Source organism: Schistocerca serialis, chromosome 1 (genome assembly GCF_023864345.2).
Source record: "Schistocerca serialis cubense isolate TAMUIC-IGC-003099 chromosome 1, iqSchSeri2.2, whole genome shotgun sequence".
Classification (NCBI taxonomy): domain Eukaryota; kingdom Metazoa; phylum Arthropoda; class Insecta; order Orthoptera; family Acrididae; genus Schistocerca; species Schistocerca serialis.
Genome location: NC_064638.1, coordinates 58,488,648 through 58,560,736, shown reverse-complemented (window position 1 = coordinate 58,560,736; position 72,089 = coordinate 58,488,648).

Genomic DNA, 72,089 nt, shown 5'->3' with positions numbered 1-72,089 from the left:
GTTGTGACCTTTGTATAAAATTCGGATGCAATTCCTGTGTTTCGTCGTCAATAAGAAGGTGCAAGGTATACAGTAAACCTGAAGTGAAGCATCGGAATCTAAAACTGGACTCACAGGAGAGGTTCAAACCATAGAAGGTTAGAGTGTCAGTCCTCATGTTTTTAAGTCGGAATTGTGCCTTTTGTATTAAATTAGGATACAATTTCTGTGTTTTATCGTCAATTAGAAGGTCCAAGGGATACAGTAAACCTGATGTGAATCATCGGAATCTAAAACTGACTCAAAGGACAGGTTCAAATTATAGAAATTTAGAGTGTCAGTACTCTTGTACTTAAGTCGGCATTGTGCCTTTTGAATTTAATTCCGATGCAATTTCTGTGTTTCATCGTCAATAAGAGGGTGCAAGGTATACAGTAAACCTGAAGTGAAGCATCGGAATCTAAAACTGGACTCACAGGAGAGGTTCAAATCATAGAAAGTAAGAGTGTCAGTGCTCTTGTACTTAAGTCGGCATTGTGCCTTTTAAATTTAATTCCAATGCTATATCTGTGCTTCACCGTCAAAAAGAGGGTCCAAGGGATACAGTAAACCTGGATCGAAGCATCGGAATCTAAAACTGGACTCACAGGAGAGGTTCAAGTCATAGAAAGTTAGAGTGTGAGTCCTCTTGTACTTTAGTCGGCAATGTGCCTTTTGAATTGAATTCCGATGCATTTTCTGTGTTTCATCGTCAATAAGAAAGTCCAAGGCATACAGTAAACCTGAAGTGAAGCATCGGTATCTAAAACTGGACTCACAGGAGAGGTTCAAATATTAGAAAGTGAGAGTGTCAGTCCTCTTATACCTAAGTCGGCATTGTGCCTTTTGTATTAAATTCGGATGCAATATCTGTGTTTCATTGTCAATACGAAGGTCCAAGGGATACAGCAAACCTGAAGTGAAGCATCGGAATCTAAAACTGGACTCACAGGAATGGTTCAAATCACAGAAAGTTAGAGTGTCAGTCCTCTTGTACTAATGTCGGCATTGTACATTTTGTATTAAATTGGGATGCACTTTCTGTGTTTCATCGTCAATAAGAAGGTGCAAGATATACAGTAAACCTGAAGTGAAGCATCGGAATCTAAAACTGGACTCACAGGAGAGCTTCAAGTCATAGAAAGCGAGAGTGTCAGTCCTCTTTTACTTAATTCGGCATTGTGCCTTTTGTATTAAATTCGGATGCAATTTCTGTGTTTCATCGTCAATAAGAAGGTCCAAGGGATACAGTAAACCTGAAGTGAAGCTTCGGAATCTAAAACTGGACTCAAAGGAGAGGTAGAAAGTAGGAGTGTCAGTCCTCTTGTACTTAAGTCGGCATTGTGCCTTTTGTATTAAATTCGGATGCAAGTTCTGTGTTTCATCGTCAATAAGAAGCTGCAAGGTATACAGTAAACCTGAAGTGAAGCATCGGAATCTAAAACTGGACTCACAGGAGAGGTTCAAATTGTAGAATGTGAGAGTGTTAGTCCTCTTGCACTTAAGTCGGCGTTGTGACCTTTGTATAAAATTCGGATGCAATTCCTGTGTTTCGTCGTCAATAAGAAGGTGCAAGGTATACAGTAAACCTGAAGTGAAGCATCGGAATCTAAAACTGGACTCACAGTAGAGGTTCAAACCATAGAAGGTTAGAGTGTCAGTCCTCATGTTTTTAAGTCGGAATTGTGCCTTTTGTATTAAATTCGGATACATTTTCTGTGTTTTATCGTCAATTAGAAGGTCCAAGGGATACAGTAAACCTGATGTGAATCATCGGAATCTAAAACTGGACTCAAAGGACAGGTTCAAATTATAGAAAGTTAGAGTGTCAGTACTCTTGTACTTAAGTCGGCATTGTGCCTTTTGTATTAAATTCGGATGCAATCTCTGTGTTTGATCGTCAATAAGAATGTCCAGGGGATACAGTAAACCTGAAGTGAAGCATCGGAATCTAAAACTGGACTCACAGGAGAGGTTCAAATCATAGAAAGTAAGAGTGTCAGTGCTCTTGTACTTAAGTCGGCATTGTGCCTTTTAAATTTAATTCCAATGCTATATCTGTGCTTCACCGTCAAAAAGAGGGTCCAAGGGATACAGTAAACCTGGATCGAAGCATCGGAATCTAAAACTGGACTCACAGGAGAGGTTCAAGTCATAGAAAGTTAGAGTGTGAGTCCTCTTGTACTTTAGTCGGCAATGTGCCTTTTGAATTGAATTCCGATGCATTTTCTGTGTTTCATCGTCAATAAGAAAGTCCAAGGCATACAGTAAACCTGAAGTGAAGCATCGGTATCTAAAACTGGACTCACAGGAGAGGTTCAAATATTAGAAAGTGAGAGTGTCAGTCCTCTTATACCTAAGTCGGCATTGTGCCTTTTGTATTAAATTCGGATGCAATATCTGTGTTTCATTGTCAATACGAAGGTCCAAGGGATACAGCAAACCTGAAGTGAAGCATCGGAATCTAAAACTGGACTCACAGGAATGGTTCAAATCACAGAAAGTTAGAGTGTCAGTCCTCTTGTACTAATGTCGGCATTGTACATTTTGTATTAAATTGGGATGCACTTTCTGTGTTTCATCGTCAATAAGAAGGTGCAAGATATACAGTAAACCTGAAGTGAAGCATCGGAATCTAAAACTGGACTCACAGGAGAGCTTCAAGTCATAGAAAGCGAGAGTGTCAGTCCTCTTTTACTTAATTCGGCATTGTGCCTTTTGTATTAAATTCGGATGCAATTTCTGTGTTTCATCGTCAATAAGAAGGTCCAAGGGATACAGTAAACCTGAAGTGAAGCTTCGGAATCTAAAACTGGACTCAAAGGAGAGGTAGAAAGTAGGAGTGTCAGTCCTCTTGTACTTAAGTCGGCATTGTGCCTTTTGTATTAAATTCGGATGCAAGTTCTGTGTTTCATCGTCAATAAGAAGCTGCAAGGTATACAGTAAACCTGAAGTGAAGCATCGGAATCTAAAACTGGACTCACAGGAGAGGTTCAAATTGTAGAATGTGAGAGTGTTAGTCCTCTTGCACTTAAGTCGGCGTTGTGACCTTTGTATAAAATTCGGATGCAATTCCTGTGTTTCGTCGTCAATAAGAAGGTGCAAGGTATACAGTAAACCTGAAGTGAAGCATCGGAATCTAAAACTGGACTCACAGTAGAGGTTCAAACCATAGAAGGTTAGAGTGTCAGTCCTCATGTTTTTAAGTCGGAATTGTGCCTTTTGTATTAAATTCGGATACATTTTCTGTGTTTTATCGTCAATTAGAAGGTCCAAGGGATACAGTAAACCTGATGTGAATCATCGGAATCTAAAACTGGACTCAAAGGACAGGTTCAAATTATAGAAAGTTAGAGTGTCAGTACTCTTGTACTTAAGTCGGCATTGTGCCTTTTGTATTAAATTCGGATGCAATCTCTGTGTTTGATCGTCAATAAGAATGTCCAGGGGATACAGTAAACCTGAAGTGAAGCATCGGAATCAAAAACTGGACTCACAGGAGAGGTTCAAATCATAGATAGTTAGAGTGTCACTCCTCTTGTAATTAAGTCGGCATTGTGCCTTTTGAATTTAATTCCGATGCAATTTCTGTGTTTCATCGTCAATAAGAGGGTGCAAGGTATACAGTAAACCTGAAGTGAAGCATCGGAATCTAAAACTGGACTCACAGGAGAGGTTCAAATCATAGAAAGTAAGAGTGTCAGTGCTCTTGTACTTAAGTCGGCATTGTGCCTTTTAAATTTAATTCCAATGCAATATCTGTGCTTCACCGTCAAAAAGAGGGTCCAAGGGATACAGTAAACCTGGATCGAAGCATCGGAATCTAAAACTGGACTCACAGGAGAGGTTCAAGTCATAGAAAGTTAGAGTGTGAGTCCTCTTGTACTTTAGTCGGCAATGTGCCTTTTGAATTGAATTCCGATGCATTTTCTGTGTTTCATCGTCAATAAGAAAGTCCAAGGCATACAGTAAACCTGAAGTGAAGCATCGGTATCTAAAACTGGACTCACAGGAGAGGTTCAAATATTAGAAAGTGAGAGTGTCAGTCCTCTTGTACTTAAGTCGGCATTGTGCCTTTTGTATTAAATTGGGATGCAATTTCTGTGTTTCATCGTCAATTAGAAGATGCAAGGTATACAGTAAACCTGAAGTAAAGCATGGGAATCTAAAACTGGACTCACAGGAGAGGATCAAATTGTAGAATGTGAGAGTGTTAGTCCTCTTGCTCTTAAGTCGGCGTTGTGACCTTTGTATAAAGTTCGGATGCAATTCCTGTGTTTCGTCGTCAATAAGAAGGTCCAGGGGATACAGTAAACCTGAAGTGAAGCATCGGAATCTAAAACTGGACTCACAGGAGAGGTTCAAATCATAGAAAGTGAGAGTGTCAGTCCTCTTGTACTTAAGTCGGCATTGTGCCTTTTCATTAAATTCGGATGCAATTTCTGTGTTTCATCGTCAATATGAAGGTGCAAGGTATACAGTAAACCTGAAGTGAAGCATCGGAATTATAAACCGGACTCACAGGAGAAGTTCAAATCATAGATAGTTAGAGTGTCACTCCTCTTGTAATTAAGTCGACATTGTGCCTTTTGAATTTAATTCCGATGCAATTTCTGTGTTTCATCGTCAATAAGAGGGTGCAAGGTATACAGTAAACGTGAAGTGAAGCATCGGAATCTAAAACTGGACTCACAGGACAGGTTCAAATCATAGAAAGTTAGAGTGTCAGTAGTCTTGTACTTAGGTCGGCATTGTGCCTTTTGTATTAAATTCGGATGCAAACTCTGTGTTTCATCGTCAATAAGAAGGTCCAAGGGATACAGTAAACCTGAAGTGAAGCTTCGGAATCTAAAACTGTACTCATAGGAGAGGTAGAAACTAAGAGTGTCAGTCCTCTTGTACTTAAGTCGGCATTGTGCCTTTTGTATTAAATTCGGATGCAAGTTCTGTGTTTCATCGTCAATAAGAAGGTGCAAGGTATACAGTAAACCTGAAGTGAAGCTTCGGAATCTAAAACTGTACTCAAAGGAGAGGTAGAAACTAAGAGTGTCAGTCCTCTTGTACTTAAGTCGGCATTGTGCCTTTTGTATTAAATTCGGATGCAAGTTCTGTGTTTCATCGTCAATAAGAAGGTGCAAGGTATACAGTAAACCTGAAGTGAAGCATTGGAATCTAAAACTGGACTCACAGGACAGGTTCAAATCACAGAAAGTTAGAGTGTCACTCCTCTTGTACTTAAGTCGGCATTGTGCCTTTAGTATTAAATTGGGATGCAATTTCTGTGTATCATCGTCAATTAGAAGGTGCAAGTTATACAGTAAACCTGAAGTAAAGCATGGGAATCTAAAACTGGACACACAGGAGAGGTTCAAATTGTAGAATGTGAGAGTGTTAGTCCTCTTGCACTTAAGTCGGCGTTGTGACCTTTGTATAAAATTCGGATGCAATTCCTGTGTCTCGTCGTCAATAAGAAGGTGCAAGGTATACAGTAAACCTGCAGTGAAGCATCGGAATCTAAAACTGGACTCACAGGAGAGGTTCAAACCATAGAAGGTTAGAGTGTCAGTCCTCATGTTTTTAAGTCGGAATTGTGCCTTTTGTATTAAATTCGGATACATTTTCTGTGTTTTATCGTCAATAAGAAGGTCCAAGGGATACAGTAAACCTGATGTGAATCATCGGAATCTAAAACTGGACTCAAAGGACAGGTTCAAATTATAGAAAGTTAGAGTGTCAGTACTCTTGTACTTAAGTCGGCATTGTGCCTTTTGTATTAAATTCGGATGCAATCTCTGTGTTTGATCGTCAATTAGAATGTCCAGGGGATACAGTAAACCTGAAGTGAAGCATCGGTATGTAAAACTGGACTCACAGGAGAGGTTCAAATCATTGAAAGTGAGAGTGTCAGTCCTCTTGTACTTAAGTCGGCATTGTGCCTTTTTATTAAGTTCGGATGCAATTTCTGTGTTTCATCGTCAATAAGAAGGTGCAAGGTATACAGTAATCTTGATGTGAAACATCGGACTCTAAAACTGTACTCACTTGCGAGGTTCAAATCGCAGAAAGTGAGAGTGTCAGTCCTCTAGTACTTAACTCGGCATTGTGCCCTTTGTATTAAATTCCGATGCAATTTCTGTGTTTCACCATCAATAAGATGGTGCAAGGTATACAGTAAACCTGAAGTGAAACATCGGTATCTAAAACTGGTCTCACAGGAGAGGTTCAAGTCATAGAAAGTGAGAGTGTCAGTCCTCTTGTACTTAAGTCGTCATTGTGAGTTTTGTATTAAATTGGGATGCAATTTCTGTGTTTCATCGTCAATTAGAAGGTGCAAGGTATACAGTAAACCTGAAGTAAAGCATGGGAATCTAAAACTGGACTCACGGGAGAGGTTCAAATTGTAGAAAGTGAGAGTGTCAGTCCTCATGTACTTAAGTCGGCATTGTGCCATATGTATTAAATTCGGATGCAATTTCTGTGTTTCGTGGTCAATAAGAAGGTGCAAGGTATACAGTAAACCTGGAGTGAAGCATCGGAATCTAAAACTGGACTCACAGGAGAGGTTCAAACCATAGAAGTTTAGAGTGTCAGTCCTCATGTTTTTAAGTCGGAATTGTGCCTTTTGTATTAAATTCGGATACATTTTCTGTGTTTTATCGTCAATTAGAAGGTCCAAGGGATACAGTAAACCTGATGTGAATCATCGGAATCTAAAACTGGACTCAAAGGACAGGTTCAAATTATAGAAAGTTAGAGTGTCAGTACTCTTGTACTTAAGTCGGCATTGTGCCATTTGTATTAAATTCGGATGCAATCTCTGTGTTTGATCGTCAATAAGAATGTCCAGGGGATACAGTAAACCTGAAGTGAAGCATCGGAATCTAAAACTGGACTCACAGGAGAGGTTCAAATCATAGATAGTTAGAGTGTCAGACCTCTTGTACTTAAGTCGGCATTATGCCTTTTGAATTTAATTCCGATGCAATATCTGTGTTTCATCGTCAATAAGAAGGTGCAAGGGATACAGTAAACCTGAAGTGAAGCATCGGAAATATAAACCGGACTCAGAGGAGAGGTTCAAATCATAGATAGTTAGAGTGTCACTCCTCTTGTAATTAAGTCGGCATTGTGCCTTTTGAATTTAATTCCGATGCAATTTCTGTGTTTCTTCGTCAATAAGAGGGTGCAAGGTATACAGTAAACCTGAAGTGAAGCATCGGAATCTAAAACTGGACTCACAGGAGAGGTTCAAATCATAGAAAGTAAGAGTGTCAGTGCTCTTGTACTTAAGTCGGCATTGTGCCTTTTAAATTTAATTCCAATGCTATATCTGTGCTTCACCGTCAAAAAGAGGGTCCAAGGGATACAGTAAACCTGGATCGAAGCATCGGAATCTAAAACTGGACTCACAGGAGAGGTTCAAGTCATAGAAAGTTAGAGTGTGAGTCCTCTTGGACTTTAGTCGGCAATGTGCCTTTTGAATTGAATTCCGATGCATTTTCTGTGTTTCATCGTCAATAAGAAAGTCCAAGGCATACAGTAAACCTGAAGTGAAGCATCGGTATCTAAAACTGGACTCACAGGAGAGGTTCAAATATTAGAAAGTGAGAGTGTCAGTCCTCTTATACCTAAGTCGGCATTGTGCCTTTTGTATTAAATTCGGATGCAATATCTGTGTTTCACTGTCAATACGAAGGTCCAAGGGATACAGCAAACCTGAAGTGAAGCATCGGAATCTAAAACTGGACTCACAGGAATGGTTCAAATCACAGAAAGTTAGAGTGTCAGTCCTCTTGTACTAATGTCGGCATTGTACATTTTGTATTAAATTGGGATGCACTTTCTGTGTTTCATCGTCAATTAGAAGGTGCAAGGTATACAGTAAACCTGAAGTGAAGCATCGGAATCTAAAACTGGACTCACAGGAGAGCTTCAGGTCATAGAAAGCGAGAGTGTCAGTCCTCTTTTACTTAATTCGGCATTGTGCCTTTTGTATTAAATTCGGATGCAATTTCTGTGTTTCTTCGTCAATAAGAAGGTCCAAGGGATACAGTAAACCTGTAGTGAAGCTTCGGAATCTAAAACTGGACTCAAAGGAGAGGTAGAAAGTAGGAGTGTCAGTCCTCTTGTACTTAAGTCGGCATTGTGCCTTTTGTATTAAATTCGGATGCAAGTTCTGTGTTTCATCGTCAATAAGAAGCTGCAAGGTATACAGTAAACCTGAAGTGAAGCATCGGAATCTAAAACTGGACTCACAGGACAGGTTCAAATCACAGAAAGTTAGAGTGTCACTCCTCTTGTACTTAAGTCGGCGTTGTGCCTTTTGTATTAAATTGGGATGCAATTTCTCTGTTTCATCGTCAATTAGAAGGTGCAAGTTATACAGTAAACCTGAAGTAAAGCATGGGAATCTAAAACTGGACTCACAGGAGAGGTTCAAATTGTAGAATGTGAGAGTGTTAGTCCTCTTGCACTTAAGTCGGCGTTGTGACCTTTGTATAAAATTCGGATGCAATTCCTGTGTTTCGTCGTCAATAAGAAGGTGCAAGGTATACAGTAAACCTGAAGTGAAGCATCGGAATCTAAAACTGGACTCACAGGAGAGGTGCAAACCATTGAAGGTTAGAGTGTCAGTCCTCATGTTTTTAAGTCGGAATTGTGCCTTTTGTATTAAATTCGGATACATTTTCTGTGTTTTATCGTCAATTAGAAGGTCCAAGGGATACAGTAAACCTGATGTGAATCATCGGAATCTAAAACTGGACTCGAAGGACAGGTTCAAATTATAGAAAGTTAGAGTGTCAGTACTCTTGTACTTAAGTCGGCATTGTGCCTTTTGTATTAAATTCGGATGCAATCTCTGTGTTTGATCGTCAATAAGAATGTCCAGGGGATACAGCAAACCTGAAGTGAAGCATCGGAATCAAAAACTGGACTCACAGGAGAGGTTCAAATCACAGAAAGTTAGAGTGTCAGTCCTCTTGTACTAATGTCGGCATTGTACATTTTGTATTAAATTGGGATGCACTTTCTGTGTTTCATCGTCAATAAGAAGGTGCAAGGTATACAGTAAACCTGAAGTCAAGCATCGGAATCTAAAACTGGACTCACAGGAGAGCTTCAAGTCATAGAAAGCGAGAGTGTCAGTCCTCTTTTACTTAATTCGGCATTGTGCCTTTTGTATTAAATTCGGATGCAATTTCTGTGTTTCATCGTCAATAAGAAGGTCCAAGGGATACAGTAAACCTGAAGTGAAGCTTCGGACTCTAAAACTGGACTCAAAGGAGAGGTAGAAAGTAAGAGTGTCAGTCCTCTTGTACTTAAGTCGGCATTGTGCCTTTTGTATTAAATTCGGATGGAAGTTCTGTGTTTCATCGTCAATAAGAAGCTGCAAGGTATACTGTAAACCTGAAGTGAAGCATCGGAATCTAAAACTGGACTCACAGGACAGGTTCAAATCACAGAAAGTTAGAGTGTCACTCCTCTTGTACTTAAGTCGGCATTGTGCCTTTTGTATTAAATTGGGATGCAATTTCTGTGTTTCATCGTCAATTAGAAGGTGCAAGGTATACAGTAAACCTGAAGTAAAGCATGGGAATCTAAAACTGGACTCACAGGAGAGGATCAAACTGTAGAATGTGAGAGTGTTAGTCCTCTTGCACTTAAGTCGGCGTTGTGACCTTTGTATAAAATTCGGATGCAATTCCTGTGTTTCGTCGTCAATAAGAAGGTGCAAGGTATACAGTAAACCTGAAGTGAAGCATCGGAATCTAAAACTGGACTCACAGGAGAGGTTCAAACCATAGAAGGTTAGAGTGTCAGTCCTCATGTTTTTAAGTCGGAATTGTGCCTTATGTATTAAATTCGGATACAATTTCTGTGTTTTATCGTCAATTAGAAGGTCCAAGGGATACAGTAAACCTGATGTGAATCATCGGAATCTAAAACTGGACTCAAAGGACAGGTTCAAATTATAGAAATTTAGAGTGTCAGTACTCTTGTACTTAAGTCGGCATTGTGCCTTTTGTATTAAATTCGGATGCAATCTCTGTGTTTGATCGTCAATAAGAAGGTCCAGGGGATACAGTAAACCTGAAGTGAAGCATCGGAATCTAAAACTGGACTCACAGGAGAGGTTCAAATCATAGAAAGTGAGAGTGTCAGTCCTCTTGTACTTAAGTCGGCATTGTGCCTTTTCATTAAATTCGGATGCAATTTCTGTGTTTCATCGTCAATATGAAGGTGCAAGGTATACAGTAAACCTGAAGTGAAGCATCGGAATTATAAACCGGACTCACAGGAGAAGTTCAAATCATAGATAGTTAGAGTGTCCCTCCTCTTGTAATTAAGTCGACATTGTGCCTTTTGAATTTAATTCCGATGCAATTTCTGTGTTTCATCGTCAATAAGAGGGTGCAAGGTATACAGTAAACCTGAAGTGAAGCATCGGAATCTAAAACTGGACTCACAGGACAGGTTCAAATCATAGAAAGTTAGAGTGTCAGTAGTCTTGTACTTAGGTCGGCATTGTGCCTTTTGTATTAAATTCGGATGCAATTTCTGTGTTTCATCGTCAATAAGAAGGTCCAAGGGATACAGTAAACCTGAAGTGAAGCTTCGGAATCTAAAACTGGACTCAAAGGAGAGGTAGAAAGTAAGAGTGTCAGTTCTCTTGTACTTAAGTCGGCATTGTGCCTTTTGTATTAAATTCGGATGCAAGTTCTGTGTTTCATCGTCAATAAGAAGCTGCAAGGTATACAGTAAACCTGAAGTGAAGCATCGGAATCTAAAACTGGACTCACAGGACAGGTTCAAATCACAGAAAGTTAGAGTGTCACTCCTCTTGTACTTAAGTCGGCATTGTGCCTTTTGTATTAAATTGGGATGCAATTTCTGTGTATCATCGTCAATTAGAAGGTGCAAGTTATACAGTAAACCTGAAGTAAAGCATGGGAATCTAAAACTGGACTCACAGGAGAGGTTCAAATTGTAGAATGTGAGAGTGTTAGTCCTCTTGCACTTAAGTCGGCGTTGTGATCTTTGTATAAAATTCGGATGCAATTCCTGTGTTTTGTCGTAAATAAGAAGGTGCAAGGTATACAGTAAACCTGAAGTGAAGCATCGGAATCTAAAACTGGACTCACAGGAGAGGTTCAAACCATAGAAGGTTAGAGTGTCAGTCCTCATGTTTTTAAGTCGGAATTGTGCCTTTTGTATTAAATTCGGATACATTTTCTGTGTTTTATCGTCAATTAGAAGGTCCAAGGGATACAGTAAACCTGATGTGAATCATCGGAATCTAAAACTGGACTCAAAGGACAGGTTCAAATTATAGAAAGTTAGAGTGTCAGTACTCTTTACTTAAGTCGGCATTGTGCCTTTTGTATTAAATTCGGATGCAATCTCTGTGTTTGATCGTCAATTAGAATGTCCAGGGGATACAGTAAACCTGAAGTGAAGCATCGGTATGTAAAACTGGACTCACAGGAGAGGTTCAAATCATTGAAAGTGAGAGTGTCAGTCCTCTTGTACTTAAGTCGGCATTGTGCCTTTTTATTAATTTCGGATGCAATTTCTGTGTTTCATCGTCAATAAGAAGGTGCAAGGTATACAGTTATCTTGATGTGAAACATCGGACTCTAAAACTGTACTCACTTGAGAGGTTCAAATCGCAGAAAGTGAGAGTGTCAGTCCTCTTGTACTTAACTCGGCATTGTGCCCTTTGTATTAAATTCCGATGCAATTTCTGTGTTTCACCATCAATAAGATGGTGCAAGGTATACAGTAAACCTGAAGTGAAACATCGGTATCTAAAACTGGTCTCACAGGAGAGGTTCAAGTCATAGAAAGTGAGAGTGTCAGTCCTCTTGTACTTAAGTCGTCATTGTGAGTTTTGTATTAAATTGGGATGCAATTTCTGTGTTTCGTCGTCAATAAGAAGGTGCAAGGTATACAGTAAACCTGGAGTGAAGCATCGGAATCTAAAACTGGACTCACAGGACAGGTTCAAATAATAGAAAGTTAGAGTCTCAGTAGTCTTGTACTTAAGTCGGCATTGTGCCTTTTAAATTTAATTCCAATGCAATATCTGTGCTTCACCGTCAAAAAGAGGGTCCAAGGGATACAGTAAACCTGGATCGAAGCATCGGAATCTAAAACTGGACTCACAGGAGAGGTTCAACTCATAGAAAGTTAGAGTGTGAGTCCTCTTGTACTTTAGTCGGCAATGTGCCTTTTGAATTGAATTCCGATGCATTTTCTGTGTTTCATCGTCAATAAGAAAGTCCAAGGCATACAGTAAACCTGAAGTGAAGCATCGGTATCTAAAACTGGACTCACAGGAGAGGTTCAAATATTAGAAAGTGAGAGTGTCAGTCCTCTTATACCTAAGTCGGCATTGTGCCTTTTGTATTAAATTCGGATGCAATATCTGTGTTTCATTGTCAATACGAAGGTCCAAGGGATACAGCAAACCTGAAGTGAAGCATCGAAATCTAAAACTGGACTCACAGGAATGGTTCAAATCACAGAAAGTTAGAGTGTCAGTCCTCTTGTACTAATGTCGGCATTGTACATTTTGTATTAAATTGGGATGCACTTTCTGTGTTTCATCGTCAATAAGAAGGTGCAAGGTATACAGTAAACCTGAAGTGAAGCATCGGAATCTAAAACTGGACTCACAGGAGAGGTTCAAGTCATAGAAAGTTAGAGTCTGAGTCCTCTTGTACTTTAGTCGGCAATGTGCCTTTTGAATTGAATTCTGATGCATTTTCTGTGTTTCATCGTCAATAAGAAAGTGCAAGGCATACAGTAAACCTGAAGTGAAGCATCGGTATCTAAAACTGGACTCACAGGAGAGGTTGAAATAATAGAAAGTGAGAGTGTCAGTCCTCTTATACCTAAGTCGGCATTGTGCCTTTTGTATTAAATTCGGATGCAATTTCTGTGTTTCATCGTCAATAAGAAGGTCCAAGGGATACAGTAAACCTGAAGTGAAGCTTCGGAATCTAAAACTGGACTCAAAGGAGAGGTAGAAAGTAAGAGTGTCAGTCCTCTTGTACTTAAGTCGGCATTGTGCCTTTTGTATTAAATTCGGATGCAATCTCTGTGTTTCATCGTCAATAAGATGCCGCAAGGTATACAGTAAACCTGAAGTGAAGCATCGGAATCTAAAACTGGACTCACAGGACAGGTTCAAATCACAGAAAGTTAGAGTGTCACTCCTCTTGTACTTAAGTCGGCATTGTGCCTTTTGTATTAAATTGGGATGCAATTTCTGTGTTTCATCGTCAATTAGAAGGTGCAAGGTATACAGTAAACCTGAAGTAAAGCATGGGAATCTAAAACTGGACTCACAGGAGAGGATCAAATTGTAGAATGTGAGAGTGTTAGTCCTCTTGCACTTAAGTCGGCGTTGTGACCTTTGTATAAAATTCGGATGCAATTCCTGTGTTTCGTCGTCAATAAGAAGGTGCAAATTATACAGTAAACCTGAAGTGAAGCATCGGAATCTAAAACTGGACTCAGAGGAGAGGTTCAAACCATAGAAGGTTAGAGTGTCAGTCCTCATGTTTTTAAGTCGGAATTGTGCCTTTTGTATTAAATTCGGATACAATTTCTGTGTTTTATCGTCAATTAGAAGGTCCAAGGGATTCAGTAAACTTGATGTGAATCATCGGAATCTAAAACTGGACTCAAAGGACAGGTTCAAATTATAGAAATTTAGAGTGTCAGTACTCTTGTACTTAAGTCGGCATTGTGCCTATTGAATTAAATTCGGATGGAATCTCTGTGTTTGAGCGTCAATAAGAAGGTCCATGGGATACAGTAAACCTGAAGTGAAGCATCGGAATCTAAAACTGGACTCACAGGAGAGGTTCAAATCATAGAAAGTGAGAGTGTCAGTCCTCTTGTACTTAAGTCGCCATTGTGCCTTTTGATTAAATTCGGATGCAATTTCTGTGTTTCATCGTCAATAAGAAGCTGCAAGGTATACAGTAAACCTGAAGTGAAGCATCGGAATCTAAAACTGGACTCACAGGACAGGTTCAAATCACAGAAAGTTAGAGTGTCACTCCTCTTGTACTTAAGTCGGCATTGTGCCTTTTGTATTATATTGGGATGCAATTTCTGTGTTTCATCGTCAATTAGAAGGTGCAGGTTATAAAGTAAACCTGAAGTAAAGCATGGGAATCTAAAACTGGACTCACAGGAGAGGTTCAAATTGTAGAATGTGAGAGTGTTGGTCCTCTTGCACTTAAGTCGGCGTTGTGACCTTTGTATAAAATTCGAAAGCAATTCCTGTGTTTCGTGGTCAAAAAGAAGGTGCAAGGTATACAGTAAACCTGAAGTGAAGCATCGGAATCTAAAACTGGACTCAGAGGAGAGGTTCAAACCATAGAAGGTTAGAGTGTCAGTCCTCATGTTTTTAAGTCGGAATTGTGCCTTTTGTATTAAATTCGGATACAATTTCTGTGTTTTATCGTCAATTAGAAGGTCCAAGGGATTCAGTAAACTTGATGTGAATCATCGGAATCTAAAACTGGACTCAAAGGACAGGTTCAAATTACAGAAATTTAGAGTGTCACTCCTCTTGTAATTAAGTCGGCATTGTGCCTTTTGAATTTAATTCCGATGCAATTTCTGTGTTTCATCGTCAATAAGAGGGTGCAAGGTATACAGTAAACCTGAAGTGAAGCATCGGAATCTAAAACTGGACTCACAGGAGAGGTTCAAATCATAGAAAGTGAGAGTGTCAGTCCTCTTGTACTTAAGTCGGCATTGTGCCTTTTGTATTAAATTCGGATGCAAGTTCTGTGTTTCATCGTCAATAAGAAGCTGCAAGGTATACAGTAAACCTGAAGTGAAGCATCGGAATCTAAAACTGGACTCACAGGACAGGTTCAAATCACAGAAAGTTAGAGTGTCACTCCTCTTGTACTTAAATCGGCATTGTGCCTTTTGTATTATATTGGGATGCAATTTCTGTGTTTCATCGTCAATTAGAAGGTGCAGGTTATAAAGTAAACCTGAAGTAAAGCATGGGAATCTAAAACTGGACTCACAGGAGAGGTTCAAATTGTAGAATGTGAGAGTGTTGGTCCTCTTGCACTTAAGTCGGCGTTGTGACCTTTGTATAAAATTCGAAAGCAATTCCTGTGTTTCGTCGTCAAAAAGAAGGTGCAAGGTATACAGTAAACCTGAAGTGAAGCATCGGAATCTAAAACTGGACTTACAGGAGAGGTTCAAACCATAGAAGGTTAGAGTGTCAGTCCTCATGTTTTTAAGTCGGAATTGTGCCTTTTGTATTAAATTCGGATACATTTTCTTTGTTTTATCGTCAATTAGAAGGTCCAAAGGATACAGTAAACCTGATGTGAATCATCGGAATCTAAAACAGGACTCAAAGGACAGGTTCAAATTATAGAAAGTTAGTGTGTCAGTACTCATGTACTTAAGTCGGCATTGTGCCTTTTGTATTAAATTCGGATGCAATCTCTGTGTTTGATCGTCAATAAGAATGACCAGGGGATACAGTAAACCTGAAGTGAAGCATCGGAATCTAAAACTGGACTCACAGGAGAGGTTCAAATCATAGAAAGTGAGAGTGTCAGTCCTCTTGTACTTAAGTTGGCATTGTGCCTTTTCATTAAATTCGGATGCAATTTCTGTGTTTCATCGTCAATATGAAGGTGCAAGGTATACAGTAAACCTGAAGTGAAGCATCGGAATTATAAACCGGACTCACAGGAGAGGTTCAAATCATAGATAGTTAGAGTGTCACTCCTCTTGTAATTAAGTCGGCATTGTGCCTTTTGAATTTAATTCCGATGCAATTTCTGTGTTTCATCGTCAATAAGAGGGTGCAAGGTATACAGTAAACCTGAAGTGAAGCATCGGAATCTAAAACTGGACTCACAGGAGAGGTTCAAATCATAGAAAGTAAGAGTGTCAGTGCTCTTGTACTTAAGTCGGCATTGTGCCTTTTAAATTTAATTCCAATGCAATATCTGTGCTTCACCGTCAAAAAGAGAGTCCAAGGGATACAGTAAACCTGAGGCGAAGCATCGGAATCTAAAACTGGACTCACAGGAGAGGTTCAAGTCATAGAAAGTTAGAGTGTGAGTCCTCTTGTACTTTAGTCGGCAATGTGCCTTGTGAATTGAATTCCGATGCATTTTCTGTGTTTCATCGTCAATAAGAAAGTGCAAGGCATACAGTAAACCTGAAGTGAAGCATCGGTATCTAAAACTGGACTCACAGGAGAGGTTCAGATCATAGAATGTGAGAGTGTCAGTCCTCTTGTACTGAAGTCGGCATTGTGCCTTTTGTATTAAATTCGGATGCAATTTCTGTGTTTCATTGTTAATACGAAGGTCCAAGGGATACAGCAAACCTGAAGTGAAGCATCGGAATCTAAAACTGGACTCACAGGAAAGGTTCAAATCACAGAAAGTTAGAGTGTCAGTTCTCTTGTACTAATGTCGGCATTGTGCATTTTGTATTAAATTGGGATGCACTTTCTGTGATTCATCGTCAATAAGAAGGTGCAAGGTATACAGTAAACCTGAAGTGAAGCATCGGAATCTAAAACTGGACTCACAGGAGAGGTTCAAATCATAAAAAGCGAGAGTGTCAGTCCTCTTTTACTTAATTCGGCATTGTGCCTTTTGTATTAAATTCGGATGCAATTTCTGTGTTTCATCGTCAATAAGAAGGTCCAAGGGATACAGTAAACCTGAAGTGAAGCTTCGGAATCTAAAACTGGACTCAAAGGAGAGGTAGAAAGTAAGAGTGTCAGTCCTCTTGTACTTAAGTCGGCATTGTGCCTTTTGTATTAAATTCGGATGCAAGTTCTGTGTTTCATCGTCAATAAGAAGCTGCAAGGTATACAGTAAACCTGAAGTGAAGCATCGGAATCTAAAACTGGACTCACAGGACAGGTTCAAATCACAGAAAGTTAGAGTGTCACTCTTCTTGTACTTAAGTCGTCAATGTGCCTTTTGTATTAAATTGGGATGCAATTTCTGTGTTTCATCGTCAATTAGAAGGTGCAAGGTATACAGTAAACCTGAAGTAAAGCATGGGAATCTAAAACTGGACTCACAGGAGAGGTTCAAATTGTAGAATGTGAGAGCGTTAGTCCTCTTGCATTTAAGTCGGCGTTGTGACCTTTGTATAAAATTCGAACGCAAATCCTGTGTTTCGTCGTCAATAAGAAGGTGCAAGGTATACAGTAAACCTGAAGTGAAGCATCGGAATCTAAAACTGGACTCACAGGAGAGGTTCAAACCATAGAAGGTTAGAGTGTCAGTCCTCATGTTTTTAAGTCGGAATTGTGCCTTTTGTATAAAATCGGATACAATTTCTGTGTTTTATCGTCAATTAGAAGGTCCAAGGGATACAGATAACCTGATGTTATTCATCGGAATCTAAAACTGGACTCAAAGGACAAGTTCAAATTATAGATAGTTAGAGTGTCAGTACTCTTGTACTTAAGTCGGCATTGTGCCTTTTATATTAAATTCGGATGCAATCTCTGTGTTTGATCGTCAATAAGAAGGTCCAGGGGATACAGTAAACCTGAAGTGAAGCATCGGAATCTAAAACTGGACTCACAGGAGAGGTTCAAATCATATAAAGTGAGAGTGTCAGTCATCTTGTACTTAAGTCGGCATTGTGCCTTTTCATTAAATTCGGATGCAATTTCTGTGTTTCATCGTCAATAAGAAGGTGCAAAGTACACAGTAATCTTGAAGTGAAGCATCGGAATCTAAAACTGGACTCACAGGAGAGGTTCAAATCGTAGAAAGTGAGAGTGTCAGTCTTCTTGTAATTAAGTCGGCATTGTGCCTTTTGTATTAGATTCGGATGCAATTTCTGTGTTTCACCGTCAATAAGAAGGTGCAAGGTATACAGTAAACCTGAAGTGAAGCATCGGAATCTAAAACTGGTCTCACAAGAGAGGTTCAAATCATAGAAACTGAGAGTGTCAGTCCTCTTGTACTTAAATCGGCATTGTGCCTTTTGTATTTAATTCGGATGCAATTTCTGTGTTTCATCGTCAATAAGAAGGTCCAAGGGAAACAGTAAACCTGAAATGAAGCATCGGAATCTAAAACTGGACTGACAGGACAGGTTCAAATCATAGAAAGTTAGAGTGTCAGTCCTCTTGTACATAGGTCGGCATTGTGCCTTTTATATTACATTCGGACGCAAACTCTGTGTTTCATCGTCAATAAGAAGGTCCAAGGGATAGTGTAAACCTGAAGTGAAGCATGGGAATCTAAAACTGGACTCACAGGAGAGGTTCAAATCATAGAAAGTGAGAGTGTCAGTCCTCTTGTACTTAAGTCGGCATTGTGCCTTTTAAATTTAATTCCAATGCAATATCTGTGCTTCACCGTCAAAAAGAGGGTCCAAGGGATACAGTAAACCTGGATCGAAGCATCGGAATCTAAAACTGGACTCACAGGAGAGGTTCAAGTCATAGAAAGTTAGAGTGTGAGTCCTCTTGTACTTTAGTCGGCAATGTGCCTTTTGAATTGAATTCCGATGCATTTTCTGTGTTTCATCGTCAATAAGAAAGTCCAAGGCATACAGTAAACCTGAAGTGAAGCATCGGTATCTAAAACTGGACTCACAGGAGAGGTTCAAATATTAGAAAGTGAGAGTGTCAGTCCTCTTATACCTAAGTCGGCATTGTGCCTTTTGTATTAAATTCGGATGCAATATCTGTGTTTCATTGTCAATACGAAGGTCCAAGGGATACAGCAAACCTGAAGTGAAGCATCGGAATCTAAAACTGGACTCACAGGAATGGTTCAAATCACAGAAAGTTAGAGTGTCAGTCCTCTTGTACTAATGTCGGCATTGTACATTTTGTATTAAATTGGGATGCACTTTCTGTGTTTCATCGTCAATAAGAAGGTGCAAGGTATACAGTAAACCTGAAGTGAAGCATCGGAATCTAAAACTGGACTCACAGGAGAGGTTCAAGTCATAGAAAGTTAGATTCTGAGTCCTCTTGTACTTTAGTCGGCAATGTGCCTTTTGAATTGAATTCTGATGCATTTTCTGTGTTTCATCGTCAATAAGAAAGTGCAAGGCATACAGTAAACCTGAAGTGAAGCATCGGTATCTAAAACTGGACTCACAGGAGAGGTTCAAATAATAGAAAGTGAGAGTGTCAGTCCTCTTATACCTAAGTCGGCATTGTGCCTTTTGTATTAAATTCGGATGCAATTTCTGTGTTTCATCGTCAATAAGAAGGTCCAAGGGATACAGTAAACCTGAAGTGAAGCTTCGGAATCTAAAACTGGACTCAAAGGAGAGGTAGAAAGTAAGAGTGTCAGTCCTCTTGTACTTAAGTCGGCATTGTGCCTTTTGTATTAAATTCGGATGCAATCTCTGTGTTTCATCGTCAATAAGATGCTGCAAGGTATACAGTAAACCTGAAGTGAAGCATCGGAATCTAAAACTGGACTCACAGGACAGGTTCAAATCACAGAAAGTTAGAGTGTCACTCCTCTTGTACTTAAGTCGGCATTGTGCCTTTTGTATTAAATTGGGATGCAATTTCTGTGTTTCATCGTCAATTAGAAGGTGCAAGGTATACAGTAAACCTGAAGTAAAGCATGGGAATCTAAAACTGGACTCACAGGAGAGGATCAAATTGTAGAATGTGAGAGTGTTAGTCCTCTTGCACTTAAGTCGGCGTTGTGACCTTTGTATAAAATTCGGATGCAATTCCTGTGTTTCGTCGTCAATAAGAAGGTGCAAATTATACAGTAAACCTGAAGTGAAGCATCGGAATCTAAAACTGGACTCAGAGGAGAGGTTCAAACCATAGAAGGTTAGAGTGTCAGTCCGCATGTTTTTAAGTCGGAATTGTGCCTTTTGTATTAAATTCGGATACAATTTCTGTGTTTTATCGTCAATTAGAAGGTCCAAGGGATTCAGTAAACTTGATGTGAATCATCGGAATCTAAAACTGGACTCAAAGGACAGGTTCAAATTATAGAAATTTAGAGTGTCAGTACTCTTGTACTTAAGTCGGCATTGTGCCTATTGAATTAAATTCGGATGGAATCTCTGTGTTTGAGCGTCAATAAGAAGGTCCATGGGATACAGTAAACCTGAAGTGAAGCATCGGAATCTAAAACTGGACTCACAGGAGAGGTTCAAATCATAGAAAGTGAGAGTGTCAGTCCTCTTGTACTTAAGTCGCCATTGTGCCTTTTGATTAAATTCGGATGCAATTTCTGTGTTTCATCGTCAATATGAAGGTGCAAGGTATACAGTAAACATGAAGTGAAGCATCGGAATTATAAACCGGACTCACAGGAGAAGTTCAAATCATAGATAGTTAGAGTGTCACTCCTCTTGTAATTAAGTCGGCATTGTGCCTTTTGAATTTAATTCCGATGCAATTTCTGTGTTTCATCGTCAATAAGAGGGTGCAAGGTATACAGTAAACCTGAAGTGAAGCATCGGAATCTAAAACTGGACTCACAGGAGAGGTTCAAATCATAGAAAGTGAGAGTGTCAGTCCTCTTGTACTTAAGTCGGCATTGTGCCTTTTGTATTAAATTCGGATGCAAGTTCTGTGTTTCATCGTCAATAAGAAGCTGCAAGGTATACAGTAAACCTGAAGTGAAGCATCGGAATCTAAAACTGGACTCACAGGACAGGTTCAAATCACAGAAAGTTAGAGTGTCACTCCTCTTGTACTTAAGTCGGCATTGTGCCTTTTGTATTATATTGGGATGCAATTTCTGTGTTTCATCGTCAATTAGAAGGTGCAGGTTATAAAGTAAACCTGAAGTAAAGCATGGGAATCTAAAACTGGACTCACAGGAGAGGTTCAAATTGTAGAATGTGAGAGTGTTGGTCCTCTTGCACTTAAGTCGGCGTTGTGACCTTTGTATAAAATTCGAAAGCAATTCCTGTGTTTCGTCGTCAAAAAGAAGGTGCAAGGTATACAGTAAACCTGAAGTGAAGCATCGGAATCTAAAACTGGACTTACAGGAGAGGTTCAAACCATAGAAGGTTAGAGTGTCAGTCCTCATGTTTTTAAGTCGGAATTGTGCCTTTTGTATTAAATTCGGATACATTTTCTGTGTTTTATCGTCAATTAGAAGGTCCAAAGGATACAGTAAACCTGATGTGAATCATCGGAATCTAAAACTGGACTCAAAGGACAGGTTCAAATTATAGAAAGTTAGTGTGTCAGTACTCATGTACTTAAGTCGGCATTGTGCCTTTTGTATTAAATTCGGATGCAATCTCTGTGTTTGATCGTCAATAAGAATGTCCAGGGGATACAGTAAACCTGAAGTGAAGCATCGGAATCTAAAACTGGACTCACAGGAGAGGTTCAAATCATAGAAAGTGAGAGTGTCAGTCCTCTTGTACTTAAGTTGGCATTGTGCCTTTTCATTAAATTCGGATGCAATTTCTGTGTTTCATCGTCAATATGAAGGTGCAAGGTATACAGTAAACCTGAAGTGAAGCATCGGAATTATAAACCGGACTCACAGGAGAGGTTCAAATCATAGATAGTTAGAGTGTCACTCCTCTTGTAATTAAGTCGGCATTGTGCCTTTTGAATTTAATTCCGATGCAATTTCTGTGTTTCATCGTCAATAAGAGGGTGCAAGGTATACAGTAAACCTGAAGTGAAGCATCGGAATCTAAAACTGGACTCACAGGAGAGGTTCAAATCATAGAAAGTAAGAGTGTCAGTGCTCTTGTACTTAAGTCGGCATTGTGCCTTTTAAATTTAATTCCAATGCAATATCTGTGCTTCACCGTCAAAAAGAGAGTCCAAGGGATACAGTAAACCTGAGGCGAAGCATCGGAATCTAAAACTGGACTCACAGGAGAGGTTCAAGTCATAGAAAGTTAGAGTGTGAGTCCTCTTGTACTTTAGTCGGCAATGTGCCTTGTGAATTGAATTCCGATGCATTTTCTGTGTTTCATCGTCAATAAGAAAGTGCAAGGCATACAGTAAACCTGAAGTGAAGCATCGGTATCTAAAACTGGACTCACAGGAGAGGTTCAGATCATAGAATGTGAGAGTGTCAGTCCTCTTGTACTGAAGTCGGCATTGTGCCTTTTGTATTAAATTCGGATGCAATTTCTGTGTTTCATTGTTAATACGAAGGTCCAAGGGATACAGCAAACCTGAAGTGAAGCATCGGAATCTAAAACTGGACTCACAGGAAAGGTTCAAATCACAGAAAGTTAGAGTGTCAGTTCTCTTGTACTAATGTCGGCATTGTGCATTTTGTATTAAATTGGGATGCACTTTCTGTGATTCATCGTCAATAAGAAGGTGCAAGGTATACAGTAAACCTGAAGTGAAGCATCGGAATCTAAAACTGGACTCACAGGAGAGGTTCAAATCATAAAAAGCGAGAGTGTCAGTCCTCTTTTACTTAATTCGGCATTGTGCCTTTTGTATTAAATTCGGATGCAATTTCTGTGTTTCATCGTCAATAAGAAGGTCCAAGGGATACAGTAAACCTGAAGTGAAGCTTCGGAATCTAAAACTGGACTCAAAGGAGAGGTAGAAAGTAAGAGTGTCAGTCCTCTTGTACTTAAGTCGGCATTGTGCCTTTTGTATTAAATTCGGATGCAAGTTCTGTGTTTCATCGTCAATAAGAAGCTGCAAGGTATACAGTAAACCTGAAGTGAAGCATCGGAATCTAAAACTGGACTCACAGGACAGGTTCAAATCACAGAAAGTTAGAGTGTCACTCTTCTTGTACTTAAGTCGTCATTGTGCCTTTTGTATTAAATTGGGATGCAATTTCTGTGTTTCATCGTCAATTAGAAGGTGCAAGGTATACAGTAAACCTGAAGTAAAGCATGGGAATCTAAAACTGGACTCACAGGAGAGGTTCAAATTGTAGAATGTGAGAGTGTTAGTCCTCTTGCATTTAAGTCGGCGTTGTGACCTTTGTATAAAATTCGAACGCAAATCCTGTGTTTCGTCGTCAATAAGAAGGTGCAAGGTATACAGTAAACCTGAAGTGAAGCATCGGAATCTAAAACTGGACTCACAGGAGAGGTTCAAACCATAGAAGGTTAGAGTGTCAGTCCTCATGTTTTTAAGTCGGAATTGTGCCTTTTGTATAAAATCGGATACAATTTCTGTGTTTTATCGTCAATTAGAAGGTCCAAGGGATACAGATAACCTGATGTTATTCATCGGAATCTAAAACTGGACTCAAAGGACAGGTTCAAATTATAGATAGTTAGAGTGTCAGTACTCTTGTACTTAAGTCGGCATTGTGCCTTTTATATTAAATTCGGATGCAATCTCTGTGTTTGATCGTCAATAAGAAGGTCCAGGGGATACAGTAAACCTGAAGTGAAGCATCGGAATCTAAAACTGGACTCACAGGAGAGGTTCAAATCATATAAAGTGAGAGTGTCAGTCTTCTTGTACTTAAGTCGGCATTGTGCCTTTTCATTAAATTCGGATGCAATTTCTGTGTTTCATCGTCAATAAGAAGGTGCAAAGTACACAGTAATCTTGAAGTGAAGCATCGGAATCTAAAACTGGACTCACAGGAGAGGTTCAAATCGTAGAAAGTGAGAGTGTCAGTCTTCTTGTAATTAAGTCGGCATTGTGCCTTTTGTATTAGATTCGGATGCAATTTCTGTGTTTCACCGTCAATAAGAAGGTGCAAGGTATACAGTAAACCTGAAGTGAAGCATCGGAATCTAAAACTGGTCTCACAAGAGAGGTTCAAATCATAGAAACTGAGAGTGTCAGTCCTCTTGTACTTAAATCGGCATTGTGCCTTTTGTATTTAATTCGGATGCAATTTCTGTGTTTCATCGTCAATAAGAAGGTCCAAGGGAAACAGTAAACCTGAAATGAAGCATCGGAATCTAAAACTGGACTGACAGGACAGGTTCAAATCATAGAAAGTTAGAGTGTCAGTCCTCTTGTACATAGGTCGGCATTGTGCCTTTTATATTACATTCGGACGCAAACTCTGTGTTTCATCGTCAATAAGAAGGTCCAAGGGATAGTGTAAACCTGAAGTGAAGCATGGGAATCTAAAACTGGACTCACAGGAGAGGTTCAAATCATAGAAAGTGAGAGTGTCAGTCCTCTTGTACTTAAGTCGGCATTGTGCCTTTTTATTAAATTCGGATGCAATTTCTGTGTTTCACCGTCAATAAGAAGGTGCAAGGTATACAGTAAACCTGAAGTGAAGCATCGGAATCTAAAACTGGACTCACAGGACAGGTTCAAATCATAGAAATTTAGAGTGTCAGTCCTCTTGTACTTAGGTCGGCATTGTGCCTTTTGTATTAAATTCGGATGCAAACTCTGTGTTTCATCGTCAATAAGAAGGTCCAAGAGATACAGTAAACCTGAAGTGAAGCATCGGAATCAAAAACTGGACTCACAGGAGAGGTTCAAATCATAGAAATTTAGAGTGTCAGACCTCTTCTACTTAAGTCGGCATTATGCCTTTTGAATTTAATTCCGATGCAATTTCTGTGTTTCATCGTCAATAAGAAGGTGCAAGGGATACAGTAAACCTGAAGTGAAGGATTGGATTCTAACACTGGACTCACAGGAGAGGTTCAAATCATAGAAAGTGAGAGTGTCAGTCCTCTTGTACTTAAGTCACCATTGTGCCTCTTGTATTAAATTGGGATGCAATTTCTGTGATTCATCGTCAATAAGATGGTCCAAGGGATACAGTAACCCTGAAGTGTAGCATCGGAATCTAAAACTGGACTCACAGGAGAGGTTCTAATAATAGAAAGTTAGAGAGTGTCAGTCCTCTTTTACTTAAGCCGGCATTGTGCCCTTTGAGTTTAATTCCGAAGCAATTTCTGTGTTTCATCGTCAATATGAAGGTGCAAGGTATACTGTAAACCTGAAGTGAAGCATCGGAATTATAAACCGGACTCACAGGAGAGGTTCAAATCATAGATAGTTAGAGTGTCACTTCTCTTGTAATTAAGTCGGCATTGTGCCTTTTGAATTTAATTCCGATGCAATTTCTGTGTTTCATCGTCAATAAGAGGGTGCAAGGTATACAGTAAACCTGAAGTGAAGCGTTGGAATCTAAAATTGGACTCACAGGAGAGGTTCAAATCATAGAAAGTAAGAGTGTCAGTGCTCTTGTACTTAAGTCGGCATTGTGCCTTTTAAATTTAATTCCAATGCAATATCTGTGCTGCACCGTCAAAAAGAGGGTCCAAGGGATACAGTAAACCTGAAGCGAAGCATCGGAATCTAAAACTGGACTCACAGGAGAGGTTCAAGTCATAGAAAGTTAGAGTGTGAGTCCTCTTGTACTATAGTCGGCAATGTGCCTTTTGAATTGAATTCGGATGCAATTTCTGTGTTTCATTGTCAATAAGAAAGTGCAAGGCATACAGTAAACTTGAAGTGAAGCATCGGTATCTAAAACTGGACTCACAGGAGAGGTTCAAATCATAGAAAGCGAGAGTGTCAGTCCTCTTTTACTTAATTCGGCATTGTGCCTTTTGTATTAAATTCGGATGCAATTTCTGTGTTTCATCGTCAATAAGAAGGTCCAAGGGATACAGTAAACCTGAAGTGTATCTTCAGAATCTAAAACTGGACTCAAAGGAGAGGTAGAAACTAAGAGTGTCAGTCCACTTGTACTTAAGTCGGCATTGTGCCTTTTGTATTAAATTCGGATGCAAGTTCTGTGTTTCATCGTCAATAAGAAGCTGCAAGTTATACAGTAAACCTGAAGTGAAGCATCGGAATCTAAAACTGGACTCACAGGAGAGGTTCAAATCATAGAGAGTTAGAGTGTCACTCCTCTTGTACTTAAGTCGGCATTGTGCCTTTTGTATTAAATTCGGATGCAATTTATGTGTTTTATCGTCAATTAGAAGGTCCATGGGATACAGTAAACCTGATGTGAAGCATCGGAATCTAAAACTGGACTCACAGGACAGGTTCAAATCACAGAAAGTTAGAGTGTCACTCCTCTTGTACTTTAGTCGGCATTGTGCCTTTTGTATTAAATTGGGATGCAATTTCTGTGTTTCATCGTCAATTAGAAGGTGCAAGGTATACAGTAAACCTGAAGTAAAGCATGGGAATCTAAAACTGGACTCACAGGAGAGGTTCAAATTGTAGAAAGTGAGAGTGTTCGTCCTCTTGCACTTAAGTCGGCGTTGTGACATTTGTATAAAATTCGAATGCAATTCCTGTGTTTCGTCGTCAATAAGAAGGTGCAAGGTATACAGTAAACCTGAAGTGAAGCATCGGATTCTAAAACTGGACTCACAGGAGAGGTTCAAACTATAGAAAGTTAAAGTGTCGGTCCTCATGTTTATAAGTCGGAATTGTGCCTTTTGTATTAAATTCGGATGCAATCTCTGTGTTTTATCGTCAATTAGAAGGTCCAAGGTATACAGTAAACCTGATGTGAATCATCGGAATCTAAAACTGGACTCAAAGGACAGGTTCAAATTATAGAAAGTTCGAGTGTCACTCCTCTTGTACTTAAGTCGGCATTGTGCCTTTTGTATTAAATTTGGATGCAACCTCTGTGTTTCATCATCAATAGTAAGGTCCAAGGGATACAGTAAACCTGAAGTGAAACATCGGAATCTAAAACTGGACTCACAGGAGAGGTTCAAATCATAGAAAGATAGAGTGTCGGTCCTCTTGGATTTAAGTCGGCATTGTGGCTTTTTATTAAATTCGGATGCAATTTCTGTGTTTCATCGTCAATAAGAAGGTGCAAGGTATACAGTAATCTTGATGTGAAACATCGGACTCTAAAACTGTACTCACTTGAGAGGTTCAAATCGTAGAAAGTGAGAGTGTCAGTCCTCTTGTACTTAAGTCGGCATTGTGCCTTTTGTATGAAATTCCGATGCAATTTCTGTGTTTCACCGTCAATAAGATGGTGCAAGGTATACAGTAAACCTGAAGTGAAACATCGGTATCTAAAACTGGTCTCACAGGAGTGGTTCAAATCATAGAAAGTGAGAGCGTCAGTCCTCTTGTACTTAAGTCGGCATTGTGAGTTTTTTATTAAATTGGGATGCAATTTCTGTGTTTCATCGTCAATTAGAAGGTGCAAGGTATACAGTAAACCTGAAGTAAAGCATGGGAATCTAAAACTGGACTCACAGGAGAGGTTCAAATTGTAGAAAATAAGAGTGTCAGTCCTCTTGTACTTAAGTCGGCATTGTGCCTTTTGTATTAAATTCGGATGCTATTTCTGTGTTTCATCGTCAATAAGAAGGTCCAAGGGAAAGAGTAAACCTGATGTGAAGCATCGGAATCTAAAACTGGGCTCACAGGAGAGGTTCAAATCATAGAAAATTAGAATGTTAGTCCTTTTGGACTTAAGTCGGCATTGTGCCTTTTGTATAAAATTCGGATGCAATTTCTGTGTTTCGTCGTCAATAAGAAGGTGCAAGGTATACAGTAAACCTGAAGTGAAGCATCGGAATCCAAAACTGGACTCACAGGAGAGGTTCAAATCATAGAAAGTGAGAGTGTCAGTCCTCTTGTACTTAAGTCGGCATTATGCCTTTTTATTAAATTCGGATGCAATTTCTGTGTTTCATCGTCAATAAGAAGGTGTAAAGTATACAGTAATCTTGAAGTGAAGCATCGGAATATAAAACTGGACTCACAGGAGAGGTTCAAATCGTAGAAAGTGAGAGTGTCAGTCTTCTTGTACTTAAGTCGGCATCGTGCCTTTTGTATTCAATTCGAATGCAATTTCTGTGTTTCACCGTCAATAAGAAGGGGCAAGGTATACAGAAAACCTGAATTGAAGCATCGGAATCTAAAACTGGTCTCACAGGACAGGTTCAAATCATAGAAAGTTAGAGTGTCAGTCCTCTTGTACTTAGGTCGCCATTGTGCTTTTTGTATTAAATTCGGATGCAAACTCTGTGTTTCATCGTCAATAAGAAGGTCCAATGGATTCAGTAAACCTGAAGTGAAGCATCGGAATCAAAAACTGGACTCACAGGAGAGGTTCATATCATAGAAAGTTAGAGGGTCAGACCTCTTGTACTTAAGTCGGCATTATGACTTTAGAATTTAATTCCAATGCAATTTCTGTGTTTCATCGTCAATAAGAAGGTGCAAGGGGTACAGTAAACCTGAAGTGAAGGATTGGATTCTTACACTGCACTCACAGGAGAGGTTCAAATCATAGAAAGTGAGAGTGTCAGTCCTCTTGTACTTAAGTCACCATTGTGCCTCTTGTATTAAATTGGGATGCAATTTCTGTGATTCATCGTCAATAAGATGGTCCAAGGGATACAGTAACCCTGAAGTGAAGCATCGGAATCTAAAACTGGACTCACAGGAGAGGTTCTAATAATAGAAAGTTAGAGAGTGTCAGTCCTCTTTTACTTAAGCCGGCATTGTGCCTTTTGAGTTTAATTCCGATGCAATTTCTGTGTTTGTTCGTCAATATGAAGGTGCAAGGTATACAGTAAACCTGAAGTGAAGCATCGGAATTATAAACCGGACTCACAGGAGAGGTTCAAATCATAGATAGTTTGAGTGTCACTCCTCTTGTAATTAAGTCGGCATTGTGCCTTTTGAATTTAATTCCGATGCAATTTCTGTGTTTCATCGTCAATAAGAGGGTGCAAGGTATACAGTAAACCTGAAGTAAAGCATTGGAATCTAAAATTGGACTCACAGGAGAGGTTCAAATCATAGAAAGTAAGAGTGTCAGTGCTCTTGTACTTAAGTCGGCATTGTGCCTTGTAAATTTAATTCCAATGCAATATCTGTGCTGCACCGTCAAAAAGAGGGTCCAAGGGATACAGTAAACCTGAAGCGAAGCATCGGAATCTAAAACTGGACTCACAGGAGAGGTTCAAGTCATAGAAAGTTAGAGTGTGAGTCCTCTTGTACTATAGTCGGCAATGTGCCTTTTGAATTGAATTCCGATGCATTTTCTGTGTTTCATCGTCAATAAGAAAGGGCGAGGCATACAGTAAACCTGAAGTGAAGCATCAGTATCTAAAACTGGACTCACAGGAGAGGTTCAAATAATAGAAACTGAGAGTGTCAGTCCTCTTATACCTAAGTCGGCATTGTGCCTTTTGTATTAAATTCGGATGCAATTTCTGTGTTTCATTGTCAATAAGAAAGTGCAAGGCATACAGTAAACCTGAAGTGAAGCATCGGTATCTAAAACTGGACTCACAGGAGAGGTTCAAATCATAGAAAGCGAGAGTGTCAGTCCTCTTTTACTTAATTCGGCATTGTGCCTTTTGTATTAAATTCGGATGCAATTTCTGTGTTTCATCGTCAATAAGAAGGTCCAAGGGATACAGTAAACCTGAAGTGTAGCTTCGGAATCTAAAACTGGACTCAAAGGAGAGGTAGAAACTAAGAGTGTCAGTCCTCTTGTACTTAAGTCGGCATTGTGCCTTTTGTATTAAATTCGGATGCAAGTTCTGTGTTTCATCGTCAATAAGAAGCTGCAAGGTATACAGTAAACCTGAAGTGAAGCATCGGAATCTAAAACTGGACTCACAGGAGAGGTTCAAATCATAGAGAGTTAGAGTGTCACTCCTCTTGTACTTAAGTCGGCATTGTGCCTTTTGTATTAAATTCGGATGCAATTTATGTGTTTTATCGTCAATTAGAAGGTCCATGGGATACAGTAAACCTGATGTGAAGCATCGGAATCTAAAACTGGACTCACAGGACAGGTTCAAATCACAGAAAGTTAGAGTGTCACTCCTCTTGTACATTAGTCGGCATTGTGCCTTTTGTATTAAATTGGGATGCAATTTCTGTGTTTCATCGTCAATTAGAAGGTGCAAGGTATACAGTAAACCTCAAGTAAAGCATTGGAATCTAAAACTGGACTCACAGGAGAGGTTCAAATTGTAGAAAGTGAGAGTGTTAGTCCTCTTGCACTTAAGTCGGCGTTGTGACATTTGTATAAAATTCGGATGCAATTCCTGTGTTTCGTCGTCAATAAGAAGGTGCAAGGTATACAGTAAACCTGAAGTGAAGCATCGGAATCTAAAACTGGACTCACAGGAGAGGTTCAAATCATAGAAAGTGAGAGTGTCAGTCCTCTTGTACTTAAGTCGGCATTGTGCCTTTTTATTAAATTCGGATGCAATTTCTGTGTTTCATCGTCAATAAGAAGGTGTAAAGTATACAGTAATCTTGAAGTGAAGCATCGGAATATAAAACTGGACTCACAGGAGAGGTTCAAATCGTAGAAAGTGAGAGTGTCAGTCTTCTTGTACTTAAGTCGGCATCGTGCCTTTTGTATTAAATTCGAATGCAATTTCTGTGTTTCACCGTCAATAAGAAGGGGCAAGGTATACAGAAAACCTAAATTGAAGCATCGGAATCTAAAACTGGTCTCACAGGACAGGTTCAAATCATAGAATGTTAGAGTGTCAGTCCTCTTGTACTTAGGTCGGCATTGTGCTTTTTGTATTAAATTCGGATGCAAACTCTGTGTTTCATCGTCAATAAGAAGGTCCAATGGATTCAGTAAACCTGAAGTGAAGCATCGGAATCAAAAACTGGACTCACAGGAGAGGTTCATATCATAGAAAGTTAGAGGGTCAGACCTCTTGTACTTAAGTCGGCATTATGACTTTAGAATTTAATTCCAATGCAATTTCTGTGTTTCATCGTCAATAAGAAGGTGCAAGGGGTACAGTAAACCTGAAGTGAAGGATTGGATTCTAACACTGCACTCACAGGAGAGGTTCAAATCATAGAAAGTGAGAGTGTCAGTCCTCTTGTACTTAAGTCACCATTGTGCCTCTTGTATTAAATTGGGATGCAATTTCTGTGATTCATCGTCAATAAGATGGTCCAAGGGATACAGTAACCCTGAAGTGAAGCATCGGAATCTAAAACTGGACTCACAGCAGAGGTTCTAATAATAGAAAGTTAGAGAGTGTCAGTCCTCTTTTACTTAAGCCGGCATTGTGCCTTTTGAGTTTAATTCCGATGCAATTTCTGTGTTTCATCGTCAATATGAAGGTGCAAGGTATACAGTAAACCTGAAGTGAAGCATCGGAATTATAAACCGGACTCACAGGAGAGGTTCAAATCATAGATAGTTAGAGTGTCACTCCTCTTGTAATTAGGTCGGCATTGTGCCTTTTGAATTTAATTCCGATGCAATTTCTGTGTTTCATCGTCAATAAGAGGGTGCAAGGTATACAGTAAACCTGAAGTGAAGCATTGGAATCTAAAATTGGACTCACAGGAGAGGTTCAAATCATAGAAAGTAAGAGTGTCAGTGCTCTTGTACTTAAGTCGGCATTGTGCCTTTTAAATTTAATTCCAATGCAATATCTGTGCTGCACCGTCAAAAAGAGGGTCCAAGGGATACAGTAAACCTGACGCGAAGCATCGGAATCTAAAACTGGACTCACAGGAGAGGTTCAAGTCATAGAAAGTTAGAGTGTGAGTCCTCTTGTACTATAGTCGGCAATGTGCCTTTTGAATTGAATTCCGATGCATTTTCTTTGTTTCATCGTCAATAAGAAAGTGCAAGGCATATAGTAAACCTGAAGTGAAGCATCAGTATCTAAAACTGGACTCACAGGAGAGGTTCAAATAATAGAAAGTGAGAGTGTCAGTCCTCTTATATCTGAGTCGGCATTGTGCCTTTTGTATTAAATTCGGATGCAATTTCTGTGTTTCATTGTCAATAAGAAAGTGCAAGGCATACAGTAAACCTGAAGTGAAGCATCGGTATCTAAAACTGGACTCACAGGAGAGGTTCAAATCATAGAAAGCGAGAGTGTCAGTCCTCTTTTACTTAATTCGGCATTGTGCCTTTTGTATTAAATTCGGAAGCAATTTCTGTGTTTCATCGTCAATAAGAAGGTCCAAGGGATACAGTAAACCTGAAGTGTAGCTTCGGAATCTAAAACTGGACTCAAAGGAGAGGTAGAAACTAAGAGTGTCAGTCCTCTTGTACTTAAGTCGGCATTGTGCCTTTTGTATTAAATTCGGATGCAAGTTCTGTGTTTCATCGTCAATAAGAAGCTGCAAGGTATACAGTAAACCTGAAGTGAAGCATCGGAATCTAAAACTGGACTCACAGGAGAGGTTCAAATCATAGAGAGTTAGAGTGTCACTCCTCTTGTACTTAAGTCGGCATTGTGCCTTTTGTATTAAATTCGGATGCAATTTATGTGTTTTATCGTCAATTAGAAGGTCCATGGGATACAGTAAACCTGATGTGAAGCATCGGAATCTAAAACTGGACTCACAGGACAGGTTCAAATCACAGAAAGTTAGAGTGTCACTCCTCTTGTACTTTAGTCGGCATTGTGCCTTTTGTATTAAATTGGGATGCAATTTCTGTGTTTCATCGTCAATTAGAAGGTGCAAGGTATACAGTAAACCTGAAGTAAAGCATGGGAATCTAAAACTGGACTCACAGGAGAGGTTCAAATTGTAGAAAGTGAGAGTGTTAGTCCACTTGCACTTAAGTCGGCGTTGTGACATTTGTATAAAATTCGGATGCAATTCCTGTGTTTCGTCGTCAATAAGAAGGTGCAAAGTATACAGTAAACCTGAAGTGAAGCATCGGATTCTAAAACTGGACTCACAGGAGAGGTTCAAACTATAGGAAGTTAAAGTGTCGGTCCTCATGTTTTTAAGTCGGAATTGTGCCTTTTGTATTAAATTCGGATGCAATCTCTGTGTTTTATCGTCAATTAGAAGGTCCAAGGTATACAGTAAACCTGATGTGAATCATCGGAATCTAAAACTGGACACAAAGGACAGGTTCAAATTATAGAAAGTTCGAGTGTCACTCCTCTTGTACTTAAGTCGGCATTGTGCCTTTTGTATTAAATTTGGATGCAACCTCTGTGTTTCATCATCAATAGTAAGGTCCAAGGGATACAGTAAACCTGAAGTGAAACATCGGAATCTAAAACTGGACTCACAGGAGAGGTTCAAATCATAGAAAGTGAGAGTGTCAGTCCTCTTGGATTTAAGTCGGCATTGTGGTTTTTTATTAAATTCGGATGCAATTTCTGTGTTTCATCGTCAATAAGAAGGTGCAAGGTATACAGTAATCTTGATGTGAAACATCGGACTCTAAAACTGTACTCACTTGAGAGGTTCAAATCGTAGAAAGTGAGAGTGTCAGTCCTCTTGTACTTAAGTCGGCATTGTGCCTTTTGTATGAAATTCCGAGGCAATTTCTGTGTTTCACCGTCAATAAGATGGTGCAAGGTATACAGTAAACCTGAAGTGAAACATCGGTATCTAAAACTGGTCTCACAGGAGTGGTTCAAATCATAGAAAGTGAGAGCGTCAGTCCTCTTGTACTTAAGTCGGCATTGTGAGTTTTTTATTAAATTGGGATGCAATTTCTGTGTTTCATCGTCAATTAGAAGGTGCAAGGTATACAGTAAACCTGAAGTAAAGCATGGGAATCTAAAACTGGACTCACAGGAGAGGTTCAAATTGTAGAAAATGAGAGTGTCAGTCCTCTTGTACTTAAGTCGGCATTGTGCCTTTTGTATTAAATTCGGATGCTATTTCTGTGTTTCATCGTCAATAAGAAGGTCCAAGGGAAAGAGTAAACCTGATGTGAAGCATCGGAATCTAAAACTGGGCTCACAGGAGAGGTTCAAATCATAGAAAATTAGAATGTTAGTCCTTTTGCACTTAAGTCGGCATTGTGCCTTTTGTATAAAATTCGGATGCAATTTCTGTGTTTCGTCGTCAATAAGAAGGTGCAAGGTATACAGTAAACCTGAAGTGAAGCATCGGAATCTAAAACTGGACTCACAGGAGAGGTTCAAATCATAGAAAGTGAGAGTGTCAGTCCTCTTGTACTTAAGTCGGCATTGTGCCTTTTTATTAAATTCGGATGCAATTTCTGTGTTTCATCGTCAATAAGAAGGTGTAATGTATACAGTAATCTTGAAGTGAAGCATCGGAATATAAAACTGGACTCACAGGAGAGGTTCAAATCGTTGAAAGTGAGAGTGTCAGTCTTCTTGTACTTAAGTCGGCATTGTGCCTTTTGTATTAAATTCGAATGCAATTTCTGTGTTTCACCGTCAATAAGAAGGTGCAAGGTATACAGAAAACCTGAAGTGAAGCATCGGAATCTAAAACTGGTCTCACAGGACAGGTTCAAATCATAGAAAGTTAGAGTGTCAGTCCTCTTGTACTTAGGTCGGCATTGTGCTTTTTGTATTAAAATCGGATGCAAACTCTGTGTTTCATCGTCAATAAGAAGGTCCAATGGATTCAGTAAACCTGAAGTGAAGCATCGGAATCAAAAACTGGACTCACAGGAGAGGTTCAAATCATAGAAAGTTAGAGGGTCAGACCTCTTGTACTTAAGTCGGCATTATGACTTTAGAATTTAATTCCAATGCAATTTCTGTGTTTCATCGTCAATAAGAAGGTGCAAGGGGTACAGTAAACCTGAAGTGAAGGATTGGATTCTAACACTGGACTCACAGGAGAGGTTCAAATCATAGAAAGTGAGAGTGTCAGTCCTCTTCTACTTAAGTCACTATTGTGCCTCTTGTATTTAATAGGGATGCAATTTCTGTGATTCATCGTCAATAAGATGGTCCAAGGGATACAGTAACCCCGAAGTGAAGCATCGGAATCTAAAACTGGACTCACAGGAGAGGTTCTAATAATACAAAGTTAGAGAGTGTCAGTCCTCTTTTACTTAAGTCGGCATTGTGCCTTTTGAATTTAATTCCGATGCAATTTCTGTGTTTCATCGTCAATATGAAGGTGCAAGGTATACAGTAAACCTGAAGTGAAGCATCGGAATTATAAACCGGACTCACAGGAGAGGTTCAAATCATAGATAGTTAGAGTGTCACTCCTCTTGTAATTAAGTCGGCATTGTGCCTTTTGAATTTAATTCCGATGCAATTTCTGTGTTTCATCGTCAATAAGAGGGTGCAAGGTATACAGTAAACCTGAAGTGAAGCATCGGAATCTAAAACTGGACTCACAGGAGACGTTCAAATCATAGAAAGTAAGAGTGCCAGTGCTCTTGTACTTAAGTCGGCATTGTGCCTTTTAAATTTAATTCCAATGCAATATCTGTGCTTCACCGTCAAAAAGAGGGTCCAAGGGATACAGTAAACCTGATGCGAAGCATCGGAATCTAAAACTGGACTCACAGGAGAGGTTCAAGTCATAGAAAGTTAGAGTGTGAGTCCTCTTGTACTTTAGTCGGCAATGTGCCATTTGAACTGAATTCCGATGCATTTTCTGTGTTTCATCGTCAATAAGAAAGTGCAAGGCATACAGTAAACCTGAAGTGAAGCATCGGTATCTTAAACTGGACTCACAGGAGAGGGTCAAATAATAGAAAGTGAGAGTGTCAGTCCTCTTATACCGAAGTCGGCATTGTGCCTTTTGTATTAAATTCGGATGCAATTTCTGTGTTTCATTGTCAATACGAAGGTCCAAGGGATACAGCAAACCTGAAGTGAAGCATCGGAATCTAAAACTGGACTCACAGGAAAGGTTCAAATCACAGAAAGTTAGAGTGTCAGTCCTCTTGTACTAATGACGGCATTGTGCATTTTGTATTAAATTGGGATGCACTTTCTGTGTTTCATCGTCAATAAGAAGGTGCAAGGTATACAGTAAACCTGAAGTGAAGCATCGGAATCTAAAACTGGACTCACAGGAGAGGTTCAAATCATAGAAAGCGAGAGTGTCAGTCCTCTTTTACTTAGTTCGGCATTGTGCCTTTTGTATTAAATTTGGATGCAATTTCTGTGTTTCATCGTCAATAAGAAGGTCCAAGGGATACAGTAAATCTGAAGTGAAGCTTCGGAATCTAAAACTGGACGCAAAGGATAGGTAGAAAGTAAGAGTGTCAGTCCTCTTGTACTTAAGTTGGCATTGTGCCTTTTGTATTAAATTCGGATGCAAGTTCTGTGTTTCATCGTCAATAAGAAGCTGCAAGGTATACAGTAAACCTGAAGTGAAGCATCGGAATCTAAAACTGGACTCACAGGAGAGGTTCAAATCACAGAAAGTTAGAGTGTCACTCCTCTTGTACTTAAGTCGGCATTGTGCCTTTTGTATTAAATTCGGATGCAATTTATGTGTTTTATCGTCAATTAGAAGGTCCATGGGATACAGTAAACCTGATGTGAAGCATCGGAATCTAAAACTGGACTCACAGGACAGGTTCAAATCACAGAAAGTTAGAGTGTCACTCCTCTTGTACTTTAGTCGGCATTGTGCCTTTTGTATTAAATTGGGATGCAATTTCTGTGTTTCATCGTCAATTAGAAGGTGCAAGGTATACAGTAAACCTGAAGTAAAGCATGGGAATCTAAAACTGGACTCACAGGAGAGGTTCAAATTGTAGAAAGTGAGAGTGTTAGTCCACTTGCACTTAAGTCGGCGTTGTGACATTTGTATAAAATTCGGATGCAATTCCTGTGTTTCGTCGTCAATAAGAAGGTGCAAGGTATACAGTAAACCTGAAGTGAAGCATCGGATTCTAAAACTGGACTCACAGGAGAGGTTCAAACTATAGGAAGTTAAAGTGTCGGTCCTCATGTTTTTAAGTCGGAATTGTGCCTTTTGTATTAAATTCGGATGCAATCTCTGTGTTTTATCGTCAATTAGAAGGTCCAAGGTATACAGTAAACCTGATGTGAATCATCGGAATCTAAAACTGGACACAAAGGACAGGTTCAAATTATAGAAAGTTCGAGTGTCACTCCTCTTGTACTTAAGTCGGCATTGTGCCTTTTGTATTAAATTTGGATGCAACCTCTGTGTTTCATCATCAATAGTAAGGTCCAAGGGATACAGTAAACCTGAAGTGAAACATCGGAATCTAAAACTGGACTCACAGGAGAGGTTCAAATCATACAAAGTGAGAGTGTCAGTCCTCTTGGATTTAAGTCGGCATTGTGGTTTTTTATTAAATTCGGATGCAATTTCTGTGTTTCATCGTCAATAAGAAGGTGCAAGGTATACAGTAATCTTGATGTGAAACATCGGACTCTAAAACTGTACTCACTTGAGAGGTTCAAATCGTAGAAAGTGAGAGTGTCAGTCCTCTTGTACTTAAGTCGGCATTGTGCCTTTTGTATGAAATTCCGAGGCAATTTCTGTGTTTCACCGTCAATAAGATGGTGCAAGGTATACAGTAAACCTGAAGTGAAACATCGGTATCTAAAACTGGTCTCACAGGAGTGGTTCAAATCATAGAAAGTGAGAGCGTCAGTCCTCTTGTACTTAAGTCTGCATTGTGAGTTTTTTATTAAATTGGGATGCAATTTCTGTGTTTCATCGTCAATTAGAAGGTGCAAGGTATACAGAAAACCTGAAGTAAAGCATGGGAATCTAAAACTGGACTCACAGGAGAGGTTCAAATTGTAGAAAATGAGAGTGTCAGTCCTCTTGTACTTAAGTCGGCATTGTGCCTTTTGTATTAAATTCGGATGCTATTTCTGTGTTTCATCGTCAATAAGAAGGTCCAAGGGAAAGAGTAAACCTGATGTGAAGCATCGGAATCTAAAACTGGGCTCACAGGAGAGGTTCAAATCATAGAAAATTAGAATGTTAGTCCTTTTGCACTTAAGTCGGCATTGTGCCTTTTGTATAAAATTCGGATGCAATTTCTGTGTTTCGTCGTCAATAAGAAGGTGCAAGGTATACAGTAAACCTGAAGTGAAGCATCGGAATCTAAAACTGGACTCACAGGAGAGGTTCAAATCATAGAAAGTGAGAGTGTCAGTCCTCTTGTACTTAAGTCGGCATTGTGCCTTTTTATTAAATTCGGATGCAATTTCTGTGTTTCATCGTCAATAAGAAGGTGTAATGTATACAGTAATCTTGAAGTGAAGCATCGGAATATAAAACTGGACTCACAGGAGAGGTTCAAATCGTTGAAAGTGAGAGTGTCAGTCTTCTTGTACTTAAGTCGGCATTGTGCCTTTTGTATTAAATTCGAATGCAATTTCTGTGTTTCACCGTCAATAAGAAGGTGCAAGGTATACAGAAAACCTGAAGTGAAGCATCGGAATCTAAAACTGGTCTCACAGGACAGGTTCAAATCATAGAAAGTTAGAGTGTCAGTCCTCTTGTACTTAGGTCGGCATTGTGCTTTTTGTATTAAAATCGGATGCAAACTCTGTGTTTCATCGTCAATAAGAAGGTCCAATGGATTCAGTAAACCTGAAGTGAAGCATCGGAATCAAAAACTGGACTCACAGGAGAGGTTCAAATCATAGAAAGTTAGAGGGTCAGACCTCTTGTACTTAAGTCGGCATTATGACTTTAGAATTTAATTCCAATGCAATTTCTGTGTTTCATCGTCAATAAGAAGGTGCAAGATGTACAGTAAACCTGAAGTGAAGGATTGGATTCTAACACTGGACTCACAGGAGAGGTTCAAATCATAGAAAGTGAGAGTGTCAGTCCTCTTCTACTTAAGTCACTATTGTGCCTCTTGTATTTAATAGGGATGCAATTTCTGTGATTCATCGTCAATAAGATGGTCCAAGGGATACAGTAACCCCGAAGTGAAGCATCGGAATCTAAAACTGGACTCACAGGAGAGGTTCTAATAATAGAAAGTTAGAGAGTGTCAGTCCTCTTTTACTTAAGTCGGCATTGTGCCTTTTGAATTTAATTCCGATGCAATTTCTGTGTTTCATCGTCAATATGAAGGTGCAAGGTATACAGTAAACCTGAAGTGAAGCATCGGAATTATAAACCGAACTCACAGGAGAGGTTCAAATCATAGATAGTTAGAGTGTCACTCCTCTTGTAATTAAGTCGGCATTGTGCCTTTTGAATTTAATTCCGATGCAATTTCTGTGTTTCATCGTCAATAACAGGGTGCAAGGTATACAGTAAACCTGAAGTGAAGCATCGGAATCTAAAACTGGACTCACAGGAGACGTTCAAATCATAGAAAGTAAGAGTGCCAGTGCTCTTGTACTTAAGTCGGCATTGTGCCTTTTAAATTTAATTCCAATGCAATATCTGTGCTTCACCGTCAAAAAGAGGGTCCAAGGGATACAGTAAACCTGATGCGAAGCATCGGAATCTAAAACTGGACTCACAGGAGAGGTTCAAGTCATAGAAAGTTAGAGTGTGAGTCCTCTTGTACTTTAGTCGGCAATGTGCCATTTGAACTGAATTCCGATGCATTTTCTGTGTTTCATCGTCAATAAGAAAGTGCAAGGCATACAGTAAACCTGAAGTGAAGCATCGGTATCTAAAACTGGACTCACAGGAGAGGGTCAAATAATAGAAAGTGAGAGTGTCAGTCCTCTTATACCGAAGTCGGCATTGTGCCTTTTGTATTAAATTCGGATGCAATTTCTGTGTTTCATTGTCAATACGAAGGTCCAAGGGATACAGCAAACCTGAAGTGAAGCATCGGAATCTAAAACTGGACTCACAGGAAAGGTTCAAATCACAGAAAGTTAGAGTGTCAGTCCTCTTGTACTAATGACGGCATTGTGCATTTTGTATTAAATTGGGATGCACTTTCTGTGTTTCATCGTCAATAAGAAGGTGCAAGGTATACAGTAAACCTGAAGTGAAGCATCGGAATCTAAAACTGGACTCACAGGAGAGGTTCAAATCATAGAAAGCGAGAGTGTCAGTCCTCTTTTACTTAGTTCGGCATTGTGCCTTTTGTATTAAATTTGGATGCAATTTCTGTGTTTCATCGTCAATAAGAAGGTCCAAGGGATACAGTAAATCTGAAGTGAAGCTTCGGAATCTAAAACTGGACGCAAAGGATAGGTAGAAAGTAAGAGTGTCAGTCCTCTTGTACTTAAGTTGGCATTGTGCCTTTTGTATTAAATTCGGATGCAAGTTCTGTGTTTCATCGTCAATAAGAAGCTGCAAGGTATACAGTAAACCTGAAGTGAAGCATCGGAATCTAAAACTGGACTCACAGGAGAGGTTCAAATCACAGAAAGTTAGAGTGTCACTCCTCTTGTACTTAAGTCGGCATTGTGCCTTTTGTATTAAATTGGGATGCAATTTCTGTGTTTCATCGTTAATTACAAGGTGCAAGGTATACAGTAAACCTGAAGTAAAGCATGGGAATCTAAAACTGGACTCACAGGAGAGGTTCAAATTGTAGAAAGTGAGAGTGTTAGTCCTTTTGCACTTAAGTCGGCGTTGTGACATTTGTATAAAATTCGGATGCAATTCCTGTGTTCCGTCGTCAATAAGAAGGTCCAAGGGATACAGTAAACCTGATGTGAATCATCGCAATCTAAAACTGGACTCAAAGGACAGGTTCAAATTATAGAAAGTTAGAGTGTCAGTACTCTTGTACTTAAGTCGGCATTTGGCCTTTTGTATTAAATTCGGATGCAATCTCTGTGTTTGATCGTCAATAAGAAGGTCCAGGGAATACAGTAAACCTGAAGTGAAGCATCGGAATCTAAAACTGGACTCACAGGAGAGGTTCAAATCATAGAAAGTGAGAGTGTCAGTCCTCTTGTACTTAAGTCGGCATTGTGCCTTTTCATTGAATTCGGATGCAATTTCTGTGTTTCATCGTCAATACGAAGGTGCAAAGTATACAGTATTCTTGAAGTGAAGCATCGGAATCTAAAACTGGACTCACAGGAGAGGTTCAAATCGTAGAAAGTGAGAGTGTCAGTCTTCTTGTACTTAAGTTGGCATTGTGCCTTTTGTATTAAATTCGGATGCAATTTCTGTGTTTCACCGTCAATAAGAAGGTGCAAGGTATACAGTAAACCTGAAGTGAAGAATCGGAATCTAAAACTGGTCTCACAAGAGAGGTTCAAATCATAGAAAGTGAGAGTGTCAGTCCTCTTGTACTTAAGTCGGCAATGTGCCTTTTGAACTGAATTCCGATGCATTTTCTGTGTTTCATCGTCAATAAGAAAGTGCAAGGCATACAGTAAACCTGAAGTGAAGCATCGGTATCTAAAACTGGACTCACAGGAGAGGTTCAAATAATAGAAAGTGAGAGTGTCAGTCCTCTTATACCTAAGTCGGCATTGTGGCTTTTGTATTAAATTCGGATGCAATTTCTGTGTTTCATTGTCAATACGAAGGTCCAAGGGATACAGCAAACCTGAAGTGAAGCATCGGAATCTATAACTGGACTCACAGGAAAGGTTCAAATCACAGAAAGTTAGAGTGTCAGTCCTCTTGTACTAATGTCGGCATTGTGCATTTTGTATTAAATTGGGATGCACTTTCAGTGTTTCATCGTCAATAAGAAGGTGCAAGGTATACAGTAAACCTGAAGTGAAGCATCGGAATCTAAAACTGGACTCACAGGAGAGGTTCAAATCATAGAAAGCGAGAGTGTCAGTCCTCTTTTACTTAATTCGGTATTGTGCCTTTTGTATTAAATTCGGATGCAATTTCTGTGTTTCATCGTCAATAAGAAGGTCCAAGGGATACAGTAAACCTGAAGTGAAGCTTCGGAATCTAAAACAGGACTCAAAGGATAGGTAGAAAGTAAGAGTGTCAGTCCTCTTGTACTTAAGTCGGCATTGTGCCTTTTCATTGAAGTCGGATGCAATTTCTGTGTTTCATCGTCAATAAGAAGGTGCAAAGTATACAGTAATCTTGAAGTGAAGCATCGGAATCTAAAACTGGACTCACAGGAGAGGTTCAAATCGTAGAAAGTGAGAGTGTCAGTCTTCTTGTACTTAAGTCGGCATTGTGCCTTTTGTATTAAATTCGGATGCAACTTCTGTGTTTCACCGTCAATAAGAAGGTGCAAGGTATACAGTAAACCTGAAATGAAGAATCGGAATCTAAAACTGGTCTCACAAGAGAGGTTCAAATCATAGAAAGTGATAGTGTCAGTCCTCTTGTACTTAAGTCGGCATTGTGCCTTTTGTATTAAATTCGGATGCAATTTCTGTGTTTCATCGTCAATAAGAAGGTCCAGGGGAAACAGTAAACCTGAAATGAAGCATCGGAATCTAAAACTGGACTCACAGGACCGGTTCAAATCATAGAAAGTTAGAGTGTCAGTCCTCTTGTTCTTAGGTCGGCATTGTGCCTTTTGTATTACATTCGGATGCAATTTCTGAGTTTCATCGTCAATGAGAAGGTCCAAGGGATAGTGTAAACCTGAAGTGAAGCATGGGAATCTAAAACTGGACTCACAGGAGAGGTTCAAATCATAGAAAGTGAGAGTGTCAGTCCTCTTGTACTTAAGTCGGAATTGTGCCTTTTTATTAAATTCGGATGCAATTTCTGTGTTTCATCGTCAATAAGAAGGTGCAAAGAATACAGTAATCTTGAAGTGAAGCATCGGAATCTAAAACTGGACTCACAGGAGAGGTTCAAATCGTAGAAAGTGAGAGTGTCAGTCTTCTTGTACTTAAGTCGGCATTGTGCCTTTTGTATTAAATTCGAATGCAATTTCTGTGTTTCACCGTCAATAAGAAGGTGCAAGGTATACAGTAAACCTGAAGTGAAGCATCGGAATCTAAAACTGGACTCACAGGACAGGTTCAAATCATAGAAAGTTAGAGTGTCAGTCCGCTTGTACTTAGGTCGACATTGTGCCTTTTGTATTAAATTGGGATGCAATTTCTGTGATTCATCGTCAATTAGATCGTCCAAGGGATACAGTAACCATGAAGTGAAGCATCGGAATCTAAAACTGGACTCACAGGAGAGGTTCTAATAATAGAAAGTTAGAGAGTGTCAGTCCTCTTTTACTTAAGTCGGCATTGTGCCTTTTGAATTTAATTCCAATGCAATTTCTGTGTTTCATCGTCAATATGAAGGTGCAAGGTATACAGTAAACCTGAAGTGAAGCATCGGAATTATAAACCGGACTCACAGGAGAGGTTCAAATCATAGATAGGTAGAGTGTCACCCCTCTTGTAATTTAGTCGGCATTGTGCCTTTATAATTTAATTCCGATGCAATTTCTGTGTTTCATCGTCAATAAGAGGGTGCAAGGTATACAGTAAACCTGAAGTGAAGCATCGGAATCTAAAACAGGAATCACAGGAGAGGTTCAAATCATAGAAAGTAAGAGTGTCAGTGCTCTTGTACTTAAGTCGGCATTGTGCCTTTTAATTTTAATTCCAATGCAATATCTGTGCTTCACCGTCAAATAGAGGGTCCAAGGGATACAGTAAACCTGAAGCGAAGCATCGGAATCTAAAACTGGACTCACAGGAGAGGTTCAAGTCATAGAAAGTTAGAGTGTGAGTCATCTTGTACTTTAGTCGGCAATGTGCCTTTTGAATTGAATTCCGATGCATTTTCTGTGTTTCATCGTCAATAAGAAAGTGCAAGGCATACAGTAAACCTGAAGTGAAGCATCGGTATCTAAAACTGGACTCACAGGAGAGGTTCAAATAATAGAAAGTGAGAGTGTCAGTCCTCTTATACCTAAGTCGGCATTGTGCCTTTTGTATTCAATTCGGATGCAATTTCTGTGTTTCATTGTCAATACGAAGGTCCAAGGGATACAGCAAACCTGAAGTGAAGCATCGGAATCTAAAACTGGACTCACAGGAAAGGTTCAAATCACGGAAAGTTAGAGTGTCAGTCCTCTTGTACTTAAGTCGGCATTGTGCCTTTTGTATTAAATTCGGATGCAATTTATGTGTTTTATCGTCAATTAGAAGGTCCAAGGGATACAGTAAACCTGAAGTGAAGTTTCGGAATGTAAAACTGGACTCACAGGTGAGGTTCAAATCATAGATAGTGAGAGTGTCAGTCATCTTTTACTTACGTCGGTATTGTGCCTTTTGTATTAAATTCGGATTCAATTTCTGTGTTTCATCGTCAATAAGAAGGTCCAAGGGATACAGTAAACCTGAAGTGAAGCATCGGAATCTAAAACTGGACTCACAGGAGTGGTTCAAATCATAGAAAGCGAGAGTGTCAGTCCTCTTTTACTTACTTCGGTATTGTGCCTTTTGTATTAAATTGGGATGCAATTTCTGTGTTTCATCGTCAATTAGAAGGTGCAAGGTATACAGTATACCTAAAGTAAAGCATGGGAATCTAAAACTGGACTCACAGGAGAGGTTCAAATAGTAGAAAGTGAGAGTGTTAGTCCTCTTGCACTTAAGTCGGCGTTGTGACCTTTGTATAAAATTCGGATGCAATTCCTGTGTATGTCGTCAATACGAAGGTGCAAGGTATACAGTAAACCTGAAGTGAAGCATCGGAATCTAATACTGGACTCACAGGAGAGGTTCAAACCATAGAAAGTTAGAGTGTCAGTCCTCATGTTTTTAAGTCAGAATTGTGCCTTTTGTATTAAATTCGGATACAATTTCTGTGTTTTATCGTCAATTAGAAGGTCCAAGGGAAACAGTAAACCTGAAGTGAAGCATCGGAATCTAAAACTGGACTCACAGGAGAGGTTCAAATCATAGAAAGTGAGAGTGTCAGTCCTCTTGTACTTAAGTCGGCATTCTGCCTTTTCATTAAATTCGGATGCAATTTCTGAGTTTCATCGTCAATAAGAAGGTGCAAAGTATACAGTAATCTTGAAGTGAAGCATCGGAATCTAAAACTGAAATCACAGGAGAGGTTCCAATCGTAGAAAGTGAGAGTGTCAGTCTTCTTGTACTTATGTCGGCATTGTGCCTTTTGTATTAAATTGGGATGCAATTTCTGTGTTTCACCGTCAATAAGAAGGTGCAAGGTATACAGTAAACCTGAAGTGAAGCATCGGAATCTAAAACTGGTCTCACAAGACAGGTTCAAATCATAGAAAGTGAGAGTGTCAGTCCTCTTGTACTTAAGTCGGCATTGTGCCTTTTGTATTAAATTCGGATGCAATCTCTGTGTTTGATCGTCAATACGAAGGTCCAGGGGATACAGTAAACCTGAAGTGAAGCATCGGAATCTAAAACCGGACTCACAGGAGAGGTTAAATCATAGATAGTTAGAGTGTCAGTCCTCTTGTAATTAAGTCGGCATTGTGCCTTTTGAATTTAAATCCGATGCAAGTTCTGTGTTTCATCGTCAATAAGAATGTGCAAGGTATACAGTAAACCCAAAGTGAAGCATCGGAATCTAAAACTGGACTCACAGGATAGGTTCAAATCATAGAAAGTAAGAGTGTCAGTGCTCTTGTACTTAAGTCGGCATTGTGCCTTTTGAATTTAATTCCGATGCAATATCTGTGCTTCATCGTGAAAAAGAGGGTCCAAGGGATACAGTAAACCTGAAGTGAAGCATCGGAATCAAAACTGGACTCACAAGAGAGGTTCAAATCATAGAAAGTTAGATTGTGAGTCCTCTCGTACTTAAGTCAACAATGTGCCTTTTGAATTGAATTCCGATGCATTTTCTGTGTTTCATCGTCAATAAGAAGGTGCAAGGTATACAGTAAACCTTAATTGAAGCATCGGTATGTAAAACTGGACTCACAGGAGAGGTTCAAATAATAGAAATTGAGAGTGTCTGTCCTATTTTACTTAAGTCGGCATTGTGCCTTTTGTATTAAATTCGGATGCAATTTCTGTGTTTCATTGTCAATATGAAGGTCCAAGGGAGACAGCAAAGCTGAAGTGAAGCATCGGAATCTATAACTAGACTCACAGGAGAGGTTCAAATCATAGAAATTAGTTTGTCAGTCCTCTTGTACTTAAGTCAGCATTGTGCCTTTTGTATTAAATTGGGATGCATTTTCTGTGTTTCATCGTCAATAAGAAGGTGCCAGGTATACAGTAAACCTGAAGTGAAGCATCGGAATCTAAAACTGGACTCACAGGAGAGGTTCAAATCATAGAAAGCGAGAGTGTCAGTCCTTATTTTACTTAATTCGGCATTGTGCCTTTTGTATTAAATGCGGTTGCAATTTCTGTGTGTCATCGTCAATAAGAAGGTCCAAGGGATACAGTTAACCTGAAGTGAAGTTTCGGAATCTAAAACTGGACTCAAAGGAGAGGTAGAAAGTAAGAGTGTCAGTCCTCTTGTACTTAAGTCGGCATTGTGCCTTTTGTATTAGATACCGATACAATTTCTGTGTTTCACCGTCAGTAAAATGGTGCAAGGTATACAGTAAACCTGAAGTGAAGCATCGGTATCCAAAACTGGTGTCACAGGACAGGTTCAAATCATAGAAAGTGAGAGTGTCAGTCCTCTTGTACTTAAGTCGGCATTGTGTTTTTTGTATTAAATTGGGTTGCAATTTCTGTGTTTCATCGTCAATAAGAAGGTCCAAGGGAAACAGTAAACCTGAAGTGAAGCATCGGAATCTAAAACTGGGCTCACAGGAGATGTTCAAATCATAGAAAGTTAGAGAGTTTGTCCTCTTGCACTTATGTCGGCATTGTGCCTTTTGTGTAAAATTCGGATGCAATTTCTGTGTTTCTTCGTCAATAAGAAGGTGCAAGGTATACAGTAAACCTGAAGTGAAGCATCGGAATCTAAAACTGGACTCGCAGGAGAGGTTCAAATCATAGCAAGTGAGAATGTCAGTCCTCTTGTAATTAAGTTGGCCTGGTGCCTTTTGTATTAAATTCGGATGCAATTTCTGTGTTTCATCGCCAATAAGAGGGTCCAAGGGATACAGTTAACCTGAAGTGAAGCATCGGAATGTAAAACTGGACTCACAGGTGAGGTTCAAATCATAGATAGTGAGAGTGTCAGTCATCTTTTACTTACGTCGGTATTGTGCCTTTTGTATTAAATTCGGATTCAATTTCTGTGTTTCATCGTCAATAAGAAGGTCCAAGGGATACAGTAAACCTGAAGTGAAGCATCGGAATCTAAAACTGGACTCACAGGAGTGGTACAAATCATAGAAAGCGAGAGTGTCAGTCCTCTTTTACTTAATTCGGTATTGTGCCTTTTGTATTAAATTGGGATGCAATTTCTGTGTTTCATCGTCAATTAGAAGGTGCAAGGTATACAGTAAACCTAAAGTAAAGCATGGGAATCTAAAACTGGACTCACAGGAGAGGTTCAAATTGTAGAAAGTGAGAGTGTTAGTCGCCGGCCGAAGTGGCCGTGCGGTTAAAGGCGCTGCAGTCTGGAACCGCAAGACCGCTACGGTCGCAGGTTCGAATCCTGCCTCGGGCATGGATGTTTGTGATGTCCTTAGGTTAGTTAGGTTTAACTAGTTCTAAGTTCTAGGGGACTAATGACCTCAGCAGTTGAGTCCCATAGTGCTCAGAGCCATTTGAACCATTTTTTGAGAGTGTTAGTCCTCTTGCACTTAAGTCGGCGTTGTGACCTTTGTATAAAATTCGGATGCAATTCCTGTGTTTCGTCGTCAATACGAAGGTGCAAGGTATACAGTAAACCTGAAGTGAAGCATCGGAATCTAATACTGGACTCACAGGAGAGGTTCAAACCATAGAATGTTAGAGTGTCAGTCCTCATGTTTCTAAGTCGGAATTGTGCCTTTTGTATTAAATTCGGATACAATTTCTGTGTTTTATCGTCAATTAGAAGGTCCAAGGGAAACAGTAAACCTGAAGTGAAGCATCGGAATCTAAAACTGGACTCACAGGAGAGGTTCAAATCATAGAAAGTGAGAGTGTCAGTCCTCTTGTACTTAAGTCGGCATTGTGCCTTTTCATTAAATTCGGATGCAATTTCTGAGTTTCATCGTCAATAAGAAGGTGCAAAGTATACAGTAATATTGAAGTGAAGCATCGGAATCTAAAACTGAAATCACAGGAGAGGTTCCAATCGTAGAAAGTGAGAGTGTCAGTCTTCTTGTACTTATGTCGGCATTGTGCCTTTTGTATTAAATTGGGATGCAATTTCTGTGTTTCACCGTCAATAAGAAGGTGCAAGGTATACAGTAAACCTGAAGTGAAGCATCGGAATCTAAAACTGGTCTCACAAGACAGGTTCAAATCATAGAAAGTGAGAGTGTCAGTCCTCTTGTACTTAAGTCGGCATTGTGCCTTTTGTATTAAATTCGGATGCAATCTCTGTGTTTGATCGTCAATACGAAGGTCCAGGGGATACAGTAAACCTGAAGTGAAGCATCGGAATCTAAAACCGGACTCACAGGAGAGGTTAAATCATAGATAGTTAGAGTGTCAGTCCTCTTGTAATTAAGTCGGCATTGTGCCTTTTGAATTTAAATCCGATGCAAGTTCTGTGTTTCATCGTCAATAAGAATGTGCAAGGTATACAGTAAACCTGAAGTGAAGCATCGGAATCTAAAACTGGACTCACAGGATAGGTTCAAATCATAGAAAGTAAGAGTGTCAGTGCTCTTGTACTTAAGTCGGCATTGTGCCTTTTGAATTTAATTCCGATGCAATATCTGTGCTTCATCGTGAAAAAGAGGGTCCAAGGGATACAGTAAACCTGAAGTGAAGCATCGGAATCAAAACTGGACTCACAAGAGAGGTTCAAATCATAGAAAGTTAGATTGTGAGTCCTCTCGTACTTAAGTCAACAATGTGCCTTTTGAATTGAATTCCGATGCATTTTCTGTGTTTCATCGTCAATAGGAAGGTGCATGGTATACAGTAAACCTTAATTGAAGCATCGGTATGTAAAACTGGACTCACAGGAGAGGTTCAAATAATAGAAATTGAGAGTGTCTGTCCTATTTTACTTAAGTCGGCATTGTGCCTTTTGTATTAAATTCGGATGCAATTTCTGTGTTTCATTGTCAATATGAAGGTCCAAGGGAGACAGCAAAGCTGAAGTGAAGCATCGGAATCTATAACTAGACTCACAGGAGGGGTTCAAATCATAGAAATTAGTTTGTCAGTCCTCTTGTACTTAAGTCAGCATTGTGCCTTTTGTATTAAATTGGGATGCATTTTCTGTGTTTCATCGTCAATAAGAAGGTGCCAGGTATACAGTAAACCTGAAGTGAAGCATCGGAATCTAAAACTGGACTCACAGGAGAGGTTCAAATCATAGAAAGCGAGAGTGTCAGTCCTTAATTTACTTAATTCGGCATTGTGCCTTTTGTATTAAATGCGGATGCAATTTCCGTGTTTCATCGTCAATAAGAAGGTCCAAGGGATACAGTAAACCTGAAGTGAAGTTTTGGAATCTAAAACTGGACTCAAAGGAGAGGTAGAAAGTAAGAGTGTCAGTCCTATTGTGCCTAAGTCGGCATTGTGCCTTTTGTATTAAATTCGGATGCAAGTTCTGTGTTTCATCGTCAATAAGAAGGTGCAAGGTATACAGTAAACCTGAAGTGAAGCATCGGAATCTAAAACTGGACTCACAGGAGAGGTTCAAATCATAGAAAGTTAGAGTGTCACTCCTCTTGTACTTAAGTCGGCATTGTGCGTTTTGTATTAAATTCGGATGCAATTTCTGTGTTTTATCGTCAATTAGAAGGTCCAAGGGATACAGTAAACCTGATGTGAAGCATCGGAATCTAAAACTGGCGTCACAGGACAGGTTCAAATCACAGAAAGTTAGAATGTCACTCCTCTTGTACTTAAGTCGGCATTGTGCTTTTTGTATTAAATTCGGATGCAAACTCTGTGTTTCATCATCAATAAGAAGGTCCAAGGGATAAAGTAAGCCTGAAGTGAAACATCGGATTCTAAAACTGGACTCACAGGAGAGGTTCAAATCATAGAAAGTGAGAGTGTCAGTCCTCTTGTACTTAAGTCGGAATTGTGCCTTTTTATTAAATTCGGATGCAATTTCTGTGTTTCATCGTCAATAAGAAGGTCCAAGGGAAACAGTAAACCTGAAGTGAAGCATCGGAATCTAAAACTGGGCTCACAGGAGAGGTTCAAATCATAGAAAGTTAGAGAGTTAGTCCTCTTGCACTTATGTCGGCATTGTGCCTTTTGTGTAAAATTCGGATGCAATTTCTGTGTTTCTTCGTCAATAAGAAGGTGCAAGGTATACAGTAAACCTGAAGTGAAGCATCGGAATCTAAAACTGGACTCGCAGGAGAGGTTCAAATCATAGCAAGTGAGAATGTCAGTCCTCTTGTAATGACGTTGGCCTGGTGCCTTTTTTATTAAATTCGGATGCAATTTCTGTGTTTCATCGCCAATAAGAAGGTCCAAGGGATACAGTAAACCTGAAGTGAAGCATCGGAATGTAAAACTGGACTCACAGGAGAGGTTCAAATCATAGATAGTGAGAGTGTCAGTCATCTTTTACTTAAGTCGGTATTGTGCCTTTTGTATTAAATTCGGATGCAATTTCTGTGTTTCATTGTCAATATGAAGGTCCAAGGGAGACAGCAAAGCTGAAGTGAAGCATCGGAATCTATAACTAGACTCACAGGAGGGGTTCAAATCATAGAAATTAGTTTGTCAGTCCTCTTGTACTTAAGTCAGCATTGTGCCTTTTGTATTAAATTGGGATGCATTTTCTGTGTTTCATCGTCAATAAGAAGGTGCCAGGTATACAGTAAACCTGAAGTGAAGCATCGGAATCTAAAACTGGACTCACAGGAGAGGTTCAAATCATAGAAAGCGAGAGTGTCAGTCCTTAATTTACTTAATTCGGCATTGTGCCTTTTGTATTAAATGCGGATGCAATTTCCGTGTTTCATCGTCAATAAGAAGGTCCAAGGGATACAGTAAACCTGAAGTGAAGTTTTGGAATCTAAAACTGGACTCAAAGGAGGAGTAGAAAGTAAGAGTGTCAGTCCTCTTGTACCTAAGTCGGCATTGTGCCTTTTGTATTAAATTCGGATGCAAGTTCTGTGTTTCATCGTCAATAAGAAGGTGCAAGGTATACAGTAAACCTGAAGTGAAGCATCGGAATCTAAAACTGGACTCACAGGAGAGGTTCAAATCATAGAAAGTTAGAGTGTCACTCCTCTTGTACTTAAGTCGGCATTGTGCGTTTTGTATTAAATTCGGATGCAATTTCTGTGTTTTATCGTCAATTAGAAGGTCCAAGGGATACAGTAAACCTGATGTGAAGCATCGGAAACTAAAACTGGCGTCACAGGACAGGTTCAAATCACAGAAAGTTAGAATGTCACTCCTCTTGTACTTAAGTCGGCATTGTGCTTTTTGTATTAAATTCGGATGCAAACTCTGTGTTTCATCATCAATAAGAAGGTCCAAGGGATAAAGTAAGCCTGAAGTGAAACATCGGATTCTAAAACTGGACTCACAGGAGAGGTTCAAATCATAGAAAGTGAGAGTGTCAGTCCTCTTGTACTTAAGTCGGAATTGTGCCTTTTTATTAAATTCGGATGCAATTTCTGTGTTTCATCGTCAATAAGAAGGTCCAAGGGAAACAGTAAACCTGAAGTGAAGCATCGGAATCTAAAACTGGGCTCACAGGAGAGGTTCAAATCATAGAAAGTTAGAGAGTTAGTCCTCTTGCACTTATGTCGGCATTGTGCCTTTTGTGTAAAATTCGGATGCAATTTCTGTGTTTCTTCGTCAATAAGAAGGTGCAAGGTATACAGTAAACCTGAAGTGAAGCATCGGAATCTAAAACTGGACTCGCAGGAGAGGTTCAAATCATAGCAAGTGAGAATGTCAGTCCTCTTGTAATGACGTTGGCCTGGTGCCTTTTTTATTAAATTCGGATGCAATTTCTGTGTTTCATCGCCAATAAGAAGGTCCAAGGGATACAGTAAACCTGAAGTGAAGCATCGGAATGTAAAACTGGACTCACAGGAGAGGTTCAAATCATAGATAGTGAGAGTGTCAGTCATCTTTTACTTACGTCGGTATTGTGCCTTTTGTATAAAATTCGGATTCAATTTCTGTGTTTCATCGTCAATAAGAAGGTCCAAGGGATACAGTAAACCTGAAGTGAAGCATCGGAATCTAAAACTGGACTCACAGGAGTGGTACAAATCATAGAAAGCGAGAGTGTCAGTCCTCTTTTACTTAATTCGGTATTGTGCCTTTTGTATTAAATTGGGATGCAATTTCTGTGTTTCATCGTCAATTAGAAGGTGCAAGGTATACAGTAAACCTAAAGTAAAGCATGGGAATCTAAAACTGGACTCACAGGAGAGGTTCAAATTGTAGAAAGTGAGAGTGTTAGTCCTCTTGCACTTAAGTCGGCGTTGTGACCTTTGTATAAAATTCGGATGCAATTCCTGTGTTTCGTCGTCAATACGAAGGTGCAAGGTATACAGTTAACCTGAAGTGAAGCATCGGAATCTAATACTGGACTCACAGGAGAGGTTCAAACCATAGAATGTTAGAGTGTCAGTCCTCATGTTTCTAAGTCGGAATTGTGCCTTTTGTATTAAATTCGGATACAATTTCTGTGTTTTATCGTCAATTAGAAGGTCCAAGGGAAACAGTAAACCTGAAGTGAAGCATCGGAATCTAAAACTGGACTCACAGGAGAGGTTCAAATCATAGAAAGTGAGAGTGTCAGTCCTCTTGTACTTAAGTCGGCATTGTGCCTTTTCATTAAATTCGGATGCAATTTCTGAGTTTCATCGTCAATAAGAAGGTGCAAAGTATACAGTAATATTGAAGTGAAGCATCGGAATCTAAAACTGAAATCACAGGAGAGGTTCCAATCGTAGAAAGTGAGAGTGTCAGTCTTCTTGTACTTATGTCGGCATTGTGCCTTTTGTATTAAATTGGGATGCAATTTCTGTGTTTCACCGTCAATAAGAAGGTGCAAGGTATACAGTAAACCTGAAGTGAAGCATCGGAATCTAAAACTGGTCTCACAAGACAGGTTCAAATCATAGAAAGTGAGAGTGTCAGTCCTCTTGTACTTAAGTCGGCATTGTGCCTTTTGTATTAAATTCGGATGCAATCTCTGTGTTTGATCGTCAATACGAAGGTCCAGGGGATACAGTAAACCTGAAGTGAAGCATCGGAATCTAAAACCGGACTCACAGGAGAGGTTAAATCATAGATAGTTAGAGTGTCAGTCCTCTTGTAATTAAGTCGGCATTGTGCCTTTTGAATTTAAATCCGATGCAAGTTCTGTGTTTCATCGTCAATAAGAATGTGCAAGGTATACAGTAAACCTGAAGTGAAGCATCGGAATCTAAAACTGGACTCACAGGATAGGTTCAAATCATAGAAAGTAAGAGTGTCAGTGCTCTTGTACTTAAGTCGGCATTGTGCCTTTCGAATTTAATTCCGATGCAATATCTGTGCTTCATCGTGAAAAAGAGGGTCCAAGGGATACAGTAAACCTGAAGTGAAGCATCGGAATCAAAACTGGACTCACAAGAGAGGTTCAAATCATAGAAAGTTAGATTGTGAGTCCTCTCGTACTTAAGTCAACAATGTGCCTTTTGAATTGAATTCCGATGCATTTTCTGTGTTTCATCGTCAATAGGAAGGTGCATGGTATACAGTAAACCTTAATTGAAGCATCGGTATGTAAAACTGGACTCACAGGAGAGGTTCAAATAATAGAAATTGAGAGTGTCTGTCCTATTTTACTTAAGTCGGCATTGTGCCTTTTGTATTAAATTCGGATGCAATTTCTGTGTTTCATTGTCAATATGAAGGTCCAAGGGAGACAGCAAAGCTGAAGTGAAGCATCGGAATCTATAACTAGACTCACAGGAGGGGTTCAAATCATAGAAATTAGTTTGTCAGTCCTCTTGTACTTAAGTAAGCATTGTGCCTTTTGTATTAAATTGGGATGCATTTTCTGTGTTTCATCGTCAATAAGAAGGTGCCAGGTATACAGTAAACCTGAAGTGAAGCATCGGAATCTAAAACTGGACTCACAGGAGAGGTTCAAATCATAGAAAGCGAGAGTGTCAGTCCTTAATTTACTTAATTCGGCATTGTGCCTTTTGTATTAAATGCGGATGCAATTTCCGTGTTTCATCGTCAATAAGAAGGTCCAAGGGATACAGTAAACCTGAAGTGAAGTTTTGGAATCTAAAACTGGACTCAAAGGAGAGGTAGAAAGTAAGAGTGTCAGTCCTATTGTGCCTAAGTCGGCATTGTGCCTTTTGTATTAAATTCGGATGCAAGTTCTGTGTTTCATCGTCAATAAGAAGGTGCAAGGTATACAGTAAACCTGAAGTGAAGCATCGGAATCTAAAACTGGACTCACAGGAGAGGTTCAAATCATAGAAAGTTAGAGTGTCACTCCTCTTGTACTTAAGTCGGCATTGTGCGTTTTGTATTAAATTCGGATGCAATTTCTGTGTTTTATCGTCAATTAGAAGGTCCAAGGGATACAGTAAACCTGATGTGAAGCATCGGAATCTAAAACTGGCGTCACAGGACAGGTTCAAATCACAGAAAGTTAGAATGTCACTCCTCTTGTACTTAAGTCGGCATTGTGCTTTTTGTATTAAATTCGGATGCAAACTCTGTGTTTCATCATCAATAAGAAGGTCCAAGGGATAAAGTAAGCCTGAAGTGAAACATCGGATTCTAAAACTGGACTCACAGGAGAGGTTCAAATCATAGAAAGTGAGAGTGTCAGTCCTCTTGTACTTAAGTCGGAATTGTGCCTTTTTATTAAATTCGGATGCAATTTCTGTGTTTCATCGTCAATAAGAAGGTCCAAGGGAAACAGTAAACCTGAAGTGAAGCATCGGAATCTAAAACTGGGCTCACAGGAGAGGTTCAAATCATAGAAAGTTAGAGAGTTAGTCCTCTTGCACTTATGTCGGCATTGTGCCTTTTGTGTAAAATTCGGATGCAATTTCTGTGTTTCTTCGTCAATAAGAAGGTGCAAGGTATACAGTAAACCTGAAGTGAAGCATCGGAATCTAAAACTGGACTCGCAGGAGAGGTTCAAATCATAGCAAGTGAGAATGTCAGTCCTCTTGTAATGACGTTGGCCTGGTGCCTTTTTTATTAAATTCGGATGCAATTTCTGTGTTTCATCGCCAATAAGAAGGTCCAAGGGATACAGTAAACCTGAAGTGAAGCATCGGAATGTAAAACTGGACTCACAGGAGAGGTTCAAATCATAGATAGTGAGAGTGTCAGTGATCTTTTACTTAAGTCGGTATTGTGCCTTTTGTATTAAATTCGGATGCAATTTCTGTGTTTCATTGTCAATATGAAGGTCCAAGGGAGACAGCAAAGCTGAAGTGAAGCATCGGAATCTATAACTAGACTCACAGGAGGGGTTCAAATCATAGAAATTAGTTTGTCAGTCCTCTTGTACTTAAGTCAGCATTGTGCCTTTTGTATTAAATTGGGATGCATTTTCTGTGTTTCATCGTCAATAAGAAGGTGCCAGGTATACAGTAAACCTGAAGTGAAGCATCGGAATCTAAAACTGGACTCACAGGAGAGGTTCAAATCATAGAAAGCGAGAGTGTCAGTCCTTAATTTACTTAATTCGGCATTGTGCCTTTTGTATTAAATGCGGATGCAATTTCCGTGTTTCATCGTCAATAAGAAGGTCCAAGGGATACAGTAAACCTGAAGTGAAGTTTTGGAATCTAAAACTGGACTCAAAGGAGAGGTAGAAAGTAAGAGTGTCAGTCCTCTTGTACCTAAGTCGGCATTGTGCCTTTTGTATTAAATTCGGATGCAAGTTCTGTGTTTCATCGTCAATAAGAAGGTGCAAGGTATACAGTAAACCTGAAGTGAAGCATCGGAATCTAAAACTGGACTCACAGGAGAGGTTCAAATCATAGAAAGTTAGAGTGTCACTCCTCTTGTACTTAAGTCGGCATTGTGCGTTTTGTATTAAATTCGGATGCAATTTCTGTGTTTTATCGTCAATTAGAAGGTCCAAGGGATACATTAAACCTGATGTGAAGCATCGGAAACTAAAACTGGCGTCACAGGACAGGTTCAAATCACAGAAAGTTAGAATGTCACTCCTCTTGTACTTAAGTCGGCATTGTGCTTTTTGTATTAAATTCGGACGCAAACTCTGTGTTTCATCATCAATAAGAAGGTCCAAGGGATAAAGTAAGCCTGAAGTGAAACATCGGATTCTAAAACTGGACTCACAGGAGAGGTTCAAATCATAGAAAGTGAGAGTGTCAGTCCTCTTGTACTTAAGTCGGAATTGTGCCTTTTTATTAAATTCGGATGCAATTTCTGTGTTTCATCGTCAATAAGAAGGTCCAAGGGAAACAGTAAACCTGAAGTGAAGCATCGGAATCTAAAACTGGGCTCACAGGAGAGGTTCAAATCATAGAAAGTTAGAGAGTTAGTCCTCTTGCACTTATGTCGGCATTGTGCCTTTTGTGTAAAATTCGGATGCAATTTCTGTGTTTCTTCGTCAATAAGAAGGTGCAAGGTATACAGTAAACCTGAAGTGAAGCATCGGAATCTAAAACTGGACTCGCAGGAGAGGTTCAAATCATAGCAAGTGAGAATGTCAGTCCTCTTGTAATGACGTTGGCCTGGTGCCTTTTTTATTAAATTCGGATGCAATTTCTGTGTTTCATCGCCAATAAGAAGGTCCAAGGGATACAGTAAACCTGAAGTGAAGCATCGGAATGTAAAACTGGACTCACAGGAGAGGTTCAAATCATAGATAGTGAGAGTGTCAGTCATCTTTTACTTACGTCGGTATTGTGCCTTTTGTATAAAATTCGGATTCAATTTCTGTGTTTCATCGTCAATAAGAAGGTCCAAGGGATACAGTAAACCTGAAGTGAAGCATCGGATTCTAGAACTGGACTCACAGGAGAGGTTCAAATCGTAGAAAGTGAGAGTGTCAGTCTTCTTGTACTTAAGTCGGCATTGTGCCTTTTGTATTAAACTCGGAAGCAATTTATGTGTTTCACCGTCAATAAGAAGGTACAAGGTATACAGAAAACCTGAAGTGAAGCATCGGAATCTAAAACTGGACTCACAGGAGAGGTTCAAATCATAGTGAAATAGAGAGTCACTCCTCTTGTAATTAAGTCGGCATTGTGCCTTTTTAATTTAATTCCGATGCAATTTCTGTGTTTCATCGTCAATAAGAGTGTGCAAGGTACACAGTAAACCTGAAGTGAAGCATCGGAATCTAAAACATTACTCACAGGAGAGGTTCAAATCATAGAAAGTAAGAGTGTCAGTGCTCTTGTACTTAAGTCTGCATTGTGCCTTTTAATTTTAATTCCAATGCAATATCTGTGCTTCACCGTCAAAAAGAGGATCCAAGGGATACAGTAAACCTGAAGCGAAGCATCGGAATCTAAAACTGGACTCACAGGAGAGGTTGAAGTCATAGAAAGTTAGAGTGTGAGTCATCTTGTACTTTAGTCGGCAATGTGCCTTTTGAATTGAATTCCGATGCATTTTCTGTGTTTCATCGTCAATAAGAAAGTGCAAGGCATACAGTAAACCTGAAGTGAAGCATCGGTATCTAAAAGTGGACTCACAGGAGAGGTTCAAAAAATAGAAAGTGAGAGTGTCAGTCCTCTTATACCTAAGTCGGCATTGTGCCTTTTGTATTCAATTCGGATGCAATTTCTGTGTTTCATTGTCAATACGAAGGTCCAAGGGATACAGCAAACCTGAAGTGAAGCATCGGAATCTAAAACTGGACTCACAGGAAAGGTTCAAATCACAGAAAGTTAGAGTGTCAGTCCTCTTGTACTTAAGTCGGCATTGTGCCTTTTGTATTAAATTCGGATGCAAGTTCTGTGTTTCATCGTCAATAAGAAGCTGCAAGGTATACAGTAAACCTGAAGTGAAGCATCGGAATCTAAAACTGAACTTACGTGAGAGGTTCAAATCATAGAAATATAGCGTGTCTGTCCTCTTGTACTTAAGTCGACGTTGTGCCTTTTGTAGTAAATTCGGATGCAATTTCTGTGTTTCATCGTCAATAAGAAGGTCAAAGGTATACAGTAAACCTGAAGTGAAGCATCGGAATCTAAAACTGGACCCACAGGAGAGGTTCAAATCATAGAATGTTAGAGCGTCAGTCCTTTTGTACTTAAGTCGGCATTGTGCCTTTTGTATTACATTCGAATGCAAATTCTGTGCTACATCGTCAATAAGAAAGTCCAAGGTATAAAGTAAACCTGAAGTGAAGCATCGGAATCTAAAACTGGACTCACAGGAGAGGTTCAGTTATAGAAAGTTAGAGTGTCAGTCCGCTTGTACTTATGTGGGCATTGTGCCTTTTGCATTAAATTCGGGTGAAATATCTGTGTTTCATCGTCAATAAGAAGGTCCAAGGTATACAGTAAACCTGAAGTGAAGCATCGGAATCTAAAACTAGACTCACAGGAGAGGTTAAAATCATAGATAGTTAGAGTGTAAGTCCTCTTGTACTTAAGTCGGCAGTGTGCCTATTGTATTACATTCGAATGCAAATTCTGTGCTACATCGTCAATAAGAAGGTCCAAGGTATAAAGTAAACCTGAAGTGAAGCATCGGAATCTAAAACTGGACTCACAGGAGAGGTTTAAATCATAGAAAGTTAGAGTGTGAGTCATCATGTACTTAAGTCAGCATTGTGCCTTTTGTATTGATATCGGATGCAATTTCTGTGTTTCATCGTCAATAAGAAGGTCCATGGTATACACTACACCTGAAGTGAAGCATCGGAATCTAAAACTGGACTCACAGGAGAGGTTCAAATCATAGAATGTGAGAGTGTCAGTCCTCTTGTACTTAAGTCGGCATTGTGCCTTCTTATGAAATTCGGATGCTATTTCTGTGTTTCATCGTCAATAAGAAGGTCCAAGGTATACAGTAAACCTGAAGAGAAGCATCGGAATCTAAAACTGGACTCACAGGAGAGGTTCAAATCATAGAAAGGTAGCGTGTCTGTCCTCTTGTACTTAAGTCGGTATTGTGCCTTTTGTATTTAATTCGGATGCAATTTCTGTGTTTCATCGTCAGTAAGCAGGTCCAAGGGATACAGTAAACCTGAAGTGAAGCATCGGAATCTTAAACTGGACTCACAGGAGAGGTTTAAATCATAGAAAGTTAGAGTGTCAGTCGCCTTGTAGATAAGTCGGCATTGTGACTTTTGTATTTAATTTGGATGCAATTTCTGTGCTACATCGTCAATAAGAAGGTCCAAGGTGTAAAGTAAACCTGAAGTGAAGCATCGGAATCTAAAACTGGACTCACAGGAAAGGTTTAAATCATAGAAAGTTAGAGTGTGAGTCATCTTGTACTTAAGTCGGCATTGTGCATTTTGTATTAATTTCGCATGCAATTTCTGTGTTTCATCATCAATAAGAAGGTCCAAGGTATACAGTACACCTGAAGTGAAGCATTGGAATCTAAAACTGGATTCACCGGAGAGGTTAAATCATAGAAAGTTAGAGTGTCAGTCCCCTTGTACTTAAGTCGGCATTGTGACTTTTGTATTAAATTCGGATGCAATTTCTGTGTCTCATCGTCAACAAGAAGGTCCAAGGGATACAGTAAACCTGAAGTGAAGCATCGGAATCTAAAACTGGACTCACAGGAGAGGTTCAAATCATAGAAAGATAGCGTGTCTGTCCTCTTGTACTTAAGTCGGCATTGTGGCTTTTGTATTAAATTCGTATGCAATTTCTGTGTTTCACCGTCAATAAGAAGGTCCAAGGTATATAGTAAACCTGAAGTGAAGCATCGGAATGTAAAACTGGACTCACAGGATAGGTTCACATCATAGAAAGTTAGAGAGTCAGTAGTCTTGTACTTAACTCGGGATTGTGCCTTTTGTATTAAACTCGGATGCAATTTCTGTGCTTCATCGTCAATAAGAAGGTCTAAGGTATACAGTAAACCCGAAGTGAAGCATCGGAATCTAAAACTAGACTCACAGGAGAGGTTCAAATCATAGAAAGTTAGAGTGTCAGTCCGCTTGTACTTAAGTCGGCATTGTGCCTTTTGTATTAAATTCGGTTGAAATTTCTGTGTTTCATCGTCAATAAGAAGTTCCATTGTATACAGTAAACCTGAAGTGAAGCATCGGAATCTAAAACTGGACTCACAGGAGAGGTTCAAATCATAGAAAGTTAGAGTGTCAGTCCTCTTGTACTTAAGTCGGCACTGTGCCCTTTGTATTACATTCGAATGCAAATTCTGTGCAACATCGTCAATAAGAAGGTCCAAGGTATAAAGTAAACCTGAAGTGAAGCATCCGAATCTAAAACTGGACTCACAGGAGAGGTTAAAATCATAGAAAGATAGCGTGTCTGTCCTCTTGTACTTAAGTCGGCATTGTGTCTTTTGTATTATATTCGGATGCAATTTCTGTGTTTCATCGTCAATAAGAAGGTCCAAGGGATACAGTATTCCTGAAGTGAAGCATCGGAATCCAAAACTGGACTCACAGGGGAGATTCAAATCATAGAAAGTTAGAGAGTCAGTCCTCTTGTACTTAAGTCGGCATTGTGCCTTTTGTATTAAATTCGGATGCAATTTCTGTGTTTCATCGTCAGTAAACAGGTCCAAGGGATACAGTAAACCTGAAGTGAAGCATCGGAATCTAAAACTGGACTCACCGGACAGGTTAAAATCATAGAAAGATAGCGTGTCTGTCCTCTTGTACTTAAGTCGGCATTGTGTCTTTTGTATTAAATTCGGATGCAATTTCTGTGTTTCATCGTCAATAAGATGGTCCAAGGTATACAGTAAACCTGAAGTGAAGCATCGGAATGTAAAACTGGACTCACAGGATAGGTTCACATCATAGAAAGTTAGAGAGTCAGTCCTCTTGTACTTAACTCGGCATTGTGCTTTTTGTATTAAACTCAGATGCAATTTCTGTGCTTCATCGTCAATAAGAAGGTCTAAGGTATACAGTAAACCTGAAGTGAAGCATCGGAATCTAAAACTGGACTCACAGGCGAGGTTCAAATCATGGAAAGTTAGTGTGTCAGTCCGCTTGTACTTAAGTCGGCATTCTGCCTTTTGTATTAAATTCGTATGAAATTTCTGTGTTTCATCGTCAATAAGAAGGTCCAAGGTATACAGTAAACCTGAAGTGAAGCATCGGAATCTAACACTGGACTCACAGGAGAGGTTGAAATCCTAGAAAGTTAGAGTGTCAGTCCGCTTGTACTTAAGTCGGCATTGTGCCTTTTGCATTAAATTCGGATGCAATTTCTGTGTTTCATCGTCAATAAGAAGGTCCAAGGTATACAATAAACCTGAATTGAAGCATCGGAATTTAAAACTGGACTCACAGGAGAGGTTCAAATCATAGATAGTTAGAATGTCAGTCCGCTTATACTTATGTGGGCATTGTGCTTTTTGCATTAAATTCGGGTGAAATTTCTGTGTTTCATCGTCAATAAGAAGGTCCAAGGTATACAGTAAACCTGAAGTGAAGCATCGGAATCTAAAACTGGACTCACAGGAGAGGTTCAAATCATAGATAGTTAGAGTGTCAGTCCTCTTGTACTTAAGTCGGCAGTGTGCCTATTGTATTACATTCGAATGCAAATTCTGTGCTACATCGTCAAGAAGAAGGTCCAAGGTATAAAGTAAACCTGAAGTGAAGCATCGGAATCTAAAACTGGACACAAAGGAGAGGATTAAATCATAGAAAGTTAGAGTGTGAGTCATCATGTACTTAAATCAGCATTGTGTCTTTTGTATTGATATCGGATGCAATTTCTGTGTTTCATCGTCAATAAGAAGGTCCAAGGTATACAGTACACCTGATGTGAAGCATCGGAATTCAAAACTGGACTCACAGGAGAGCTTCAGTCATAGAATGTTAGAGTGTCAGTCCCCTTGTACTTAAGTCGGCATTGTGACTTTTGTATTAAATTCGGATGCAATTTCTGTGTTTCATCGTCAATAAGAAGGTCCAAGGTATACAGTAAACCTGAAGAGAAGCATCGGAATCTAAAACTGGACTCACAGGAGAGGTTCTTATCATAGAAATGTAAAGTGTCAGTCCTCTTGTACTGAGGTCGGCATTGTGCCTTTTGTATTAAATTCGGATGCAATTTCTGTGTTTCATCGTCAGTAAGCAGGTCCAAGGGATACAGTAAACCTGAAGTGAAGCATCGGAATCTTAAACTGGACTCACAGGAGAGGTTCAAATCATAGAAAGTTAGAGTGTCAGTCCCCTTGTACATAAGTCGGCATTGTGCCTTTTCATTAAATTCGGATGCAATTTCTGTGTTTCATCGTCGATAAGAAGGTGCAAAGTATACAGTAATCTTGAAGTGAAGCATCGGAATCTAAAACTGAAATCACAGGAGAGGTTCCAATCGTAGAAAGTGAGAGTGTCAGTCTTCTTGTACTTAAGTCGGCATTGTGCCTTTTGTATTAAATTCGGATGCAATTTCTGTGTTTCGCCGTCAATAAAAAGGTGCAAGGTATACAGTAAACCTGAAGTGAAGCATCGGAATCTAAAACTAGTCTCACAAGACAGGTTCAAATCATAGAAAGTGAGAGTGTCAGTCCTCTTGTACTTAAGTCGGCATTGTGCCTTTTGAATTTAAATCCGATGCAAGTTCTGTGTTTCATCGTCAATAAGAATGTGCAAGGTATACAGTAAACCTGAAGTGAAGCATCGGAATCTAAAACTGGACTCACAGGATAGGTTGAAATCATAGAAAGTAAGAGTGTCAGTGCTCTTGTACTTAAGTCGGCATTGTGCCTTTTGAATTTAATTCCGATGCAATATCTGTGCTTCATCGTGAAAAAGAGGGACCAAGGGATACAGTAAACCTGAAGTGAAGCATCGGAATCAAAACTGGACTCACAAGAGAGGTTCAAATCATAGAAAGTTAGATTGTGAGTCCTCTCGTACTTAAGTCAACAATGTGCCTTTTGAATTGAATTCCGATGCATTTTCTGTGTTTCATCGTCAATAAGAAGGTGCAAGGTATACAGTAAACCTGAATTGAAGCATCGGTATGTAAAACTGGACTCACAGGAGAGGTTCAAATAATAGAAATTGAGAGTGGCTGTCCTATTTTACTTAAGTCGGCATTGTGCCTTTTGTATTAAATTCGGATGCAATTTCTGTGTTTCATTGTCAATATGAAGGTCCAAGGGAGACAGCAAAGCTGAAGTGAAGCATCGGAATCTATAACTAGACTCACAGGAGAGGTTCAAATCATAGAAATTAGTTTGTCAGTCCTCTTGTACTTAAGTCAGCATTGTGCCTTTTGTATTAAATTGGGATGCATTTTCTGTGTTTCATCGTCAATAAGAAGGTGCAAGGTATACAGTAAACCTGAAGTGAAGCATCGGAATCTAAAAGTGGACTCACAGGAGAGGTTCAAATCATAGAAAGCGAGAGTGACAGTCCTTATTTTACTTAATTCGGCATTGTGCCTTTTGCATTAAATGCGGATGCAATTTCCGTGTTTCATCGTCAATAAGAAGATCCAAGGGATACAGTAAACCTGAAGTGAAGTTTTGGAATCTAAAACTGGACTCAAAGGAGAGGTAGAAAGTAAGAGTGTCAGTCCTCTTGTACTTAAGTCGGCATTGTGCCTTTTGTATTAAATTCGGATGCAAGTTCTGTGTTTCATCGTCAATAAGAAGGTGCAAGGTATACAGTAAACCTGAAGTGAAGCATCGGAATCTAAAACTGGACTCACAGGAGAGGTTCAAATCATAGAAAGTTAGAGTGTCACTCCTCTTGTACTTAAGTCGGCATTGTGCGTTTTGTATTAAATTCGGATGCAATTTCTGTGTTTTATCGTCAATTAGAAGGTCCAAGGGATACAGTAAACCTGATGTGAAGCATCGGAATCTAAAACTGGCCTCACAGGACAGGTTCAAATCACAGAAAGTTAGAATGTCACTCCTCTTGTACTTAAGTCGGCATTGTGCTTTTTGTATTAAATTCGGATGCAAACTCTGTGTTTCATCATCAATAAGAAGGTCCAAGGGATAAAGTAAGCCTGAAGTGAAACATCGGATTCTAAAACTGGACTCACAGGAGAGGTTCAAATCATAGAAAGTGAGAGTGTCAGTCCTCTTGTACTTAAGTCGGAATTGTGCCTTTTTATTAAATTCGGATGCAATTTCTGTGTTTCATCGTCAATAAGAAGGTCCAAGGGAAACAGTAAACCTGAAGTGAAGCATCGGAATCTAAAACTGGGCTCACAGGAGAGGTTCAAATCATAGAAAATTAGAGAGTTAGTCCTCTTGCACTTATGTCGGCATTGTGCCTTTTGTGTAAAATTCGGATGCAATTTCTGTGTTTCTTCGTCAATAAGAAGGTGCAAGGTATACAGTAAACCTGAAGTGAAGCATCGGAATCTAAAACTGGACTCGCAGGAGAGGTTCAAATCATAGCAAGTGAGAATGTCAGTCCTCTTGTAATTAAGTTGGCCTGGTGCCTTTTGTATTAAATTCGGATGCAATTTCTGTGTTTCATCGCCAATAAGAAGGTCCAAGGGATACAGTAAACCTGAAGTGAAGCATCGGAATGTAAAACTGGACTCACAGGAGAGGTTCAAATCATAGATAGTGAGAGTGTCAGTCATCTTTTACTTACGTCGGTATTGTGCCTTTTGTATAAAATTCGGATTCAATTTCTGTGTTTCATCGTCAATAAGAAGGTCCAAGAGATACAGTAAACCTGAAGTGAAGCATCGGATTCTAGAACTGGACTCACAGGATTGGTTCAAATCATAGAAAGTGAGAGTGTCTGTCTTCTTGTACTAAAGTCGGCATTGTGCATTTTGTATTAAACTCGGATGCAATTTCTGTGTTTCACCGTCAATAAGAAGGTGCAAGGTATACACTAAACCTGAAGTGAAGCATCGGAATCTAAAACTGGACTCACAGGAGAGGTTCAAATCATAGAGATATAGAGAGTCACTCCTCTTGTAATTAAGTCGGCATTGTGCCTTTTTAATTTAATTCCGATGCAATTTCTGTGTTTCATCGTCAATAAGAGGGTGCAAGGTATACAGTAAACCTGAAGTGAAGCATCGGAATCTAAAACAGGACTCACAGGAGAGGTTCAAATCATAGAAAGTAAGAGTGTCAGTGCTCTTGTACTTAAGTCGGCATTGTGCCTTTTGAATTTAATTCCGATGCAATATCTGTGCTTCATCGTGAAAAAGAGGGACCAAGGGATACAGTAAACCTGAAGTGAAGCATCGGAATCAAAACTGGACTCACAAGAGAGGTTCAAATCATAGAAAGTTAGATTGTGAGTCCTCTCGTACTTAAGTCAACAATGTGCCTTTTGAATTGAATTCCGATGCATTTTCTGTGTTTCATCGTCAATAAGAAGGTGCAAGGTATACAGTAAACCTGAATTGAAGCATCGGTATGTAAAACTGGACTCACAGGAGAGGTTCAAATAATAGAAATTGAGAGTGGCTGTCCTATTTTACTTAAGTCGGCATTGTGCCTTTTGTATTAAATTCGGATGCAATTTCTGTGTTTCATTGTCAATATGAAGGTCCAAGGGAGACAGCAAAGCTGAAGTGAAGCATCGGAATCTATAACTAGACTCACAGGAGAGGTTCAAATCATAGAAATTAGTTTGTCAGTCCTCTTGTACTTAAGTCAGCATTGTGCCTTTTGTATTAAATTGGGATGCATTTTCTGTGTTTCATCGTCAATAAGAAGGTGCAAGGTATACAGTAAACCTGAAGTGAAGCATCGGAATCTAAAAGTGGACTCACAGGAGAGGTTCAAATCATAGAAAGCGAGAGTGACAGTCCTTATTTTACTTAATTCGGCATTGTGCCTTTTGCATTAAATGCGGATGCAATTTCCGTGTTTCATCGTCAATAAGAAGATCCAAGGGATACAGTAAACCTGAAGTGAAGTTTTGGAATCTAAAACTGGACTCAAAGGAGAGGTAGAAAGTAAGAGTGTCAGTCCTCTTGTACTTAAGTCGGCATTGTGCCTTTTGTATTAAATTCGGATGCAAGTTCTGTGTTTCATCGTCAATAAGAAGGTGCAAGGTATACAGTAAACCTGAAGTGAAGCATCGGAATCTAAAACTGGACTCACAGGAGAGGTTCAAATCATAGAAAGTTAGAGTGTCACTCCTCTTGTACTTAAGTCGGCATTGTGCGTTTTGTATTAAATTCGGATGCAATTTCTGTGTTTTATCGTCAATTAGAAGGTCCAAGGGATACAGTAAACCTGATGTGAAGCATCGGAATCTAAAACTGGCCTCACAGGACAGGTTCAAATCACAGAAAGTTAGAATGTCACTCCTCTTGTACTTAAGTCGGCATTGTGCTTTTTGTATTAAATTCGGATGCAAACTCTGTGTTTCATCATCAATAAGAAGGTCCAAGGGATAAAGTAAGCCTGAAGTGAAACATCGGATTCTAAAACTGGACTCACAGGAGAGGTTCAAATCATAGAAAGTGAGAGTGTCAGTCCTCTTGTACTTAAGTCGGAATTGTGCCTTTTTATTAAATTCGGATGCAATTTCTGTGTTTCATCGTCAATAAGAAGGTCCAAGGGAAACAGTAAACCTGAAGTGAAGCATCGGAATCTAAAACTGGGCTCACAGGAGAGGTTCAAATCATAGAAAATTAGAGAGTTAGTCCTCTTGCACTTATGTCGGCATTGTGCCTTTTGTGTAAAATTCGGATGCAATTTCTGTGTTTCTTCGTCAATAAGAAGGTGCAAGGTATACAGTAAACCTGAAGTGAAGCATCGGAATCTAAAACTGGACTCGCAGGAGAGGTTCAAATCATAGCAAGTGAGAATGTCAGTCCTCTTGTAATTAAGTTGGCCTGGTGCCTTTTGTATTAAATTCGGATGCAATTTCTGTGTTTCATCGCCAATAAGAAGGTCCAAGGGATACAGTAAACCTGAAGTGAAGCATCGGAATGTAAAACTGGACTCACAGGAGAGGTTCAAATCATAGATAGTGAGAGTGTCAGTCATCTTTTACTTACGTCGGTATTGTGCCTTTTGTATAAAATTCGGATTCAATTTCTGTGTTTCATCGTCAATAAGAAGGTCCAAGAGATACAGTAAACCTGAAGTGAAGCATCGGATTCTAGAACTGGACTCACAGGATTGGTTCAAATCATAGAAAGTGAGAGTGTCTGTCTTCTTGTACTAAAGTCGGCATTGTGCATTTTGTATTAAACTCGGATGCAATTTCTGTGTTTCACCGTCAATAAGAAGGTGCAAGGTATACACTAAACCTGAAGTGAAGCATCGGAATCTAAAACTGGACTCACAGGAGAGGTTCAAATCATAGAGATATAGAGAGTCACTCCTCTTGTAATTAAGTCGGCATTGTGCCTTTTTAATTTAATTCCGATGCAATTTCTGTGTTTCATCGTCAATAAGAGGGTGCAAGGTATACAGTAAACCTGAAGTGAAGCATCGGAATCTAAAACAGGACTCACAGGAGAGGTTCAAATCATAGAAAGTAAGAGTGTCAGTGCTCTTGTACTTAAGTCGGCATTGTGCCTTTTAATTTTAATTCCAATGCAATATCTGTGCTTCACCGTCAAAAAGAGGGTCCAAGGGATACAGTAAACCTGAAGCGAAGCATCGGAATCTAAAACTGGACTCACAGGAGAGGTTCAAGTCATAGAAAATTAGAGTGTGAGTCATCTTGTACTTTAGTCGGCAATGTGCCTTTTGAATTGAATTCCGATGCATTTTCTGTGTTTCATCGTCAATAAGAAAGTGCAAGGCATACAGTAAACCTGAAGTGAAGCATCGGTATCTAAAAGTGGACTCACAGGAGAGGTTCAAATAATAGAAAGTGAGAGTGTCAGTCCTCTTATACCTAAGTCGGCATTGTGCCTTTTGTATTCAATTCGGATGCAATTTCTGTGTTTCATTGTCAATACGAAGGTCCAAGGGATACGGCAAACCTGAAGTGAAGCATCGGAATCTAAAACTGGACTCACAGGAAAGGTTCAAATCACAGAAAGTTAGAGTGTCAGTCCTCTTGTACTTAAGTCGGCATTGTGCCTTTTGTATTAAATTCGGATGCAATTTATTTGTTTTATCGTCAATTAGAAGGTCCAAGGGATACAGTAAACCTGATGTGAAGCATCGGAATCTATAACTGGACTCACAGGACAGGTTCAAATCACAGAAAGTTAGAGTGGTACTCCTCTTGTACTTAAGTCGGCAATGTGCCTTTTGTATTAAATTCGAATTCAATTTCTGTGTTTCATCGTCAATAAGAAGGTGCAAGGTATACAGTAAACCTGAAGTGAAGCATCGGAATCGAAAACTGGACTCACAGGACAGGTTCAAATCATAGAAAGCGAGAGTGTCAGTCCTCTTTTACTTAATTCGGCATTGTGTCTCTTGTATTAAATTGGGATGCAATTTCTGTGTTTCATCGTCAATTAGAAGGTGCAAGGTATACAGTAAACCTAAAGTAAAGCATGGGAATCTAAAACTGGACTCACAGGAGAGGTTCAAATTGTAGAAAGTGAGAGTGTTAGTCCTCTTGCACTTAAGTCAGCGTTGTGACCATTGTATGAAATTCGGATGCAATTCCTGTGTTTCGTCGTCAATAAGAAGGTGCAAGGTATACAGTAAACCTGAAGTGAAGCATCGGAATCTAAAACTGGACTCACAGGAGAGGTTCAAACCATAGAAAGTTAGAGTGTCAGTCCTCATGTTTTTAAGTCGGAATTGTGCCTTTTGTATTAAATTCGGATACAATTTCTGTGTTTTATTGCTAATTAGAAGGTCCAAGGGATACAGTAAACCTGAAGTGAAGCATCGGAATCTAAAACTGGACTCACAGGAGAGGTTCAAATCATAGAAAGTGAGAGTGTCAGTCCTCTTGTACTTTAGTCGGCATTATGCCTTTTCATTAAATTCGGATGCAATTTCTGTGTTTCATCGTCAATAGGAAGGTGCAAAGTATACAGTAACCTTGAAGTGAAGCATCGGAATCTAAAACTGAAATCACAGGAGAGGTTCAAATCGTAGAAAGTGAGAGTGTCAGTCTTCTTGTACTTAAGTCGGCATTGTGCCTTTTGTATTAAATTCGGATGCAATTTCTGTGTTTCACCGTCAATAACAAGGTGCAAGGTATACAGTAAACCTGAAGTGAAGCATCGGAATCTAAAACTGGTCTCACAAGAGAGGTTCAAATCATAGAAAGTGAGAGTGTCAGTCCTCTTGTACTTAAGTCGGCATTGTGCCTTTTGTATTAAATTCGGATGCAATCTCTGTGTTTGATCGTCAATAAGAAGGTCCAGCTGATACAGTAAACCTGAAGTGAAGCATCGGAATCTAAAACCGGACTCACAGGAGAGGTTAAAATCATAGATAGTTAGAGTGTCAGTCCTCTTGTAATTAAGTCGGCATTGTGCCTTTTGAATTTAATTCCGATGCAATTTCTGTGTTTCATCGTCAATAAGAATGTGCAAGGTATAGAGTAAACCTGAAGTGAAGCATCGGAATCTAAAACTGGACTCACAGGGTAGGTTCAAATCATAGAAAGTAAGAGTGTCCGTGCTCTTGTACTTAAGTCGGCATTGTGCCTTTTGAATTTAATTCCGATGCAATATCTGTGCTTCATCGTGAAAAAGAGGGTCCAAGGGATACAGTAAACCTGAAGTGAAACATCGGAATCTAAAACTGGACTCACAGGAGAGGTCCAAATCATAGAAAGTTAGAGTGTGAGTCCTCTCGTACTTAAGTCAACAATGTGCCTTTTGAATTGAATTCCGATGCATTTTCTGTGTTTCATCGTCAATAAAAAGGTGCAAGGTATACAGTATACCTGAAGTGAAGCATCGGTATGTAAAACTGGATTCACAGGAGAGGTTCAAATAATAGAAAGTGAGAGTGTCTGTCCTATTTTACTTAAGTCGGCATTGTGCCTTTTGTATTAAATTGGGATGCAATTCCTGTGTTTCATTGTCAATATGAAGGTCCAAGGGATACAGCAAAGCTGAAGTGAAGCATCGGAATCTATAACTAGACTCACAGGAGAGGTTCAAATCATAGACATTAGTTTGTCAGTCCTCTTGTACTTAAGTCAGCATTGTGCCTTTTGTATTAAATTGGGATGCATTTTCTGTGTTTCATCGTCAATAAGAAGGTGCAAGGTATACAGTAAACCTGAAGTGAAGCATCGGAATCTAAAACTGGACTCACAGGAGAGGTTCAAATCATAGAAAGCGAGAGTGTCAGTCCTTATTTTACTTAATTCGGCATTGTGCCTTTTGTATTAAATGCAGTTTCAATTTCCGTGTTTCATCGTCAATAAGAAGGTCCAAGGGATACAGTAAACCTGAAGTGAAGTTTCGGAATCTAAAACTGGACTCAAAGGAGAGGTAGAAGGTAAGAGTGTCAGTCCTCTTGTACTTAAGTCAGCATTGTCGCCTTTTGTATTAAATTCGGATGCAAGTTCTGTGTTTCATCGTCAATAAGAAGGTGCAAGGTATACAGTAAACCTGAAGTGAAGCATCGGAATCTGAAACTGGACTCACAGGAGAGGTTCAAATCATAGAAAGTTAGAGTGTCACTCCTCTTGTACTTAAGTCGGCATTGTGCGTTTTGTATTAAATTCGGATGCAATTTCTGTGTTTTATCGTCAATTAGAAGGTCCAAGGGATACAGTAAACCTGATGTGAAGCATCGGAATCTAAAACTGGCCTCACAGGACAGGTTCAAATCACAGAAAGTTAGAATGTCACTCCTCTTGTACTTAAGTCGGCATTGTGCTTTTTGTATTAAATTCGGATGCAAACTCTGTGTTTCATCATCAATAAGAAGGTCCAAGTGATAAAGTAAGCCTGAAGTGAAACATCGGATTCTAAAACTGGACTCACAGGAGAGGTTCAAATCATAGAAAGTGAGAGTGTCAGTCCTCTTGTACTTAAGTCGGCATTGTGCCTTTTTATTAAATTCGGATGCAATTTCTGTGTTTCATCGTCAATAAGAAGGTGCAAAGTATACAGTAATCTTGAAGTGAATCATCGGACTCTAAAACTGGACTCACGGGAGAGGTTCAAATCGTAGAAAGTGAGAGTGTCAGTCCTCTTGTACTTAACTCGGCATTGTGCCTTTTGTATTAAATTGGGATGCAATTTCTGTGTTTCATCGTCAATAAGCAGGTCCAAGGGAAACAGTAAACCTGAAGTGAAGCATCGGAATCTAAAACTGGGCTCACAGGAGAGGTTCAAATCATAGAAAGTTAGAGAGTTAGTCCTCTTGCACTTATGTCGGCGTTGTGCCTTTTGTTTAAAATTCGGATGCAATTTCTGTGTTTCTTCGTCAATAAGAAGGTGCAAGGTATACAGTAAACCTGAAGTGAAGCATCGGAATCTAAAACTGGACTCGCAGGAGAGGTTCAAATCATAGCAAGTGAGAATGTCAGTCCTCTTGTAATTAAGTTGGCCTGGTGCCTTTTGTATTAAATTCAGATGCAATTTCTGTGTTTCATCGCCAATAAGAAGGTCCAAGGGATACAGTAAACCTGAAGTGAAGCATCGGAATGTAAAACTGGACTCACATGAGAGGTTCAAATCATAGATAGTGAGAGTGTCAGTCATCTTTTACTTACGTCGGTATTGTGCCTTTTGTATTAAATTCGGATTCAATTTCTGTGTTTCATCGTCAATAACAAGGTCCAAGGGATACAGTAAACCTGAAGTGAAGCATCGGATTCTAGAACTGGACTCACAGGATTGGTTCAAATCATAGAAAGTGAGAGTGTCTGTCCTCTTGTACTTAAGTCGGCATTGTGACTTTTTATTAAATTCGGATGCAATTTCTGTGTTTCATCGTCAATAAGAAGGTGCAAAGTATACAGTAATCTTGAAGTGAAGCATCGGAATCTAAAACTGGACTCACAGGAGAGGTTCAAATCGTAGAAAGTGAGAGTGTCAGTCTTCTTGTACTTAAGTCGGCATTGTGGCTTTTGTATTAAACTCGGATGCAATTTCTGTGTTTCACCGTCAATAAGAAGGTGCAAGGTATACAGTAAACCTGAAGTGAAGCATCGGAATCTAAAACTGGACTCACAGGAGAGGTTCAAATCATAGAGAAATAGAGAGTCAGTCCTCATGTAATTAAGTCGGCATTGTGCCTATTGAATTTAATTCCGATGGAATTTCTGTGTTTCATCGTCAATAAGAAGGTGCAAGGTATACAGTAAGCCTGAAGTGAAGCATCGGAATCTAAAACTGGACTCACAGGAGAGGTTCAAATCATAGAAAGTAAGAGAGTCAGTCCTCTTCTACTAAAGTCGGCATTGTGCGTTTTGAATTTAATTCCGATGCAATTTCTGTGCTTCATCGTCAAAAAGAAGGTCCAAGGGATACAGTAAACCTGAAGTGAAGCATCGGAATCTAAAACTGGTTTCACAGGAAATGTTCAAACCATAGAAGGTTAGAGTG